Source organism: Spinacia oleracea, chromosome 3 (genome assembly GCF_020520425.1).
Source record: "Spinacia oleracea cultivar Varoflay chromosome 3, BTI_SOV_V1, whole genome shotgun sequence".
Taxonomy (NCBI): domain Eukaryota; kingdom Viridiplantae; phylum Streptophyta; class Magnoliopsida; order Caryophyllales; family Amaranthaceae; genus Spinacia; species Spinacia oleracea.
Window position 1 is genome coordinate 28907945 of NC_079489.1, and position 72089 is coordinate 28980033.

Sequence of the window (72089 nt, forward strand, 5' to 3'; positions counted from 1 at the left end):
CTTCACTTAACTTCCAAAAAAAAAATCTCATCTTCTGCTCTTTCTCTCTCCTCTCCCCCGTTCTTTTCCTTTCCTCTCTACGACTCTACCCCTTCTCTTCTCTTTTAATTCATCCATGGCATATTCTCTCTCCTGCTTCATGGCTGATGGTGCCCGTCTGTTTCTCTATTTAATTGGAATTCTTTGTTGGGGTTGGATGTGAATGCGAATGAGAAATTGCCCAATTTGGGAAATACTTTCCAGAATTCATAGTTGAATTTATCCAATTTAGGGATGATTGTGGCGGCTATGGGTTTGGACGGTAAGGTGGTTGTGGTGTTGTTGTTCCTCGTCTCTTGACCTTTCACTCTCCAATATTGTTGCTCCTTCTGATCCTACTTTCGAATTATCACTCTCCTCTTGATTTCCTTTTTCTCTTTCATCTCATTCTCTTTTCTCCCTTCCTTGATCTCTACTTTCTCTCACAAAATTTGGGAAAATTTGAAGAAATCGAAATAAATGGCGAGTGACATGTGATGCACAAGAAATTGATTATGAATTATTTTTTTGATTAAAATATGATTTTTTTAAAAGAAGTTGAAGAAATTGGGGACTGAAAAAGGGTTTATGTAGTTTTAATTGGAGAGTAAAAGGGGATAAAGTTTGGATCTTTTATTCAAGAGGTAAATTTTGGATTTTCAGTACTATTATTGTGATTAATTATGTTCATGGATTATTTTGGGTTATTTATCCCATGAAATTGTAGAATTGTTAAAAGGAGTTGATTGAGTAACGGGGAATTAAATACTCCATATAATAATTGAAGCAAATGGGTCAATTTCTGGGAAGTTTTGTGTGAAATGTTAAACAAATTTGGTAACTAATGCGAAGCTCCTCAACATTGTCGAAGTTAGGAACACCAATGTCAGGAATCAGGATTATATTGAAACTCGTTTAAATTGAAGTGCTTGTCATGTAGGTTCCTTTACTACTTCTCCTGTTTTAGTTAGATTAATGTTGCACATTTTAGTTTATTGCTATGCATGCATCTAACTCCATATCATATATCAACTGGAATATTCTTTAAGCGATGGTCCTAAACGAAAGAATTTGTTTGGTGCTGCAGAATTGTACGTAGGATGATCCTATATTTTGTTCCGTTCATTTAGCTATATATTTTCCCTTTTTAATCTATATATCTCGGGTAACAGGTGTGAAGAGGCTTATAGGAAGGACAATTAGCGTGCGATGAATCAGTACATCATAACATGAGACTCTGGCCGTTTAAGGTTGTTGCTGGTATTGAAACTAAAAAAGACAGGAAGCCAATGATTGCAGTCACCCATAAGGGTGAAGAGAAACAGTTTTCTCCTGTGGAGATATCTGCTATGGTGCTGGTGAAGATGAAGGAGACCGCTGCATGTTATCTTGGTTCAAAAGTAACAGATGCAATTGTCACTGTTCCGGCACACTTTAATGCTTCACAGCGGCAGGCAACCAAAGATGCGGGAGATATAGCCGGTCTCAATGTTATTCATATTATAAACGGATTTTTCATGAAATGACCCCGAGGTTTTCAATAATGCACCAAATACCCCTAATGTTTCCCGAATGCACCAAATACCCCTGACGTAAGCAATAAATACAATAAATACCCATATGGTTGACGGGCGTTAACCCTCCGTTATGCATGTTTTACCTTTTTGCCCTTACTCTCCCCTTATGGCGCCATAACAGGAAAAAAAAATTCAAAACCTAACTTCCCAACTTCCTTCCTCGACATTTCTCTGTTCTTCTTACACCATTAGAGTGAACTTGAAGAAGAAACCTTAGAGAGATAAAGTGAGATTTTTGATGGGATTTGTGTAAACCAACTCGCAAGAGTTATTCGAAGTTAATCCCCACACAAAGCTCGACAATTTGGTCCAAAATTCTGGTATTTTCGTGAGTTCTACAAAAGTGGGTGTAAGGAGCAAAGCACTGAAATTTGTGGCTGGGCGTTCTTCAAAATTGTGTCAAGGTAAGGTCCCTTCAATTCATTTCTTGTTTTGGGTGCTATTTTTTGCGAATTTTTCTTTAATTAGGGTTATCGTTTTGTTAAAATCGAGATTTTTTTATGATATGGGATAAGTTGAATTTTGGGGTGTTAATGGTAGAACATAGTATGTGGTTGTGCTTTGTTGTTTTCCTTGTGCTTTAGTTCATGAATTTGAAGTTCCTTTTGCGTTTGTATAGGATGGGTGCAATTTGGTTGTTATGTCATTACAATGATTGTAGTTTTGATGTGAGAGTAGTTGATACTGATGAAACCAACTACATGGATTTGGTTGATGATCTGTTTGATGATTCTATTAAGCAAGATGTTTTGATTCCCGAGGTTTTTAGATTGTTTTATGTAAATCCTAACACGAAGAAGAGAGTGGAATTGGTAAATGATGTTGGCCTGGTTTGATGGGAATGTGGGGGTTATTTTTGCGTAAGGATACTGTGGAAATATGGATAGAGAAGGCAAATGAGAAGGAAACTTCAATTCAGTTTAGGCTTGCAGTTAAGAAAAGGAAGGATAAGAAGGAAAGGGAGGCTGCAGAACTTAGAAGGAAAGCTGAGGAGTTTGAGAGGGAGAGGGAAGAGGAAAGGAGAAGGTTAGAAAGGGAGGCTGAGATTCAAAGGGTAATGGAGGAGCAATTGAAAAACACAGTGGCAGTTGAGGTGCCTGTGTATTCTGTTGAGGACTTAAGTGTGGAGTACGTACGGGTTTTGACTTCACAAAATGCTGATTGCTTCTCCTCGGGAAGTTCCCAACCACCTAGTACACAAACAGAACCACAACATGCTGCCTCACCACCACCAACTGCTTCATCACCCCCACCAAGACAGCCACCACCCCCACCAATACAGCCATCACCCCCACCAAGACAACCATCACCCCCACCAAGATCTCCATCACCACCACCAAGATCACCACAAACACAACCACAACAAACACAACAAATTAAACACCTCAACAAACACCTTAGCAACCAGATCAGACACCACCACAGCAACCTAACAGGGCTGAGTTAAGAAAAGCGAGGGGATTTAGAATTTTAAGAAGTCACGCTAAGAAGACGGGTACGTTTGTTCCTAGGAAGAGGGGGGTAAGGTCTACTGATTCTAGGGTGAGAACACCCACTGCATACAATGATGAGGAAGAAGAGCAGTGGGATGATGATGTGAGTGATGATGGAGACTTTGTGGAGAGTCAAAGTGACAGTGGCAGTGCTGATTTCAACTCCGATGATTACATTGATGAAGAAATTGAAGATGAAGAAGAACTAGATGTTCTTGGGGAGGTTAATTCTGGGAGGAACTTTGAGGATCATTTGGATGGGAGTAACAAGATGGATAACTTGTATGCAAATCGGAAAGTTGTGGGAGACATGCCATATGGGACTATCAAGTTACAACCTTGGATGTTTTTCCAAAGAAAGGCACATTTCATGGAGGTTTTCAGAGACTTTTGTGTTCAGGAGGGGTTTGTTGTGAATGTAGAGAAGGCTGATACAACCAGATTCACTGCAGTGTGTCTGGTTGAGTCATGCAATTGGAGGATTCATGCTTGTGTGACGTTGGATGGGGTCAGTTGGGCCATTAAAATTCTATTTAGTGAGCACAAGTCATGCGGGAGGCTTGAGGAGAATCCCATTGTTACATCTCAGTGGCTATGCAGAAAGTTATTACCTGATATTGAAGCGAATCCAGAGATCCCGATTAAGACACTTCAGATAAAAGCATTGAAGACTTATAGGATAAAGGTGAAGACACGGTTGATGTACAAGGTCAGAAGCCTTGGAAGGCGGCAAATATATGGTGGGTTTGATGAATCATATGCCCTTTTACCATCCTATGCAGAAATGATCAAGTCTACCAATCCCGGGAGCTATGCCTTGGTCACTTGGACTGCAGATTCTGGTAATGTGACACCCCGTTTCAAGGCTTGTTTTTTCTCCTTCGCTGCACAAGTTAAGGGTTTCTTAGGAGGTTGTAGGCCTATCATAGGCATTGACGGTGCACATTTGAGTGGATACTATAAGGGAATTCTTCTCACTGCAGTAGCTATTGATGGAAATAATGAGATTTTCCCATTTGCGTATAACATTGTGAGTACGGAGAGTATGGACACATGGTCCTATTTCTTCAGAAGTTTGAGGGATTTATTTGTTCAACATGGATGCCAAAGGGATGATTGGACCTTTATTAGTGATAGAATGAGGGTAATTACTCCTCCCTTTTCTGTTTTTTTTTTTTTTTTTTGCATTTTCCCCCATTTTTTTGCAGCTTTCTGGTTTATTGTTTCAATTCCCTGCTCACTGAAATACAATTGTGTTCTGCAGGGTGTTGAAGCTGCTCTTTATGAAGTTTTTCCAAGAGCAGTCAGGAGGGTCTGTGCTCAGCATCTGTATGTGAATTGCAGACAAACTGGATATAGTGGCACAGCCTTCCATGACTTGTTCTGGGTTGCTGCAGATGCATACAATCCATATGTATACAACAAAGCCATGGAAAAGATCCTCAAAATCATGCCAGAAGCAGTGGCATATCTTGACAAAGTCCCTGAACAGTGGTCCAGACACAAGTTTGATGTTGAGGTCACTTGTGATCACAACACCACCAACTTTGTGGAATCCTTCAACGCGTGCACCAAACCCTTTAGGGATCTTCCTGTTATGACACTTCTTGAAGGTAATCACTCTCATTTTATCCTAATTTTCTTTAATTGGAACTTATTTACTTAGGTTTGTGTTCAAGTGTCCGAGTCGAGTTTTTGTTAAGTGTCAGAGTCGGGTTTGTGTTCAAGTGTTCGAGTCGAGTTTTTTTTGGATATAAGTGTCTGATTTCAGTTGTTCTATTCTTTTATGTTAGAAATAAGGTCTTGGTGCATGAAGAAAATAGGGACCAGATTTGAAAAAGTTGTTCACATTGGACCCGATCAATTGACACCATATGCTATTAAGATGTTGGAAGAGAGGAGTGCTGACTCAAGGTTCTGTTCTGCAAGTAATGCTGGGGGGTGAGTTTGAGGTTACAGGTGGTCATGTGAAGTTCTCAATTAGGCTAACTGTTGGGGTGTGTGGTTGTGGTAAATAGCAAGGGTGTGGCATACCTTGCAAGCATGCTCTTAGGGTCATATACCATCAGAGACTCAAGCCTGCTGACTTTGTCAGTCCATACTTCAAAGGGGAAGCATATAATCTCACATACTCAGAACACATTCACCCAATTCCTGACTCAACACAGTGGTCCACATTTGACCTACCTAGGATTCTTCCCCCAATAATGAAAAGAGAAGCTGGCAGACTAGCCAAGCAGAGAATGTTGGAAATCCTAGTGAGAATACAAAAGAAAATGAGTGGGAAGTGGGAAAATGTGGGAAGATGAAAAGTCCCACATGGGAAAAACACAAACCATATTCAATGTTTATATTTGGGGGTTTGAGGGAAACATTTGTTTAAATGCTTGAGAGTGGCATGGGTGGTCACAACACTCACACACGCGCGCGCGCTGGGCCGTGCCGGGCTCGGGCGAGGGCCGTGGGCCTTGGGCCTTGGGCCTTGGTACTTGGTACTTGCGGTTCGCGGGCGTAGGGTGGGTTTTGTGGGCTGTGTTATTCTTTTTGGTCAAGGGCAGTTTGATTAAGTCAGAGGACTTAATCAACCCACTAACTTTGGAAACTGTTCCATTAATCACGTCATTAACCCCACTAGCCGTTTTATGACTGTTGCAGTTTCCCCATTACTCCCGTAACTTCTCCACTAGCCGTTTATGGCTGTTACAGTTTCCCAAAACCTCTCTATAAATTCATCGTCTTTTTCCACAAAAACACACAGCAAATTGCAATCGATCTCTCTCTCAAATTCCTCTCTTTCTGGGCAAATATTCTGGTCTCTAATCGGGGATTGTGAGTGCACATAATTCTCGGTGTCGTGTAAACCCTGGAGGGCAACCGCAAGAGTTCTATTGCATCGGAGGTAGCGCGGAATTGTCTTTTAGAGCAGTGGTTCGGCCACGGCGCGACAATCAGTTCAGTTCGTACATACGCATTATCCAGCTAAGTCGTTCCAATTCATTATTTAGCTAACAATCTAAAAGAAAATTATTCTGTTATGGCTATGAATATGTCGAAATTTCTTGTTCCTGATATGTCGAAATTGGAACCTCTTGATGGGAAAAATTATAAACGTTGGGCTGTTAGGATGAGATTTTATTTGGAACAAATTGATGTTGCGTATGTTATTTCTGATGTTGTGAAACCTGATGATGATGATGAATTGCATGATTTTGAGGTTAAGTTTGCTAAGGATGATAGAACCTGTAAGGGAATGTTGTTGCATCATATGTCGAATGCTTTGCTTGATATTTATATGAGATATAATCATGCTAGGGATATTTAGGATGGTTTAGAGAAAAGGTATGGAACTGATGATGCTGGTACTAAACGTTATTGTGTTAGTAAATGTTTAGCCTTTCAAGTTGAGGATGACAAACCTATTATTGATCAGATTCATGCATATGAGAATATTTGCATTGCTATGGCTGCTGAGGGTTTGAACATTTGTGATATCACTCTTGCTATTGTTATAATTGAAAAACTGCCACCTTCTTGGAAAGATTTTAGAAACCATTTAATGCATAAGAAGAAAGACATTACCCTAGAGGAACTCGTAGGTCACCTAAAAATTGAGGAGGAGAACCGTATTAAGGATAAGGGTCAATCTGTATTTTCTGGTTCTGCTAAAGCTAATCTGGTTGAACCTAAGGGCAATTTCTATTCTGATAAGTTTAAGGGGAAGGGCAGTCAATTCAAGCCTCAAGGGAAAATCCAGAAGTATAAGTTTAAGGGTAACTGTTTTGAATGTGGGAAGGTTGGTCACAAGTCCAGGGATTGCAGGGTCAAGAAGAAGCCAGATCAGAATCAAGCTCACCTTGTTGAAGCAGTTGGTGATCCTAACAATTTTATTGCTGTTGTTTCAGAAGCTAATCTGGCAGGTGATATTGCTGAATGGATAGTTGATACAGGAGCAACTAGGCACATCTGCACCAACAAATAAATGTTCACTTCCTATGAGAAGACTGATGGTGAAAATATATTCATGGGTAACTCTGCTTCTGCAACTGTTCAAGGCAAAGGGAAGATCGTTCTCACTCTCACTTCTGGAAAAACCCTCACTTTAACTAATGTTTTGCATGTTCCAGAAATGCGTAGGAACTTAATTTCTGGTAGTTTACTTATGAAAGCTGGTTTGAAATTGTCCTTTGATTCTGATAGACTAGTTATTACTCACAATGGGGAATTTGTGGGAAAGGGTTTTTGTAATGGGGGGTTGTTTACTCTTGATGTTTCCGTTGAAATTATGAATAAGAAAGCTAGTACTTCTTCTGCTTATATTGCCGAGTCTATTGATTTATGGCATGCTAGATTGGGTCATGTTAATATTGCTTCAATTAAAAGACTTAAACAAATGAACATGATTCCAAGCTTTTTTAAAACTGATTTTGCAAAATGTGAAGTATGTGTTGATGCAAAATTTGCAAAGAAACCCTTTAAATCAATAGATAGACAGACAGAAGTACTAGAACTTGTTCATAGTGACTTGGGGGATTTTAAAAACTATGAAAGCAGGGGTGGTAAAAGATATTACATTACTTTTGTTGATGACTGCTCTAGATTCACCATGGTTTATCTTCTCAGGTCTAAGGATGAGGCCGAGGAGATGTTTCTCAAGTACAAGGCTGAAGTTGAAAACCAGCTAGACAGGAAAATCAAGAGACTTAGGAGTGATAGGGGGGGGGGGGGTGAGTATGACTCTAACACTCTTAAGGCGTTTTGTGAACAGAATGGTATAGTTCACGAAACAACAGCTCCTTACACACCCGAACAAAACGGGATTGTTGAAAGGAAAAATAGAACTTTAAAAAATATGATGAATTCAATGCTTATTAGTTCTGGGCTTCCTGATAATATGTGGGGGGAAGCTATTCTTTCTGCTTGTCATGTTTTGAACAGGGTGCCTCACAAGAAGCTGGACAAGACCCCATATGAGCTATGGAAAGGTCGAGCACCAAGCCTGAAATACTTGAAAGTGTGGGGGTGCTTAGCAAAGGTTGCCTTACCTAGTTTCAAAAGGGACAATATTGGTCCAAAAACGGTTGATTCTATCTTTATTGGTTATGCTTATCAAAGTTCTTCTTATCGTTTTCTAGTTAAGGGTGCTAACAACTCCTATGCAAGTGGTAACATTATTGAAGCAAGAGATGCTGAGTTTTTCGAAAACACTTTTCCTTTGAAAGTCTCTTGCATTAATGATGTACCATCTTCTAGCACTTCTAATGTTTTACCCATTGCTACTTCTTCCACTACTAATAACGAGTCTGACTTAGAGCCAAGGAGAAGCAAAAGGGCAAGAAAGGAAACAACTTTTGGTGATGATTTTGTTACTGCTTTCCTAACTGAACCTTTCTTGATTACTGATGATTTTGTGTATGTATTTATTCTAGAAGACGACCCTAGAACCTATGAAGAGGCAATGAGGTCAGTTGATGCAGTTTTCTGGAAAGAGGCCATTGATAGCGAGCTTCAGTCAATCCTAAGTAATAATACTTGGGAATTGGTTGATCTGCCTAGAGGTTGTAAACCCATCACCTGTAAGTGGATTTTTAGAAAAAAGTTGAAATCATGTGGATCCATTGACAAGTATAAGGCCAGGATTGTGGTAAAGGGTTTTACTCAAAAATATGGCATTGATTATTTTGATACATACTCTCCTGTAACTAAAATTGCAACCATTAAAACCTTAATTGCTCTTGCATGCATTCATGATCTTGTTGTGCATCAAATGGATGTGAAAACTGCATTTTTGAATGGTGATTTAGATGAAGAGATTTATATGGTTCAACCTGAAGGTTTTGTTGTTCCAGGTCAAGAAAACAAAGTTTGTAAACTGGTCAGGTCATTGTATGGGCTTAAGCAAGTGCCTAAGCAATGGCATGACAAGTTTGACAAGACAATGACTGGTAATGGCTATCATGTAAATGAAGGTGATTCTTGCGTTTATTATAAACATGATTCTTTTGGTTGTGTGATTATCTGTCTGTATGTGGATGATATGCTAATTTTTGGTACTGATTTGGATCGAGTGAATGAAACAAAAGAATTTTTGAGTTCAAAGTTTGAAATGAAAGATATGGGTGAGGCAGATGTGATTTTGGGAGTGAAAATTATTAGAACTCCAAATGGCATCTGTCTCAGCCAAGCTCACTATGTTGAAAAGCTTCTTAAAAAGTTTGATTCATTTGATGTCGATCCAATCAAGACCCCTTATGATATAAGCATTCATTTAAAGAAAAACAAAGGTGATCCTGTTTGTCAATCTGAGTATGCTAAAATTATTGGTAGTGTTATGTTTCTCATGAACTATACTAGACCTGACATTGCCTATTCTGTAAGTAGATTGAGCAGGTACACTCATAACCCAAGCAATGAGCATTGGGGTGCTTTAAGGCGATTGCTTAGGTACCTAAGGGGTACCATGGATTGGGGATTGCACTACTCCAAGTTTCCAGGAGCATTGGAGGGTTATTGTGATGCCAACTGGGTATCCGGAAATGATGAAGTCAACTCCACTAGTGGTTATGTCTTCACCCTAGGGGGTGGAGCTGTTTCTTGGAAATCCTGTAAGCAATCTTGTACTGCTATGTCTACTATGGAATCTGAGTTTATTGCTCTTGAATTGGCAAGTCATGAGGCAGAATGGTTGAGGAACGTGCTTGCAGATATTCCACTATGGGGGAAGCCAGCTCCCTCAGTTGCACTTCATTGTGATTCGCAATCTGCTATTGCCGTGGCAAATAACCAAGCCTACAATGGGAAGAAAAGACACATTCTTTTGAGGCACAAGGCCGTCAAAGAATTGCTGTCAAGTGGAGTGATATCACTGGACTATGTCAAGTCCGAAAAGAACATCGCGGATCCGTTAACGAAAGGCCTATGTAAGAAACTAGTTTTGGAAACGTCGGAGGGGATGGGCTTGAGGCCCATTGGATGAATTGTAAGGTAATGAACTCCTACTCACTATGAGTTCAAAGGGGAACATTATGTAATAATCCAGAAGCACAAATTTTATTTTTTGTCCATCCCTTAGATGTTTATGATGTGCTTGCTATTATTGAACGAGGTTGAGCATACGGCTCTTAATGAACCCATATCCATATTTTTGGTGGTGTGATATAGCTCACACTTGATGGGATTCACCTACTTAGGTGTGGAAGTGAGGCCGCTTCCTATGAGAATTGCATGGGCTATTCTCTAGAGCACCTATGAGCATCCAGGTTATGGACGTATGGCCAGTATAATGCGTTACTTTTATTGGCGGAGATTCAGAATATCATACATGTTCAATTGTGTGCTTTGAGTAATGAGTTTCTAACCCCCTATTAAGTTCAATACGAAAGTCACTTGGTAGGAAAGAGATTCTAGCTTGAATGTCACTAAGTGTTAATTCAAGTCGCAAGACACTAACGTACACCTATTCAATTGTTTGTTTTGCCCAGAAATTCAATTCTTTTATTTATTTCTTTTTCTTCTCATCTTCGGACCTGTGGGGGATTGTTGGAAATCCTAGTGAGAATACAAAAGAAAATGAGTGGGAAGTGGGAAAATGTGGGAAGATGAAAAGTCCCACATGGGAAAAACACAAACCATATTCAATGCTTATATTTGGGGGTTTGAGGGAAACATTTGTTTAAGAATGCTTGAGAGTGGCATGGGTGGTCACAACACACACACAAGCGCGCGCGCGCCGGGTCGGGTCGGGCTCGGGCGAGGGCCTTGGGCCTTGGGCCTTGGTACTTGGTACTTGGTACTTGGTACTTGGTACTTGGTACTTGGCGAATGCGGGCGTGTGGTGGGTTTTGTGGGCCGTGTTATTCTTTTTGGTCAAGGGTGGTTTGATTAAGTCAGGAACCTGTAAGGGAGGCTCCACTGCCAAACAGAGGAAGGAATTTGCTGCTGCTGCTGCTGCTGCTGGTGCATCAACATCTACTGCTGGAAAGAGGAAGGGCTCAACATCTGCTGCATCAAAGGGAAAGAAGGCCAGAGCTGCATAATTGTTAGTAAGCTTAGGTTTTAGTTTACCATTTCTTTTTTTATGTTCAGTTATGACACATTTTGGAAACAAGCTTAAGTTGTGGCACATTTTGGTTGTTTTTTGTAAAGTTCTCGACAACTTGATGTTCGGTTTATTTTGGAAACAATCAGTTACCCTATTATTGATAAATGAAATTTAGGTTCTCGTGCCATTACAAATATCATGGTTTGGCTTCATTACTTCCTGATTACAAACATTAGAAACATAAACATTGCAGTTCCTATTTTAATTGCATTAGCTTGGAATTTTTTGAGCTCTTTCACTCTCTTCTTCAGTTTCTTAAGTTCGTCACTCATATTGTTGTTGTCTTCCGATGTTCCTTCATACTCCATGTTTCTTTATTGTTGCTGGTGTTGTTGATTTGGTTGCTTCACATTGCCTTTGCACCACAAAAAATAGTTACAAGGATCACACTTGTAATATAGCCTATGTGGATTTTTTGATGTCTCCGAGCTTTTTATTGCACATTTTTTTGCACAAACAGGACAACATTTGTTTGGAACAATGATGTAGGAAAATAGATTGGATGATGATGTATTGGATGAGGAACTCATGTTGAATGTGGAGGGGAGGGGGAGGTGTTGTTGTTGTGTTGTTGTTGTTGCAGTTGCAGTTGTTGTCTGGTTATTGTTGGTGCTGTTTTTGGTTGTTGTTGCAGTGCAGTTGCTTTCTTGTTGATGTTGGTGTTGTTCAAAGGGGTTGTTGTTGCTGTTGTCTTATTGATGTTGGTGCTGCTGTTGGTTGTTGTTGCTGCTGTCTTGTTGATGTTGTTGCTGCTGTCTTGTTGATGGAGGTGGGGGGTTGGGTGGAATGTTGGAGGTTTAGTTGCTGTTGTTGCTGTTCTGCAAGGGGGGAATGGGTTAATGGGGGGGGGTATATGTAAGTGAAATCAGTGCTGGCAACGGTTATATTATTCAACACTAACGGCTAGTTTTTTGGGAAAATTAGAACCAAACCTCAGGGGTATTTGGTGCATTGTATCAAACCTTAGGGGTATTTAGTGCAATATGTTTTAACTAATTAACTGTCTAACGGAGGGTTAACGTCCGTCAGCCAAATGGGCATTTATTGTATTTATTGCTTACGACAGGGGCATTTGGTGCATTCGGGAAACATTAGGGGTATTTGGTGCATTATTGCAAACCTCGGGGTAATTTCATGAAAAATCTGTGTTATAAATGAGCCAGTAGCAGCTGTAGTAGCTTACGTTGTTAACAAGAGAAAGCAAACATCAAGCAAGTTTGCAGAGAAAGATGTTGTTTTCGGCTATATTTGATCCTTAGGTTTAAAAGCAGTCTGAGTATTTGGTGCAAATAAGTTTAAAAATAGGTGTATATTGTGCAAAAGGTTTTTAAATAGGTGTATTTGGTGAATTATAAACATGACTTAACGGTGGACTAACGAAATGTCAAGCCAGGTGCATTTAGTGAACATTACTGAAACCTCAGGGTGTATATTATGTGATTCGAAACAGGCAGGTGTATTTGGTGCATTAAGTGAAACCTCAGGGGCATTTCATGAAAAAATCCGTTTAAAAAATTTCAACTTTTGTAATTACCATATTATCTTATTTTTAGAAAAATTACCACCTTAAATATATTAGTAAATGTTTTCAAAATCACCGCCTCTTAACGGAATATGTCAAGTTTGTTGTTAGTGGGGCTCACTCCAATGACTCTTTTGGTTATCCCTCTTTTTATCCTCCATTAAATCAAGATTTTCTCCTTTATTCATACATTGCTTCAACTTTTCGCAAATAAAACAAGAAATTCGATCATTTTCTCTTCAATTTTTTCATACTTGCTTTAAGGCAACAGAATTCCTCAATTTCCCCAAAGTTGCATCATATAATTCAAGTGTGTAATTTCCCCAAATTATGAAATTATGGTTCTTTAGCAGTTGAATTTGAGGGTTTTTTTAAAAAAAATAAGAATAAAAATTTGAGGGGTTCTTCAATTTGAGGTTTTATGCTGCAAATCGAGATTAGGGTTATAGGTTCTTACCTTAATTGTTACTTTTCGCACCAATTAAGCATAAAATGATTGTTTTTAGTCCCCCACCCTCAATTGTGAAGTAGTTGATTGCTCCTGAGAAGAAGATGATTGCACTTGTACTAGATTCTTCTTGTACTTGATTGAACCTTTTTGTACAAGATTATGACATAAATTAAAGATGGAATGTGTGGGTTAGAATTCAAAGTACTGAAGAAGAACATTAAAGAAGAATAATGAAGGTGATAGGGCATTAAAGAAGAAGAATATGAGTTAACATATGAAGATGGAGGGAAAGATAAGAAAACTTAACATAACTCGTTGACGTGGGCCCACTAACGGCAAGCTTAACAATTTCGGTTAAGAGCTGGTGATTTTGAAAACATTTATAAATTTAAGGTGGTAATTTTGAAAAAAAAAAACTTATAAGGTGGTAATTACAAAAGTTGGAACTATTTATTGTGGTAATTACCAAAAAATCCTTAAATAAAAAATGGACTTTTAAAATATTTTTAGGTTTTTCATCACATGCCTCTAACATTTACAAAAATGCATTATATATACCTTCGTGTTTTCAATAATTTACCATATGACTATGAGGTCTTAAGATATTCACATATTGCACGTAATGTGTAACGTCATCAAGTTTCCGCTAATTTACAACATCTTCCTTCTCCCACCTTTTATCCACACCTATCCTCTTTTGCTGAGCAATCAATATTGCCAAATTGAATCCCATTTTACCAAATCATATTCAGAAATCATCGTGTAAACTTGAAGCTTTCCACCTTCCTCCTCCCATTTACGGATTCAACCTCCATGAAACCCCACCTTAATCATCGCCTCTTCTCTGCCAACAAACCATCACCAACTACTTCTCTTTCTCTCCCTTCACCTAACTACTTCCAGTTTGCCACCATAACCCTCTTCTTTCGCTCAACTACTACCACCATCTCCCTCTCCCTCGACTAGCCATTTCCACAACGAGTCATACAACCTACCCAACACCATGAATTATAACAAAAGTCAAGCCATCTTCCCCAATTTCTCGAACCATCCCCATTAGAAAATATTAAACCATCTTCAACAATATCAAATACAACGTTAACAACAATAAATTAAGGGTATGTTTCGCATCATTATGATTATTAGTTTTTAGTTTTCTGTTTAACTAAAAACTGATTTTAGTTTTTATTTTCTCAAAATACATTTTAGTTTTAGTTTTCTATTTTCTCAAAAAATTGATTTTAGTTTTAATTTTCTATGTTCTAAAAAAACTGATTTTAGTTTTAGTTTTCTGTTTAACTAAAAAACTGATTTTAGTTTTAGTTTTCTGTTTAACCAAAAAACTGATTTTAGTTTTAGTTTTCTATTTTCTCAAAAAAACTGATTTTAGTTTTAGTTTTGTGTTTAACTAAGGGCTTGTTCGATAATGGTGTATGTTTTAAATTTTATGTTTTTAAAAAACTCAAAACATATTTTTGTTTATGTTTCGTATTTTTCCAAAACAAATATAAAACCATTTTCTTTTCAGCTGAAAACTACTATTTTGCGGATTTAATACTCTATAGAAAACAACAACTTGTTTCTAATTTTTTTTTTAAAGAATGGAAGATTCATTCAATCAAAAGGAAAAAAAAAAGCTTCCACAGACAACTCAAAACACATAATCTTGAAAATAATGGTAAACAAAAGCAGTGGCCTCCATTTTCTACTTCAGTTTCTTCATTATTGTCTTTCATCAAATCAATACCTCAATTCTTCGGTATAAAATCCAACTGTAAAACCCCAACATTTTGGTTGTTTCGATTCGCAGCTATTTTTCTTTTTAACTTTTAAGCATTTTTTAATTGACCTTGTTAACATTGTTGACCCTAAACTATGTGTTAGTTTATTAGTTTCACATAGCACATAAAATTCTACACAAAACTTTCAACGAGCATGGATTCAGTATCATGCGCACATAGTTTATGCAAAGTCTCTAAGGTAATTTAGGCTGAGTACCAAATCTATCATCAATTCCTTGCAGGCCCCGGTCGAGGTAGTCAAGTTCATGTTTGAATTTTACCATAAAGGGTCTATCCAGTATGGGTTGGAGTGATGCATACCAAGAATGGACCCAAAAGGCAAGTGATTTGGTTTGGGGTGTATGGACTACAACGAAAGTGCCGAGTGGAAAAAATCCGGAGTGTATACATCCGTTGTGGCGATTAAGTAACTTAGTCTCGACTTCTGAGATGAAACATGCCAAAGCGGTTATGTCCTTGTCGATTCGTTATGGTTCTACAATGTATTAGAATTTTCAGGTCGTCTCAACTTAATAAGGAAATGAAGCGGCGTGGTGTACGATTTTTTGTCGGTGTGGCTTTGGCGTACTACTTGCACAATTATTTCTTTATACTGCCCAGTGGAGTCTCCACTGTGAGGGGTTGAAAAATAGAGCATGAATGATTCAACGACTATCCCTTGAATGTGGCAATCTTTATTAAGTAAAGAGGGACTATTTGGGTAGCCATAGCCTCTTTTTTACTAAATCGTGAAGCCGCCATTCAATTTTTAACGACTGTGGAGAAAAATGACAAAACCCGGTTATTCTGATGCGCAAGTAGCAGCTGAAACTCAGGCTCACGTATTTGACCATAACGGCCTTCGGTTCCCTTGTGATCCCTGATTTGGAGATCGTCCAACATACATCCACATAGTAGAGATTGGGCTCCGGGGGACATTTACTAATACGGGGAGTGCCCAGCATTAGCCCATGTGTCGGGCTTTACTAGTTTAATGCATCGTAACGAATATAAGAAAGGGACTTGTTTTAGATATACCTTACTAATCTGGATTTGTTTTAATGCACAAATATTAACTAAAACAACGTTGATAGATGATTTAGATTAATTTAAGGTACCTAGAAAGATCCGATTTATCTAGAATATCTTCTTAGGCGTGATTAATAAAGAAGATTATGTGAACAGTTTATAGGGTGATGAAAGAAATAAAAGTTAATGTAGGTTACAATATAGTTTTGGCTATATGGCGGTTGTTAGGAACACATACCACTTGTCTTTGCTAACTAGATCTCCTTTTATGCTTAGAGCTCCCTGGTGGCTGATTGATTATCCTCGAGTCTTGATGTGAAATATACAAAATTTCCCCTTAGATCTCCTTAGTTTAGGTTAGAAAGCTGGCTATAGTCTAGCTTAAGAATAGGACGATTTGGGCGTAAGTACGGGCAGAGGATTGATAACAAGAGTTAAAAGGCTTAGTGCTATTACGAATGTAGGGACGTGTTTAAAAGCTTCGATCAATACTCAAGCTTAGGGTTTCAGAATGATAATTGGTGTTGATTTCCGGAGGTTTTAGGCCCCCTATTTATAGTAGAAAATGACAAGTTAAAGATAGACGTACTAATAGTTAGAAGTTCGCTGAAATTAGAAAGCCAATGCTAGAATTTTCCAGCGCCTGCCTGGCTAGGCTGGAAATAAGTGGCGCTGGTCAGGCGGCGCCAGATCTGGTGAAATCCACGTCAACCTTGGAATATTCTGAAATTTCATCTAATTTTGTGATTGGGTGAAACACAAAGTGTAGCGTGAGAAGAGAACGACGCCAGTGTGCAGCGCGAGAAATAACTTGCGCTAGCCTTCCCAGCGCTAGAATTGAAATATCTAGCGCTGGCAGTTTGACGGATGCGCGTTCTAGATTCTTCTGGTTTATTTCAAATTCTATCACTTTTCTTACGGTTTCAACTCTTCTTAAAGACTAATTGGAGTGCAATTTTATCTTTTAGTCAATATCGATCTTGTTCGGTTTCTATAAATAGAAATGTTACTTCAGGGATTGTTTCAGTTAGCTGCAGGATGCTCGTTGCTTATTTGGGAGAGCGTTGACAAGTAGTTTCTGGTTTAATAATCGAACTTTCTGTTTTGGACCAGGGGTCAAAGGTAGGCGTATACACAGTTGTAAAGGGACATTGAAAGTATAAATGTTGTGTAGTCTCTTGAGTAGAGTAACATAACCTCTCTACAACAAAAGATCTTCTTGTAAGCCCATGATAAACTCTTAGGAATAGGCATGTAACAAGATACACTTTACCCATAGCATATTTTGCTTCAAAGCCACGGCCCCAAAAAGCTTGCATATTGCGGCTTTATTCCAGTTAGGAAGGTTTATCAAATCCCACCCCCTGCAACCTTGGGGAGGCATAACTGATTCCAAGCCACAAGAGCCTTCCTTGACATAGCATCAGATCCAGTCCAAATATAAATTATGCAAATCTTTTGAACCTCTTTCACAGCTTTCTCAGTAATTTTGCATACTAATCAGAATAGACTTAACCAGCTGGAGTCTTCCCGTATCATAGAGATTAGAGATGCTTTGCTGACCACGACCTAATTCTCTGCACCATCTTCTCAATCAGTGGTTTACACTGATTAAAGGAGAGTTTTGTTAAAGCCAAAGGAACTCCAAGATATTTGAATGGAAGCTCACATCAAATATTTCGTTTTAGTTACAAATAATTTTGTTTTAGTTAAGATTAAAAAAAAATAGTTAATATTATATTTTTGAGGTTTAATTTTGATTTTCTGAGTTTTAGTTAACATTTCTGAGTTTTAATTAATATATTCGAGTTTTAGTTTTATGTATTTGAGTTTTCATTTTCTAAGTTTTAGTTACGATTTTAGAAGTTTTAGTTATAATTTGTTTGAGTTATGATCCTTGGAGTTCTAGTTAAGATTTTCTATGTTTTAGTTAAGATGTTTGAGTTTTAGGTATGTGTTTCATAGTTTCAGTTAAGATTTTTTGAGTTTTAGTTGATTTCAGAAGTTTTATTAAAGTTTTTTGCGCTTTAGTTAAGATTTTAGAGTTTTAGTTATAATTTTATAAGTTTTAGTTAAGATTTCAGAGGTTTTAGTTATGATTTTCTTAGGTTTAGTTAAGAATTATCTTGTTTTAGTTAAGATTAAAAAAATTTAGTTATTCATAATTTCATTTTAGTAAAATTTTATTTTAATTCTCTTTCTTCGTCATCAATCGAATCACTTTTCATGGGTAGTAAGCCATTAAAGGAGGGGAAATGGGTATAGAACTAGAGCTCCAAGGGGGAGGCAAGAACCATGCTTTCAGAAAAGTCGGCCTTGAGGCTTTTCCAGGTGACGTTTTCTATTTACAAGATTCAAGTGTATGAGGACCAAACTAATCAAGGAATTTCTCTACCTTAGGAGAGTTTGAGTTACTGTTGTTTTAGTTAGTTTTTTAACTTGTAAGTGTAACTACGGTTCTCATACTATAACTATTTGGTTCTTCTATTAGTAATATTTTTATTACTTATAGTTATGTTTATACTAGTTTAGTTAGTATTTTGAAAAAACAAATCTTGAATTTTATTTTGAATTTTTAATTATTTTTAAAAAATGTTGATGTCACCACAGATGCGTGCCAGCAAGGCGGGACTTCTATGTCATGCGGTCTTACACAAAGTTGCTTAATGAATAATACATAAATGTACGCTAATATCTTTTCAACTCAAAAAATAAAACTAGTTGAATTTAATTTCTTGACAAGAAAAGGGAAAAAAAACAAAAAAAGTTTGTTTCAACCAAATTAAACTAGAGAAAAAGATCAGATGATAATATTCAATTACTCTCTCCGTCCCAAAATTATAGTCCTGTTTGACTAAAAATACTGATTTTAAGAAAAGTGAAATATAGTGTGTGGGAAATTAAAATATAGTACATTGATGTTGAAAAAGTAGAATATAGTACATGTAAAAAAGAATAAAGTACATGGAAAAGAGAAAATAGTACATGTACAAAGGAAAAAAGTACATTTTCTTTTTGTTTTGTGGTCCCAAGTAAGGGTAACATGGGAAATATTTTCTTTTTGTTTTGTGGTCCCAAGTGAGGGTAACATGAAATATTTCATGTTGAAATAAGGAAACATGACTATAATTATGGGACGCCCAATTAGAAAAACAGGACTATAATTTTGGGACGAAGGGAGTAATTAACCATTAGTTCTCCTCAAAAAAAAAAAAGTTAATTAACAATTAGTAATAATATTTTTTTTTTTTTTTTTTTTTTTTTTTAAAAAAAAAAAAAAGGAGAGAGATTGTAGAAAAGTGCATGCGCGCACGTTGATGTTCAACAGGCTGTTGGCTTGAATTTCCAACAGGGAGAAGGAAATCAAGAGGAAGCGGCCTTCTGCCGACCAGCAAGCGCTGTTTTCTCTTGATTTCTTGGTTCAATTTTCCTAAAATTCAATCCCAACATTTTGAAAATCAATAACCATCATTCCATAATCCATATATATAATCACATTCGAAACAAGTCGTAAATAATAATAAATCAATCAGAATGAAGCAGCTATGGAGGAGAGCTTCGGGTAAAATCAAGGACAGAAACAGCATTTTAATGACAAGCTTAACAAGGAAGACGAAGCACAGGCATCCTGATCTTGAGGCAGCTGTAATCAGAGCTACGAGTCATGATGACTCTTGTGTTGATTACAAGAATGCACAGCGTGTGTTCATGTGGGTTAGGACCTCTCCATCTCATCTGGTCATTTTCTTATGGACTCTAACACGCCGATTAGAACGCACACAAGACTGGATTGTAGCTCTCAAGTCCTTAATCCTCCTTCATGGAGTCCTCTGCACAAAGGCCCCTGGCACACGTAAGATTGGACGTCTCCCCTTTGATCTTTCAGGGTTCCAAGATGGTTACATTCGTGATGGCCCCTTACGTGGGGCTTGCACTAGTTTTGTTCATGCTTACTTTGTCTTCTCCGACCTTAAGTCTGTCACGCTTTCAGCAGAGTTGCATGATGAAATGGAGCTTCCAATTATAGTAGAGGAGAAAGATAAGATAAGGATGCATCTTGAAAGGGTAAAACGATGGCAGAATCTCCTGGAAACAGTACTACATGTCAGACCGTATGGTGGCATCAGGATGACAGATCAAGTGGTGGTTCTCGAAGCTATGGATTGTATGGTTATTGAGGTATATGAGTTGTATAGTAAGATTTGTGATGGAATAGCTAAGGCATTGCTCAAAATTTACAGTAATCGGTTGGGAAAAGCAGAGGCTTCAATCGCTCTGGATGTAGTACACAAGGCCAACAAACAAGCACAAGACTTGTCTGATTATTTCGAGTTTTGCCAAATAATTGGGGTGCTTCGTGGAACTGAATGTCCACAAATTCAACACATTCTGGAAGACGACTTATTAGAACTCGAGAAAATTATCAACGGAAATGGGGTCTCGCAGTCAGCAGCAATTATGTCAGATAAAGCTGATTATAAAGAGGAAGGTACTAGTAATCACAATACAGAATCTATAGTGGCAGTAAGTGAAAGAAAAGATATAGTAAATGATATGGAAAGGAAAAAGCCACATTTGAAGACAATAATTACAGATAAATGGGAGGTGTTTGATGAAGATATCAGCCAAGCTAAGACTGGAGGAGGAGGAGGAGGAGGAGGAGGAGGAGGAGCATTGGTGGATCCGTTTGCAGCTTCTTCGAATGTTCCACCACCCAAGATTCACTTCAACCCCTTTATTGATTATCAAGGTAAACCTTCTCAGTATGTACTTAGCTTGTTATAGACTTGTAGCTGCTCCAATATTTTTCCTGGTTTCTGGTTATCTACCCATGTCACCAATTTTTTTCTTTTGGTTTGCTCAGCTAGTAAATTTTGAGGAATCTCAAATCATCTAAGAGATGGTATTTTACCAGTTCATGTAGTGAAACATCTGTTGTATTTTATAATACTTGTAAATTATTTACATTTATATTATATTTATGGATACAAATTCGTTAGCAAAATCGATCATTCAGCATCCATGGCAATCACACTTTAATCTTTCAATTAGCAGACTTATTGTTGGCAGGCAATAAAAAGGAACAAGTAAAAGTATATTCATTTGTATATCAGCCATCAGGTGACACTAATCACTCTATGCATCCTTGATTATCAGTATGCATACTATATAGCATTTAGAGGACATTTAGCATAATGTATGGGCTCTTTGTGATTTTAAATTTCATGAAGAAAACCTCGCAATCAAACGACTGTTGCCTTGGCTGTGCTACAGCTCAACACAGATTCAAGAGGTGTGTTCCCATCAATGTCTTAATGATCAATAAATATTATGGAACATGTAAGCAACATCAAGTAAGAATATTGCCAGGTATACAGGTCACATGCAGCAAGTCAAAAGGCGTGGATACTGGGCTTCAGCATTAGCAATACAGTCTTGAAGCAACTCGAAATAATAATTTAAATGAAGAGAAAATAATTTGGCTAAGTATTCATAGCAATGTTAGTACGGTTCCGAGCATGTAAGCAACATATACTGAATCATTTATAAAATGTGTTAGTTTTGTTAAGAGCATGCAGAATTATGAAAAGTGGGCAGATATATATGTCAGATATGAACAAATTTTAATTTCCGTAATTAGAAAAGCATGGATATCTCAATTCAATTTCAAGAATACTAAGAATCTTACACATCTTGTCCATGTATGGATGTGAATAATCCCATGAAACAAAACTTGTTGATTCATTTTTCAATTCAATCCAACTACATCCAGGCGTTTTCTGTACTCCTTGGTCGGCCATAGTCTTCCTCACTGTCTCAGCTTTTCTCCACTGCCCACTTGCACAATACAAATTGGACATTAAAACATAACTCATCTCATCCCGAGGCTCTGAAATAATCAATTCTTGGCCAATTTCTTTTGCCAAATGTATGTCTAGATTTATTGAACATGCTCCAAGCATTGTTTCAGACGAGTTTTCCTTTAAAGCTTTTACTCCCTGAGAAAAGACTCTGGCTTCCGCTAGAAACCCACCACGCCCAAGCAAATCTAATATACACGCTACATGATGCATTTCATGAGATAGGCCATGAACTGATGACATTGACTCCAAAAGATATTGAGCCTTCTCAAAAAGACCAGCATGGCTACAAGTCATTAATAAACCAATGAATGTCACAACATCTGGTTTTATTCCTTGTGCCAACATTTCTTCATAATGATGCAGGGCTTGGCTGGCCCGTCCATGCAACCCGTATGCAAACAACATTGTGTTCCATGATACTAAATCCTTGTTCACGACATCACTAAATGCTCTGCTTGCTCCAGGTAAGTCTCCACACTTCGCATACATGTTAACCAACCCATTCACTACGTAAACACAAGCATGGAAACCATGCCGTATCAAACATCCGTGTATCATCAAACCATGCCCAAGTAAAGCCAAACCAGAACACGCAAGGAGGATTGCACCAAATGCTAGCTTGTCAGGTTTAACAGAATCTCTCATCATATTAACGAACAGTAAAATGGCTTCTGCTTCCTGCCCTTGTCTTGCGTATCCAGCAACCATTGATGTCCAGGAAACAATATTCTTTTCTGGCATTTTTTGAAACAGACTGCAAGCTTCATGGGTATTCCCCATTTTCATATGAGCATCAATGACAGAGTTCCAGGAAACTTGATTCCAGCAGTCGATGGATTCAAGAGCTTTGCTAACATCATCTCGACATCCTGACTCAGTATAAAAGCTCAGGATTGAGTTTTGCACTTCAACGGATGTATACCATCCACTTTTAGCCACAAAAGCATGGATCATGCGTCCATATCGGGTTTCCTCCCTTCCGACGTGTGAGTTTACTAGGGCACTCAGAGTCCATTGATCGGGGCAACCACCGCTCTCTCTCATTTGTCTAAACAAGCTCAAACACGACTCACAATCTCCATGCCGCGCATAACCAGCAATCATAATGTTCCAAGAAATTTCAACCCTTTCCGGCATCCTACAAAAGACTTCTGCAGCAACATCTAAACGACCAGCATTAGTACAGGAAAACAGAAGTGAACACCAGGACACTTCATTCCGCAATCCCATCTCCTCGAACACTTTCTCAGAACTGCAAGGACTCATGCACTTGCCATACATATCAATAAGAGAGTTTCCAACAGGAAGTGAATTCTGACACCCAGAAACAACGACTAAACCATGAATTACTGAACCATATTTCACATCTCCTGCACCAGCACAAGCGCTCAGAGTAGCAGTGAATGTGAAACTGTCAGGCTTAGTATCGGCATTTCTCATCTCACGGAACAGTGAAAAGACTTCTGGGTAAATACCCAGATGAGAATAAGATGTAAGCATTGCATTCCAAGCAACTGTATCTCTGTTAGGCATTTCGTCGAACAGCTTGCGTGCATACACTATTCTACCTGTTCTTATAGCTGCCACAATAATGGATGTGGTTTTGAACAAAGCGGAAGACATGTCGACTATATTTTGAAATTCATTTGCATTCAAAGTACAAAGATGTCTCCTTTAACTGTAAAATTGGAGGGAAGAAACACCTTTGTCCCATTGAACAGTTGTATGAACAACAAAACAGTTCACTAGTTTGCATAAACCAAAAGTGGTTTGTCAACAGGTGGAAATTGAAAAGCCATAATTGTGATTTGTGAATCATATCATTTTACTAATTAAACTAGTACGATTTGTTTTGGGAAACTCACTTGTTGACAAACCAAATTTGAATGAAACTGTTGAATAATTTTGTTTGCAAATCTCTATTATACAAAGCAAACTTTTGTGAATTTTGGTGTCCATGCACATTACCCCTATTCACTTGATAGGTAATGTTTTCTAAATATATTGTCTAAAAAAAGTGATAAACAAAGAGTAATGATCATTGCCTAATTTGAAATGATGCGTGCATTGACACTAGTAGTGTATAAATCATCTCTCATAACCTTGATCTTGCAGACCCTGAACTCTCTATTGTGGAAAAATTTTACCCTCATTCGTCCCGATAATAATATTACTTTTCTTCATTTTCTATAACTTTGTCAAGTCAAAATCCATAAAAAAAAGAAGTTCGTTTTTCTGTATCAGTTCCATGCATGTTACAATCAACAACAAACCTCATCTTGCAGACCCCAAAAACGTTATGCCAGGAAAACATTTTCGAATTTCGACTTGTTTTTTTACCACTGAAGAGCGACAAAGCTATATATAATTGATTTTTGTAAGGTCTTGTATTCTAACATGCAAATATGCTTCAAACACAAACTTCCTTTGTGGTTTGATCTTGATTCTTGATCTTGGCCTTTATCCAAATTCTCCATACACTAGCAGCAAAAGCACTCTGCCAAATAGCGACTTCAAAATGTCAAGAATTTCAACAACATAGTAATTCGAGCATTTGACTACAAACTAAAATGACAATGATACTCCGTATTACATTAAGGATTCCTTAACATGTCTTAGCATAAAAGGATATACCAGCAAAATGTTCAGATCCAGAGTTGTACAGGGAAATTTACAGTGAAAATTAGTAATCATAACCATGAATTTGTGGACTTCAATTATCGACAATCCACCAATTCTAATACTAGTACATAATTTCATACTTAAACCATGGTTGTCAAACATGATTTTCTCTCACATGATTCACTATGCTCAAGTGCCAAATCTTTAACTTGCTCGAGACATGAAACTAAGAAGCATATGTAGGTATGTTGCCGGTGGTATAGAGAATCAGATGAAGGCAAAATACCGCCCACAAACCCACTTCATCAAAGAAATGGTAACTTTGCTCCCAAATAACCCGCAAGCAAACATTAGCTGGCCAGACAAATTATTATTATCCCAAGGAACTTTTTCGGACAGAAGATCCCGCATTTTCATGTCTGTAGCTTGTTTTTAACAATCAGTTCCATTTACCTGACAAAAGCAACATATGATTATATGAGAATCCTTTAATGCTAAACTTTGATGAAATATGACTAACTAATGACTTTAAATACCACTATAAATCGATTAATCCATGTTGCAATTGAAATTAGCTGATATGGGCTTTTGAGTTGTGATTAATATCCCACTCTCTTGGACCATATGCACATTATATTCATAATACTTGTGGAGAAAATGGAAAACAGACGTAAAATGGTAGTGTCTAACCAGACACAAGGATGTTACACTAACACCATTAACAACAATGAAGAGCACTACATGACTGCTAAATTCAACTAGAATTACAAAGACCTGCAAAATTGATTAAAAGCATGCAAAATCAAGATCCCTACCACTTCATGAGGAGATCAACAAAAAAAATGCAGCGCTTCTTGAAACCAATCTAAACCAAGCAGCTGCCATAAATAAACACAAAAAACAATTTCAATTTCCATTATTATAATAAATAAGGACCTTCCTTAAAAGATGCAGACAGACCTTAATCGTTATGCTGGCTGAGAATTCAATGGAGGAACAACAGCACTTTGATCAACAGGTCGAAAAGGATGCTGATCTGATAAACTACTTCCTTCTGGCTGGTATACGTCCGATTTAGTAGTAACAGATACGTCTGAAGCAGCACTTTTCAACCTCACTGCAGCTGGTTTTGTATCTCCCTTGCTCACTTCACCGGTGGTTCCTATATTTGACTGTAACAATAAATTGAAAACCATTCAACAGTAAAGACTTGTAAGTAGTTGCTTTACACAGCACAGATAAATCGTTCAGAAAAACTTTTCGCAATCCATCAAAGCAGGCTTTGTTACCCTTTTTAGAACTGGATTCCTCCTCCCTGCCCCAATTGATAACAAAGCATCATTCCCAAGGCTAAGGCTCTAAACAATTGAACACTCCCCTGGCTATGGAATCCCAATTACAAATAACATATATCGGTAGGTTTCCCGCCAATGGCGTCCTTTCACTTAATAAGCGATAAATGTTGCGACAGTTTACACACAAGCCATAAGAACTTGAGCATGGAGCATATACTAGCCTTAGGTACACTTTGGAGTCACACAAGCAACACAAAGCAAACAGAGAGAGTTACAGAGCTATTGGCAACAGAGCATTGAGTTCCACCGAAATTCAAAATGCAAAATCAGCATGGTCACGGCAATCTGCATGGCTGAGCAGTGCTAAATCACATAAGTGGGTTGAGTTCCATTTCACCAGGACCATCATTATTATAGTTATACAACTCGGCTGTTTCTTTTCACATAGCCATGTAACCCCAGGTGTAAATGGTTCACCCCATCTGCAATCCTTGTCATTAGTTTACGCTTTATATTGTTTTTGTTCTGTAAAATGGGTCGAGAAGACAAAATTCATTAGCTTGATATTGAATGAAAATTTTATCTTTTCTCTTTGTGAAATTTATTGGGAGTTTGTGACAAAAACCCTCTTGTTTGATTCTAGTTTACGCAAATCATTGACGATTTTGCAAATGCATACCCGAATGCACAGCAATATTTGTTCACGATTAACGGCACTAAACAGTAGCTCTATAACTCTGTTTCTTGAGAACTAGTTCAAGTTTATACTTCGAACTATGTGGCTGCCTTTTTAGCTAGAGTCTGGTCAACAAGAGCTTGTTTGACGACTACTTTTGACTGGGTTTTGGACTTCATTCCATCCGCTTACTCCTGAACACCTGATCTACTCCCCTCTCCAGTTCCTTCCCTCCGTTTCGAGGTCCCATCAAACTCAAACATGACACCTTCCCCTTACCAGCACCTAAACCTGGAACCCTAAACCACCCTACGTGAAACACCCCCTTAAAAGTACAAATATAAAATGATGATGAAATGAAAACAAACTGTATATAAAAGTATTAAAATTTTAATTAAAGTCCAATTTTAAGAACCCTGGACTTTTAATTGTACATTAAAAGTGGAATTCATATTTTAAGTTGTTTTTAGTAAGAGGAGTCTCTTTTACTTTGCGTTGAATCAAAACAGTATTTAATTTAAGTAATTATACTAGCCCCTCCACCTTACCAAACTGAATGCCATTGATGTGTGATAAATCCCCAAAAAGGAGAAAAAACTACAAGGCCCACACATGCATAACCAATACTCCATCTGTTATCCCCCCAAAGTAACAATAAACAAGAAAAAAAGTATAAAGAAAATAACAATGTTAATCTGGACAACTAGTTGAGTAAACAACAGGGGGTGCCATAAAGATCAACATCCAGAAAACTTTGGGTAAATAGGTACAAAAGTGTACATTAGATTGGAGTAACACAGGAGGCATTTATAACACTCTAATATGATTATAATACTTTGAAGTATGTGGTATGGTGCACTATTGTTAAGCAGCTAAACAACTAGTAGCCCAAATGAAAATAACAGTCATGAAAAAGTTTAAAGGAGATACATACACTGGAAAGACCTTTGATGTGCACAATGATGACCGTAATATCATCAGTACGATTTTCATGCATCAACCATAGTTTGTATGACTCTCCTACTATTGCAGAACATGCATCTCGAGGGTCTTCGTTACTTGAAACCTAAACACACGTGACAACAAATGCAAACAGAATTAAATGTACATAACCACAAAGGACCATTGGACTAGATGAAGATTCATAGCTACAGGCATAAGAGATTTATGTGCACACAGATAACTATAAAGATAGTTCAAATGTACTCAAGAAAAATCTCTACTACAATTACATAAATCAAAGAAATTGCTGGCATCTAGATCATAATTTAATAGTGCACAAGTATGTTTTCCTTCTTCTGGCATAGCACACTGTAAATGATGATGTTACAAAAATATGAGACACCAAATCCCTAGTGCTTTAAAACGCCTTATATCAAAGTCAGATCCAGCAATTTGCTGTGGCTTCAAATTTCATGCAATTGTTTATAACAGAAAATTGAAGTATTGGTCTACAACAGAACTTTTAGCAAAAACGTATCATTACAGTATCTTTAATGCATTTACGATCAAACTATCTGCATCATTATGGCTTGCTTAGTCTGTTCACAAGTTGGTTTCAGAAGCTAAACTAAAACAATTATAATGTCCTGCGGCGCATGTAGCAAAGTAATACTGCATTACAGCACCATGAAAGCAAAATGTTATGGACAATTGGACACTATATGAGAGTAAATGACGCTGTTTCTTTTTCAACATAGTCATAACACAATGTGAGCATACTCAATATAGAAAATTTTCAGTCCACCAAAAAGAATCCACTGGGAGAAACAACAGAAAGAAACATATGAAATAAGATTAACAAGGAGTGAGAGAAAAAGCTCCGCTCTGTAATTGGAATGACATACCATATCAACAACCGCCTGGCTTGGTAGGAACTCAAAGACGCCATCACTTGCAACAACGAAGAACAAATGATCTGGTGTAAGTTGAACCACTGATACCTCAGGAGCAGCTATAACACCTATATTTTCGGCTGTGCTATCTCCAACACTCCGTGTGAATGCTGTGCCAGGATACATTCCATTTTGAACCCACAATCTTGGAGGATCACCGCCTTCAGTCTCCTCATCACCCCATGTCTGTACATTTGGATCCTTCAAACCCTCCACTTGATCCACACTTAAAACTCTAGCACCACAAGTTTTCACCCTCTCATATTCATCTTGCCTAAATGGAGTCTGATCACGAGATAGATCCTGTGCAACGATCTGATTTCCCTTCTTAAGAGCAATCACAGCCCTAGAGTCGCCCACATTTGCAACATATAGTTTATTCCCAATAACAAGAGCAGTAATTGCTGTCGTACCACTCATTGCATCATCTATATCACTTTTGTGCAATTCCTCATTCGTTCTAAGAAAAGCATCATTATAAGCTTTTACAGGATCTTGTAACAGTGTGGAATCACTGGACAGGATCTCTACCAACTTATCCTTCACAAAAATAGAGCACTGAGCACCAAATTGCCCATGTCCATCAAACACTCCATAGAAATGAATATTTGAATTACCACACAAATGTGTCCTAATGCAATGACTATCTTGATTTTCTTTGTCAGGTGAGTCGGGATAATACCCTCGTTGCGTAAGAACAGAGTACTCCAAACTGTAGTTGTGTGAAGGTACAGGGATACTTTCCAATGATCTCTCAGAAAATACAGGTATTCCTTGGACACCTGATTTACCATATACAACACCATTTTCCTTCGCCTTACCATGATGTCGCTTACAACATTTACCATAAACACAACCCATCGCTTACACTGATACACTACACTGATAGATTCTACTTCCACATCTTCAGTCCAAACACGCAATAAACAAGAACACGGATCCCGAAAAAACACGCCCAAACAAACAAACCCAACAACAACAGCAACAAACAGAGCATGAATACCAAAAAAAAACCGAAATGGGTAACCAAAGAATCAGGATACTTTAAAATAAAGCAATTGCATACCAGAAATGGAAAGAACAAGTACTTGATGAACAAGAATCAGCAGCTTCTCTGCAAGAATCAATTACAGAAATAAACTCCCAAATTGATAATCTTCTTCCAGTAATCCCTTCAAAACAAATATTTACACATGAACAAATGATGAACATCAAGAATCAAAACCCAGAAAAATCAGCCCAAAAAAACAAATTTCAAAGACTGATTCGTTAAAAGAATTGGGTATATATTACTGAGAACGTACATTAGAAAAAACGTGGGTTTGGAATTTAAAAAAAAAAGGAAGTAAGAACTTAGTTTTTGGGGAAGAACAAGATGAGGGGCTCAAAAATTAAAGAATTGTTTTTAACCAAATTTGAAAACCCTAGAACAAAGAATAGTCTTCACCTAAAGAGTAGATAATCTTCAATTTGGGGGATATTTTTTTAATTTTTAATTTTTAATTCTGCATTAAAAAACAAAGATTGATCAATTCTAGACAAGTATATGACTTACAGTAGAGTGACAGTGAATTGGAAGGCATTTGATCAAAGGGAGCAAGAACTGGAATTATTATTTAATTTTGGAAATCTGTAGCGGAATTTCTGCCGATGTGCTTGTACGACTTCAAAACCCCGGTTAAGTGGGGTTTCAAGATTTACTCAATGGGAGATTGGGTTATCATATGTTGTCGTTAATGAAGAATTTGGGGTACCCGTTTATCGACATGATAAAAAAAAAATTGAGGGAAAAGAGAAACTTAGATTTCATAATCAAAAGCAATTACATGAGAAATGGATTCAGGAATATCAGTCTCCCATAAACCATCAATTTTTAAATAGACTTGGTCTACGGACTAGTCTAAAAAAAAGTCAATAATTTGTTTCTAATTTATTTTGATGGATTTTTATGAAAAAAATATCAAATTGGTGTCATTGTTATATGTTGTGCTTGAATAACGCGATTTTAAGTCACAGTTCACTTATAAAAAATATAGAGTTATTATGATTAAAAAAACGGCTACTATCTAAGAAATTTAATATTTAATTTATTATAGGCATTATATGAACAATAAATGTCCTATGTATGAAATTATTGATTTTGGGTCCACACTAATGTTGTTGTGGATCAGGTCCACACAAGAATAATTCCCTATAAACGTAGCCAAAGTCCCATGGTTGGTAATTGGTAGGCGCATGGGATACCTTATTCCCATTTTGCTTAATGAAGGACCACAAAACACTATCAAAGCAAGAACTAGCTCTAAAACATCAGCAATAATTAAGTGAAAGTTGCTTAACCCTTGCGCCTTGCCACACATAGCTTGGATGACTGGTAAATAGTCACTCTCCACCACCGCACGACGCACACCGAGTTCCATTGCCACCTTCAGACCCCATAACACCTCCTTGGCTTTATCCACCCTTGTTTCCCAAATCTCCCCAAACTGCATCACCCGTTAAGCATCCCTAAAAAGCGGGTATAGGCTCGTTCCTACTTCACCTATCCATATTGACTTCCGTACACCCCGTGTCCGGTGGAGACCAACTCGTAGGGTGGGTCGTTGTCCCTCCCCCGTGATGGCTACCTTGTTTATCCATTGCCTCTCGTGCCTCAACGCAAGTATTTAGTGCATAGTCTAGCGTAAGAGTTGGCTCGTCAATCTCCCTTTCAATAACACACTTGTTTCTCCCCCCCCCCCCCCCACCATATAGCCCAACAGATGGTCATTACCCTCCAGCTTCTCTAAACACGCTTCCCACCAATCCACAATTGTGTTGTATGTAGAGTCGCAATAGCCTCGACTTGGCTGACCGGCTATACTTTTGATGGGAAATACAGTTAATCATATTAACATATAAGCGGAATTAATCCCAAAATCAGGATCCATATAAAAGTATAGTTTAAGCAATGCATACATTCGACGCGTTTACTCCCGATTAGTCTACGAACACGAATAAGAACTCCAATCGTAGTTCCTCTACAAACGCCCACCGACACGTGAAGCTCCACCTTGAATATTGATAATAATCTTTAGTCAAGGGGTGTAGGATTTTGGGATGAACACTGATTAGGGGGCACAAAGAGAATTGAGGATCCCTAGGTGTCCCCGGGTTTTGTGTATGACTTAATTAGCAATTGCAAAACTTTAGGTTTAATTAATAAGCCCAGGCAAGTGTGCAAGCCAATCGACCAAAAGCCTTTGTCAGCCAGCCTGCACGACCAGCCCAACAGACACGCGCACATGCGCTAGGCCATGGGTCGTGTTGTGCTTGTGTCGTTGGCTTCTGCTGCTTGTGGATTGTCCCATGCGCGCACATACGGCCACACGACCATGGGCTTGTGTGTTGTGTTGTTGTGTCGCCGCCCACGCTGCTATGCCTCGCGCCCATGGGCCTTGAGTGCTACGCGCACTCAGCTCGTGGGTTGTTCTTCGTACGCGTCCGATGGCCTTTTGTCCAATGGTTTATCGTATAGTACTTGACGATCCAATACCGTATGATACGATTATTCGTTTCGCTTAACTTACGAATATACACAATACGATATACGATTCTGATCCAACGTCTCATTGTACATTTATGTTTTTCGAACTAATTTCCCCAAAAGCCATTAAATGAATTTCCTATTCATTTAATCCGACTATTTGTTTTATGTCATTGGTGTGACCTTGTAGGTTCGGTCAAGAGATCATTAATGAGTTAGACTTTAGGGCTTTAGGTACGGACCGATCCCAAAAGCAATTTAAAATGTTTGTGAAATGCATTTGATGTTTAATGAAGAAGTGAAATAACATTTTTGCCCTTATCGTAATTGCAGACCCACGTGATTAAAGTTGGACCAAATAAACAACCTTGATTTTAGTCCGATTATATCAAACGTTTGGAGAGACGCAAATTAGGTGTCTACAAACATGATGCATCTATATAATCCTGCAATATCTACCCCTTAAAGATGGTAAATAATATCCGTACTTGACCAAAATGAATCTCCTACTCATCCGGGTTCCATTTCGTATTGAACTAATCTTCCAAAACATGAAAGAAATAAATCAGAAGAATTCCATATCTCCTGCATTATCACATAATGTACTGGACAAAATAAATCAGCAGAATTCCAGAGCTCCTAAACTGTCAAAAATAAATCATGTCAATCCAGAGTAAATGTAGACAAACATAAATCAAAGAATAATTTCACTTTCTTCCAAGGAAATCAGCATTTGGAAATTCTCTACCCAGTTTACTTTACATCCTGAATTTTATAAATCAGTAAAGAAACAAATTTTAAATTATCGAAGAAATCGCATGTCTTGCTTACCCAAACAAGCTCCTTGGACACACACAATCCCTAAAACGTTTCCCATCCAGAAAAAGAGAGAGAAACACAGACAGTTTGGGGGCAACTTCCAAGTTGCAAGACTGTCCTGTCTATGGCTAATAACTAAACTCACTGAAGGTACAGAAAAATCATTGTACATTTTCAAGATTTTACTTTACGCGACATGGAACTCAGAAGCCATCACTGTAAAGTTTGAGATGTTTAGCCGTGGCTGGCTATAAGAGTCAACGCCATCTTGGATACGTTCCAAGGAGCTAGCTATTTAATCAAATTTTGGTCTGAGACACTTAAATCAACTTCATTACTGTTTAACTTGTCAAATAATGTATCCATGAAGTTGGTGCCTGCGTCACCGTCACCAGTTTCATCAAGGAAACTATGAGCAGCATTTTCCTTGCGAAGACGACGCTCCTCTACAACAGCATCATCTGATTCAGTACACATACTACGCCTTGATTGTCTTGTTGGCCTTTCAGCAACAACAAATTTGTTCCCATCACGGCTCCTCTCACTAAATCCTGCCCAGGCTGGAAAGGAGTAGGCCATGGTAATGTAAAAATATAATCAAGTCATTGACAAAATTTTGTGATTTAAGATCAATCCCCAGCATTTACCTCCGAAGTGATGAAGGACTATAGAAGCTGCTATAGTAACGTTTAATGAAGCAGTACCACTTCCATATTGTGGAATATACACAAAGAAGTCACATATCTCACATTCCTTGGTTGAGAGGCCTGTTCCCTGCAAGATATTGGCAGATATAATATATCAGCAAGTAGTAAAGAACTAAAGATACCCAAGCTTTTCCAATCCTTCACTCGCCAGCATACATGAAAAGGTTTAACAAGTATTTTCACCAATAATTTAGAAAAACTACCTATCTCATCAGTAAATCTAATCCCACATGAGAAATAATGTCACAGGGACACATTGCTGATAGCCTCTAACTAATGCATGCAGAACAATAGGAATTAATCAAGTTTCATGAAAATAATTAAATAAGTCTTTCAGATGATAAAGTTACCAGCCACATTAATTAAACACGCCATCAGTTTACTTTGCCCAAAATGTCCAAGCAAGGTGATTAATACAAGATGATTTTGATATTGACGACCATATTATTAATAAAACAACAACATTAAAGCCTTAATCCCAATGATGGGGTCGGCCTCACGAACCAAGATTTATCTCCGGTAATGACAACCATGATCCTCCCCTTCCATTCCTTTCTAGCAAGAGTTATATGCTCCTGTAAATCCAACAAGAGGGAAAATATAGTGGAAGGGGAGTCAAAAAAAGTGAATAGAAGGTTTATGAGTAGAGATAGTTTACATGTTAGCTATGTGCTCAGACACAACTTGTCATGTCTGAGGTGTCAGAGTAACCAAACCTTTGAAGACACTCTGATACGGTCAAAGGAGTGTCTTGACTAGTTTTTTTAGACACTGCTACCATATAAGTGTAGGAAAAAAAATTCAACACTTTATATAAATAAAATTTTAAAAAAAAAACATTTTCTCAAAGTAAACATAAAAATAAGAAAAAAAATAAGAATTAGAGTTCCTTACAAAAAATTTAGAAAAGAAAAACATAAAAAAGGATAAATTGTTTAGTACCACCTATAAACTCGAAATATTGTTTTTTATCACCTAAAAGACTAAAACTTGTATTTTACCACCTTAAAAAATATATAACTTGATTTTTACTACCTGGAAACAGAAAAATAGATGAAACATTTATGTGGGGCACACTAATTCATTTCCCTCCGACTTTTACACTCCATGGGTGATTTCCTTTAACTCCTTCACCTTACTCTCTTTACCGTCATTGAATTTTGTCAATTTTGTGAATTAATAGGAGGGGAAGAATTATGTGAATTCATGGGAGAGAAGGAAGTAGGGGAAGAGGAGGGAGTCAAATACATGAAGTCGTGGAAGAAAAGAACATATCAGAAATATTTCTTATTGTGGTCCCCCACATAACATTTTCATCTATTTTTCCAATTTTAGGTGGTAAAAACAAGTTAAATTTTTTTTTTTAAGCGGTAAGATACAAGTTCTAGTTTTGTCAGGTGATAAAAAACAATTTATCCCATAAAAATAAACAAATAAAAAAATGAATAGTTTGTGAGAAAGAGTAGTCAAGTGGGTTTGTTTCCACTTTCCCACCCTGGTATATTATAAAAATAAAAGGTAATACCAAAGGAAAGGCCCACTAGCAAACGGCAAAAAATTAAGAAAATTAGAAAATGATAATGGAAGGAGAAAATAGTAGGCGCGGCTAACTCTAAAACATTCATCAATGAAGACAAGAATTGGCGAGTGATTTCATCTCGTTTTTCCTTCTACAACAAAAGCCTCGACATATTTTTTTTCTTCGCCTTCCCCGACCTTCAATTGCTAGAGCTAGGGTTCGAAATTTGGACACAGATAGCATCGAATTAGTAAAAGATTCAAGATCCAGTGCCTTTGGTTCCGGGTAAGACTAATTTATTCGCCTACCAAGCTTTATCTTCATCTTAGATACCAAATATTGATTTTTTTTCCCAACTCCTTTTCTCTCCTGCTCCGATCTCGGCACCTAATTCCGGATCCTTCTCCGACACCTCCCTGGACACGTGTCGAATGTCGTGTCGCGAGTCGTGTCATGTCAACAAACGACACTCTCCTTCTGTAATCCCCCGTAAATTTATAAATTTTATTAATATATTTTAACATATATTATTTATATGTAAATAGAATTTATGAATTTTAGTAATAAATATATAATTAACGTATATTTATTTTATTTTAAGTACGTTCTAAATATTTAACGATTTTTGGAACTTTATTATATTTATATATTTAATGTATATTTAATTTCATATAAATATATTCTAAAGATTTTAACGGTTTGTGCAATCAAAAATAATTTTAGAATTTATGTTGAAATGAATTTGAATTAGGAAAACTCGTGGAATTCGAAAAAAAAAAAAAAAAAAACAATCCTATTCGGTTTGACTCAAACACTAAAACCCAAATCCTAATCCTAGCCCACATGGAAAAAGCCCAAAGAAAATTGCCAAAACTCTCACCCTTTCACTTCACGTGAAATAGAAGAAAGAAAAAAATAAAAAAAATAAAAACCAAACTCTCAAACTCTCTCTCCCTTTCACGTGAATTACTCAAACCCTCCTCCTTGTTTTTCCGCCGAACCACCAGCGCCGTCGGCCATCCTCCGCCGCCACCACCCGACCACCGTCGCTCCTCCTCCTCCTGTGTACGGTAATCCTTCCTCCTCCTTCTCCTCCTCCTTCTCCTTCTCCCCTCATTCGTTTTTCTTCTTTTCGTTCCTTGCTCTATCTCTGAACTTGGGTGTTTCTGTTTTTGCGCCAGCGACCACCACCAACAGCCGCGCAACCACCGCGCCGCCCTGCTGCTGCCGCACCCTCCACGCACAGCAGCACTCCTCTTTCTTCTCCGCGCGTTCGTCTTCCCTTCTTCACGTCGTGCAACGACCTCCCTGCCACCTGAACCGTCGTTGCGCCACCAACATTCACGACCATTTGTTCCTGCTGCCGCCGCCCCTTGTCGTCGGCTATCCTCTTCTTCTCCCCTTCTTGTTTTGGTTATTTCTTAAACCCTAAGTTATTTAAATATTTTGATTTAAGTTTATTGATTTTAATTTATGTTTCTTGAATTAAATTATTAATCTTTATAGTTAAATTATAATTTTCAGATTTGATATTGAGATTGTAAATTAATTAATTTCAGTTTTGGTTGATTAATATGTAAGTTAGGGTTTTAAATTAGTTTAGTGATTTAATTCGTGTTTATTGAATATAAATTACAAGTTATTATAATTAAAGTATATTTTCAGAATTTATATTATGTTTAAGTAACAAATTTAATTTCCAGATTTATTAATTTGGTTAAATAAGTATTTTAAACTATTAAAGCATGAATTTTTAAGGTTTTATTATGTTTAAAATCATAATAGAATGATTATACCTATTAAAGTTATTATTTTTATGATCTTAAGGATGTTGAATATATTTTGAGCAAGTTTTGAATTATTTTATATTGCTGGAAATTTAAAAAGGAACGTTTGTTGGAGTTTATGATAATTAGGGATCGTTAGGGAATTAATCACTATTCTAGGAAGTTAATTAATTAAGTTTCGATATTGGGGAATGTTCTAAATATGTTTAGGATGTGTTTAGAGTACGTTAGTGTTGCTGTAAATTATTAGGAATTGATTTGGGTACGTTTCTTGATTATCCTAGGCGGAGAATTCTTTGTGGGCGACTTTTGAATTCGTTAAAGTGGCCTATCAGTTTGTTTACACAAGGTACGTACATACCTGTGTGCTTGGATGTGTGTTGTATTGAGAATATGATGAATGTATTTATGAACTTGTTTATGTTGGAATTTCATGTTCAATGTCGTTGAATTAATGCGTTGAGCATAGAACTTTATTTATAAGAATTGAATCATGTTAGCATGGAATACTGATGCAAGCATGTTGGTTTTGGGGAACTTTATATTATTTAATATTGGTTTAGATCTTTATTGATCGTTGTTCCTCTTTAGATTTTCACTACTTTATAAAGGCCGAGGACCTTGTTTGGTAGTTGAACCTTATACCTAATAAAGGTTTTTAAATATGGATAAAGGAAGGATTAAAATAGTTGGAATTGGCTCTTGGTTGAACGTTGTAATCACTGGTTTAATTCAAAGATAAAAGAAGTTGTGTTTACATGTTGAATATAATATTAATGTTTGATGAGTCATAACCAAGTATTAAAAGTTAAGTCATGTAAAGTGAAAATGAGTAGCAATAGCTTTAGACTGTGCACGTCTAAAGTGACGGACAATCAGGAGTTGGGGTCATGGGTAGCCTATGGCTTTTTCTGGGGCCGGATTGATCACCGGTTCTATTTTTATTTAAAAGTCCCTCGATATCGCAGGTCATTGGGGTTTACGGAGTCGCGCCCGTACCTCGTCTTCCTTAGTGAAGAAGAAGAAGTTTCTAGTAGACAACTCAGTCCATTGACTATTTCAATTAAAATAATGTTAATGATACAAAGGTCTAGTTCAGTCAAATATAGTCTTCAAGTCAATATATCTTGATTATCCTTGCTTATGTTTTATTTAGTACCATGTTAGGATTGTTCGTTTAATAGAATCATGTTAGGATTATTATTGATTTAGTATGTAGTAATCAGCTTTGCTGATTACGTGCTTTTGCTTGTGCATGTTGATCATGGCTATGCCTTATTGATCCTGTGATGACCCAATCTTTGGTGAGCAGTCTCTAAGGATCAATAAGCATTGTCCATCTGCAGGTTTGAAGATGTTGCATCATTGGGATCGGGAATAGAGAGCTTGTATTTAGTTTTGATTTGCTGAGTTAACTTGGGTTTGTTAATTGGGACTTTAAACTTGTTGTACTATTTATATTTCCTTATTTTCGTTGGATGATTTTTGGGATTTAAACCTGTAATCGATTATTTATAAACCTAAAGTTAGTTTTATGTTTTCCGCTGCAAAATTCTGAATAAGCCGTTACGTTTTCACACGGGCGATAATGCCTTGATAATTATCTACGTTTTATATTAAAATGTTGTTTTAGAAAAGAGAGAATTGTCGGGGTGTTACACCTTCCACCGGAGTGTCGAAATAACATAGCATGTTAGCTTATATAACAGCTATCAGGTTATATTTTTTAGTTTTCCATTTTCCTTCCAAATGGTATGTTTTGCCTTTTTCTTGAACAATATTAAAGGGTCTCTTAGGTAACAAAATTAGATTTTAATAGCACCAGGTGTGGATCCCACCTTTTGTGGGATTTGGGGAGGTCAAGATGGTTTGCGACCACTACATTTAGCTGGTCCCATGAGTAATTTTTTTTTTCTCTACTAAATGCCAATCTAGTGAATCTTACAATGCACAAAGGGTAACATTTAGGTTTCAGATGTATGCATCATAACACTGCTAAATGCCAGAAAGTGGATATTTTGTAGATCTGAAGTGGCAAAAAAATATATATATATTAGCATACCATACAATTAGTAGAGGACGGCAGGTCGACAACTAAGTATTTGATAAGGTTATTAATCCAACTACATGAAACAGCCAATTCCAACTCTCATCAAAATTGAAAATAAGTTTATTTGCGGACATCAAAGGATGATAGATCTGAAAATCTCTGCAAATTTATTGGGACACCAAATAAAAGGGTTGAAGCCACCAATTCAACAAGAAAGCTATTGTTAATTTCTCCGAGTGCTAGATCTTAAACCCACAGATACAACATATCAGATACTTTTCCATGATGACCATCTATGTAACAATTCCAAGTTTCCAACCTAAGCATGCTGTTTTCACAAAGATGTAACAGCTGCATCTAAGCAGCTAAATGCTACTCAACTTCCATTATGCATACCATCAGGCCATGAAAATAAATTATAAACCTTAGAACAATCGGAAAGAGAAACTACAACTTAACCTGAAATGACTTGGTTAAAGACTGAAAATACATGCCCTCTTGATTCAAAGTACTTGCCCCACTTACACATTTACAATGGAACCAACCTCCTTTTTCCTCATATCCAAAATTATGGCGAAAGAATGTATTGATCTCAGAGCACAAAAAAAATTCGGGAATAAATAAAGAAATAACAGTAGAACACTGCCAAATAAAAGGTCCAAAGCTATCTCAAGATTCTCAAGCATTTCAGTTCCTTTTCATCAATTTGTGCATAGGAAAATTTCATTCACGATTATTTTAAGTCAACAAACCATAATCACCATGGTCTCAATTGCTATTTAATCACAACTTAAACCAATGTTTTGGACTCGCATAATTCTATACAATTAATAATTAAAAATATTAAGCACCAGATAACTAAAATGCAAGTCGGTCTCTCAAATTAAAGCCTTGTCATTTTATTCCATCAATTTGCCTTCACATTGCGTTTGGAATCTACACATTTCTTGAAGACCTAAGAAAACTTGGAGGAAGGTGATTGAGCACGATATGAGCTTTCTTGGGATTGAGGAAAATATGGCGTTGTATAGGACAGAGTGGAGGGAGAGAATATACATTGATGACTTCAGTTGATTTATACAGATTTCATGTTTTTGTTTCTTTCTATTTTTTATTTTATTTTTATTTTTATTTAATTTTTAAAATTCTTTAATTTTTTTTAATTTACATGCTATTTTGAAATATACTTATTTTACTTATTTATTTATTTTAAACTTTACTTATTTTTATTATCTCTTACAATATTTCTTCTATAATATATATACATTTTTCTCTTATCTTACTTTCATTAATTCCACTTTCTCTTCCTTGTTTTTTTGACGATCTCCTACGACGATTCATGTTAGCCGACCCCAAATCATGTTGGGACTAAGGCTTTGTTGTTGTTGTATTGCGTTTGGAATCTGAAACTTGGCGCCAGTAGCTTAAGTTTCTACCAAGACGCTATTGCAAACTAACAAACATCGCTACGTGGAGGAATACAACCTCACTTGAGAGCTTTTATTTCTCTCCTTTTATTACCAAGAAGATGGAACTTACACTATGTTTGGCTAGGTTGCACGGAAACGGGTACGGGAACGGGTACCGGGACGGGTACGGGGACGGAAAACGACAAAATCAAAATTGCAAAAAACGGGTACGGCATGGATTCGGCATTAAAAAAAAACTGAATAAAACATCCATACATAAATAGCAAAATAAAAAAAAGTACTAATATTCGAAACAATCAAGAAAAAAGGAAATCAAAGGAAATCAAAGGAGATGGAGTAAAGGCCTCGTTCAGTTTTTAATTTTAGTTTTCTAAAGCCAATAAAAAAAACTAACAATAATAATAATATTATAAGGAGATAGAGTAAAATTTTTGTTTACTTTTGCTGTTGTTACTGCTGGCATAAGATTCTCTTTAAAAATATGGTGAACAGCAGGCAGCAAGTTCTTTTTAAAATACGGAAAAGGGAGAGAGGGAACGGCTGGCATCAAACAAATAAGGGCACGTGATAAACCTAATACATCTTCACCCAAATAAATACTCCTATTTCATTGTAGTCATAAGCCCATGAATTTAGTCACCACCGAGATACCGCACCTTCTACATCCTTCTTCGTCTTCTTCATTACGCCGCTGCCATGAAGCTTCAAATTTCTGGCTCTTCGTCTTCTTCTCAGTTGTCACCGGCGTTATGAAAAAACGTCTTCCTCCTTCAGGTGAGACGATCGGCGGCGAGGAGCGAGCGACGCACTTCAGGTGAGAGAAAATTTGGGAAATTTGGAAAAGTAAACCCTAAATGTGAATTTGGGCCTCTAAGATGTCACAATACCTGTTGGGTACGTGCCTTCCTCTTCAAATACGTACCCAGCCCGTCCCCGACTTCACCTTAACCGTCCCCAAAAGTTGCCCGCGTACCCGCCCCTTTGGATTCGTATGGGTACGTATCCTAGGCGAATCCAGCCCGTACCCGGTACGGGAAACGGCACCCGGGAGGCGTACCCATGCTTCATAGATGTTTGGATAGAAAATTTTGGAGAGAAAGGGAGGAGAGGTGAAGTGAGCGAGATAATGTCTCTTATTTGGAGAGGCGCAGGGAAAGGGAAGGGAAAAGAAATTGAGGGATCCATTTTACCTTCCCCTTCTAATAAATCAAATCCCTTCATTGTTGGAAAGACGGAAGGAAAATGAAAGCTCAAATTTCCCTTCCCTCTTTCCCCCCCCCCTCCCATTCCCTCCAGGGCCTCCACAAACACTAACGAAACAAAGTGTAAGTCAAACCAAGTTTACCCTACCAACAGGAACGCCAAAACCTTAAGTCTTCGTAGTTCCTGTATTCAGCTATTTTATTTCTTCTACAGATTTACGATCCAAACTCACAAGGTCAAAGATGTGAGGCGTACATAATTCCCCAAATCCTCGACTGATGTTAGGAATAGGAATCACTACTTTGCTACAAACTAAAGCTAGTACCCTACTAGATGACGTATACAATATACTCATCTAAACCCAGCAGAACACTTTCCACCGTATCATCTACAGCGTTGCTAGCCTCGACAACAAACAGTACATATTATACCCAATTTTGCACTCTTAACCAAAACCTCAAATCCCCAATGGTTAAACAGTACCACTATCTTCATGAATAAAAACTTCAATTTCAAAAGATGAATATGTCTCGTGCAACAACTTCAAATATTTATTGCTTTTTTTCCAATTCGGCAAAGGATAAGGCTACACTTAGGTAACAGCCTAATTTAGCTAGCTAGCAACTTATTGACCAAGATTATACATCTAGCTAGTTATCTTAAACAAATTTGGAGAGGGGGTTTCTCTTCTATGATTGTATCAAAGTATAGTGAGTGCCTAATCATTTTTCATTTACCCTGATTGATCATCCTAATCTTTTAGAAGAGAGGTAAACAAATGCACTTTCAATAACTCCATATAACTTCCTGAATGTGAGCACATAAAATTAAATACATCCTACGCATTTATATAATGCTACTAACTAAACAATTTATCTGACACCTTCTATTTCTCCTTAACATTCTCTTTTTTCTCTTAGCATTCCTTATTTTACTCTTTAGCATCAAAGACACTTTACAATTGTTATTCTCAAATAACAAATTTATCTAGTTTTTACACTCCTTAAACTTTCACTTTCTCATTATATCAACTAACTTTTGCATCTTCAAAAAATATTCAAAGTTTAAATGGTTTCGTAAAGACATGGAGATGAAAACTCCATAATCACTTAGTAGAACTCCAATGATTATAGGACATGAGTCCCATATCCGTCATTTCAAATTCACGTGCCATTCTTTTCTTGAAATCTTCAAACAATTTTACCATTACTTTCTTTGAATATTAGATCATCCACCACATAGATGCAAACATAGAAGATATTATTGTGCCGCTTCTTCACATAAAGGACATACTCATGAATGCACATTGAAAATCCATTGTCTTGTAGGTGTTTATCTAGATGACCATTCCACGTTCTTGGTGCTTGCTTTAACTCATGCAATGCCTTCTTTAATCTAAGTACTTTATATTCAAGTCTGCTAAAATCCTCTGATTGCTCAATGTACACCTCTTCCTTTAGATATCAATTAAGAAAAGCAAATTGATTTCTTCCATTGAAATTGGCAACCTTACTGTCTTTAATCGATTAACCAGAGAAAAAACCTCTTCCTAATAAATGCCTTGATTTTGCTTGTAATCTTGGCAACAAGCCTTGTTTTGTAGCTCTCTAAAGCATCGTTACCATCCCTCTTGATTTTGAACACGCACTTGACTCTTATTGCCTTTTTTCCTTTTGGAAGTGTTATAGATGGCATAAATTCCAGCTCATTTATTGAGCTTATTCTTTGTCTTTCTTTTCCTCATCAGAGTTCAAAAATAGAATAAAGAAGAATTATCTTCTAACCTTTCTGTCATTTTATAAAGATCAAAAAGAAGTATTCTTCCTCTGTTCCACAAATATCGCACAATTTTGACTTTTACACTTCATGTTGTGCTTTTGAGTTTTGACCATCTTTTGTAATATATGCATAAGCAAATATGTAATCATGTAAAATCTTTTAAATTCGTATCGATATATACTTTCTAATTATCAATTTTTTATAACTTTTACTTATACATAATTAGAGAGATTAAGAGTCAAAGTCATGTGTTGGGAAGCGTAAAGTCAACATGGTGCAATATTGAAGGAACGGAGGAAGTATACTTCTTTAGTGAGTTTAGTCCTTTTTGGATTTGACGAAGGTTGAATTATATACTTCTTTAATGAGTTTATCCTTTTCAAATTCAATGAAGGTGTTGATGTGTGACCAAAGGAGTCTTCGACACATGGTTAACTAAAATTTTTTCCTTAAAATAAGAAAGTTACAAGATTCTCCCTCTTCAATACTCCAATCCCATTACATCTCTGCTAATTATTGTCTTGTTGGTACTTGGATTGACTTGTGACCCTTTTGAAGTTTCATCATCTTTGATGCAAAATAGTTTTTCTCTTCTATCAAATTTGGACTTTACTTCCTTAGGAAATGTGTGTAACCAATGAATCCAAATAATCGAAAATGTGATCCTCATCCACCGGGCTTTTATCAAAAACTCCAAGTTTCCTAAGATGTCTATATTCTCAAACTTTAAGTAGGGGAACAGTCACAAGCAACTGCTTCCGCACATAACTCCTTAATTTAAACATGGATCAGGCCATATTAAGAAAGATAACTTTTTTTCCTTTCGGCGACAACATTTTGATGGCGTGTTCTAGAAAATGTGAGTGGTCGATATATTCCATGGTTTTAAAATATTTGTTGAATACATTAGATGTGATATTCACCACCTCTCTCTTTTCTCAAAGGTTAGATTTCATAGCTACTATCTTTTTTCTACCAATACTTAGAACTATTTAGAGTTAAAATCTTCAGATTAATTATATGAACACAAAAATAAACCGAAATACAACCTGATTCGATCCATTTGTGTGAACAAACACGTAAGAGGCTAGAGACCAAACGCGAACACAGCTCATTTACTTGAATCAATTGAAAAAAAAACAAACAAACAAAGTTAGTGAAGACACCAACCTCATTCCCGAGTAAAAATGCAGTACTCCTGGTAAAGGGATGTTGATTAACGGGTACAGCATCATTCGTAATCTCCACACCACAAATATCACAATTTCTCTCCTGAAAAATCAAATACACATGAAGAAATCCACTAAGAAAATAAAAATTGAATGCTATAAGAAGAGAGGTTTTACCTTGAGGTAGTTACGCGCCTCGACTAGAGAGTGGAAATGGCGAAAGCGGAGGTGAGAGACGGAGCCATGGTTGCCGAAGGAGTTAAAGTCACGGCGGCCAACCAGTATTAACTCCGATACGCCGAAAGCGGTGGCGCTCCGGGCCAATGTGCCGACGTTGTGGCGTTTAGCAATGTTGTGCACCATTACATAGCTTTCCACCGCCACAGCCACAGCGGAAGTGGAACCACTTTCGGTCATTTTTTTGAGTCGGGGGGAAAGTTAGTTTGATTGTAAAGCAAAGGGTTTTTGGTATCTGGGCTAATTTGCTTGGGTTTTTGCTTCTTCTCCGAACTGCTTCTTCGAAGACGGGAGATGACGGCGACTCGATTCGATCTGCTTGTTTCCTCCCCGTGCGCCGTGGCTCATAGCTTTGTGGAGCCGAATGGGTAAGTGACTGAGTGACCAGCGATGGTGGGTCAGTCACACTCCGTTAATGGCGGGTAGTTAGGTGGCGGCGAATAGACAAAGAACCGAAGAGAGAGAACGGAGGTTTTAGAGCTTATTCCCTCAGTTCCTTGTGTTCTTTACGTTTTTTTTTTTTTGGTATTTTAAAATGTTTTTCATTTTATATTATCACATAAATAATTTTGTATTCTATCAAAATTTGTGTCCAATTATTATTTTAACCAATTAAATTCATTGTGACATTTAATCTATCACATTTTTCCTTTGGGACATTAAAATTTTTTCATTTCCCAATATCAGAATTTTGATAAAAGTGAAAACATTATAAATAAACGTAATTTATCTTGTTTAAATAAAAAATATTGAGGAATCTCGATTCAAATTAATTAATCGTTAAAACGCGTGAAAAATACCAAACATAAAGAACAAAAAGAGACAGAGAGAGTAGTTGTTTTAGGTTTTTGGCTGCCTGCAAGTCTGCAATTCGTGGGTTCGATTTTTTTTTTAGCCCCAGCGTACATCCGCCACTGCTGCCGGTACATTTGTCAACAATACTTCAACACCAAAACCCTCAACGCACAAGAGTTAATTTCGCACAACGCCTCTATTTCGCATGTTTACCGAAGCCAAAAGTTAATTGTTCATTCTAATAAAATCAGCTTTTAGTCGTGCCATGAATGGATTGGTTTCTTAATTTATAATTTTGTTATATTGTCTGGAATGTAATATAACAAATAATACAGAAATTTTGAATAATAGAAGATGATACATTTAGGTAAAAAGGAAAATAAAATATTGTTTTACAAAAACAAAAATAAAATAATAGGGTGATATGTGGCATCATTGTATTCAAAACTTTCTGTTTTAAAATACTAGATTATATTGTGCATGCATGGATATTCTAAAACTATTATTTGACCATATTAAAAAAATATTTATCCCTCCTAAGCTAATACAAAGCAGTAGATGTGGTTTCATTAATCAATGCAATCCAACAATCGTGGCTGCAACTGCGACATCTTTTCTTTGGAAATCAGTGAAGTAAGTTGGAATTCCAATGCAGCAATCAACAACCGCGACATTTAAATTTGAAAACTGTTAGGTTATGAGTTATGACAAATATAAAACATATATATTTCACGCGGAAAAACCATAAAGCCAGGAATCCAAATTAATTGCCACATAACAATTAGCATAATTTAGGATGCATACATTCGAAGCGTGCCTTCCCTAGCTGCTCCCGAACCGAACAAGAACAAGTTTAGGACTCCAAGTGTAGTCCCTCCGTAGATAGTCCACAGCACGTTCGGATCCGCCTTAGATTTAATTAACTAGAATTCAACCTAAGGTTTAAAGTTATTCGAATATAATTTGTGGCAAATTATTAACGTTAGTTTTAACCTTAAAACTACATGATTACTTTTTGATGTATTATAAATTGTGATTGCCATCACCTATTTATATGGTAGGATTATTGGAACTAGAAACCTACTAGGATTTAATTAACCTAATCTTATTAGAATTAGATTCCAATTAAATCTTTTAAGTTAGTGTTTATTTCAACATCTAACTCTAGTAGTTTTAGGAAAATAATAATAAATCGAACTAATCCTAAATGCTTAAGGATTCGACGCATGCACAAACTCAACGCACACACACGTCACGAGGGGCCCTGGGCGCGCGCGCGGAGGGCTGGCCCAGCAGCGCTGCAGCCCACGCTTGGGCGTGCCAGCCTGCTGGTTTCGCTGGGCCTGGCCTTGCGTGTTGCTTGGCTGGGCCTTGCGGTGCTTGGTGGGATGCTTCTTGCCTTGCTGCGCGCGGGCCTTGCTAGGCGCAAGCCTGGCTTCGTGTTGGGCCTTGCGTCTAGCAAGCTCGTCCGATGTTTATTTCGTACGACGCGCTTCCGATTAATTTTCCGATTCCGGAATTCATTTCCGATTCGAACAATATTTAATATTTCCGATTCCGGAATTAATTTCCGTTTCGAACAAATTATTTAATATTTCCGATTCCGAATTTATTTTCCGATTCCGATAATATTTCCGATTCCGACAATATTTCCGTTTCCGGCAATATTTCCGATTCTGGCAATATTTCCATTTCCAATAATATTTTCTAATACGTACCATGTTTCCGTGTCCGGCAACATCTACGACTTGGATAATATTTATATTTCCGATACGATCCATATTTCTGTTTCCGGCAATATCATCTTTTCCGGAGTATTCATAATTTGCCTTTTGACAATTTCAGCTCCCACTAGAACCGAGATCCGTCGATTCCGAATATCCATAAATGGAGTATTTAATTCACTTAAATACTTGATCCGTTCACGTACTATTTGTGTGACCCTACGGGTTCAGTCAAGAGTAAGCTGTGGATTAATATTATTAATTCCACTTGAACTGAAGCGGCCTCTAGCTAGGCATACAGTTCACTTGATCTCACTGAATTTATTAACTTGTATAATTAATTAATACTGAACCGCATTTATTATACTTAGCATTGAATGCATACTTGGACCAAGGGCATTATTTCCTTCAGTCTCCCACTTGTCCTTAGGGACAAGTGTGCATTTCCTGATTCCTTTGTCGCTTGATGCTAGCTCATGAACGTAAGGTAAGAGTTGTCATCCTTATTATGTCCAGAGGTATTTCTCGATTTCAGAGTTCAACTGATCAAATAAACAGATAATCATAGCCTATGATTCATCTGAGCACGGCCATGCATTTTACAGTTTCTAGCTCTCCGAGTGGCCTTGTACAACTTTCAGCATCTCTTCCCGATTTATGGGAGGACAATCCCAATCTTGCGATCTTTGAGATTAGACTTCGTTTGATAGGTGATTACCTGAGCGTTGCCTTTATAGCCTCCTTTTACGGTGCGACGGTTGACAACGTCAAAGTAAGTAGTTCTCAAACAAGTAATCTCAAATCACCCAGGTATTGAGGATTAGTGTCTAATAATTTTAATGAAATTTACTTATGACAGATTTTCATCTCTTACAATAAAGTTTCATAGGTCTGTCCGATACTAGTCTTCCCAAAGTAAGTATCTATGCAAATGATTGCGACATTGCCATGTCCACATAGTTTAAGACACAGAACTATGTTAGGTTATGATACATATGACAATTCATAAATCATGCGGAAAAACCATAAAGCCAGGAAAGCATATTATTTACACATAATCATTTAGCATAGAATAGATGCATACATGTTGTAGCGTGCCTTCCCTAGCTGCGCCCGAACCGAACAAGAACAAGTCTTTAGGACTCCAAATGTCGTCCCTCCGTAGATAGTCCACAGTACGTCCGGATCCGCCTCAAGTTAGACCAACTAGAATCGCCCTTAAGGTGCTTAGGAATTTCGGCTAGTGTTTCCAAGTGTATGGCTGATTATTATTTCAAAAACTTACCCTTTGAATACTTCAATCGTACCCATAAATTGTGACCCTAGGCACCTATTTATAGGAGTATGGAAAAGGAATTGTAATCCTACTAGGATGTGGATTTCCTAGTTAGAACTTTATTAGGACTCTAAATAACAAAACAAATCTAATAGGATTAGGATTTTAATCTTTGCACAAATCCTAATAGGATTAGGATTTCCCGCACAAGCATTGCACAAGCCGTGCACCCGCGCAAGCCTTGCGGCCCACGACAGGCGCACAGCCCACGCTGCTGTGCTCTCGCGCGCGCGCGCCCTTGGCTGGGCCTGGCCTTGCGCTGGGCCTGGTCGACGCGTGCGTTGGTGCGTGCGGCTCGCTGGGCGATGGCCTGGCTTCGTGATGGGCCTTCGTCTAGCGGGCCTCGTCCGATGCTAATTCGTACGATACGCTTCCGATTAAATTCCCGATTCCGGAATTCATTTCCGATACGAACAATATTTAATATTTCCGATTCCGGAATTAATTTCCGTTTCGAACAAATATTTAATATTTCCGTTTCCGGAATTATTTTCCGATTCCGGTAATATTTCCGATTCTGACAATATTTCCGTTTCCGGCAATATTTCCGATTTCGGCAATATTTCCATTTCCGATAATATTTTCTGATACGTACCATGTTTCCGTTTCCGGCAACATCTACGACTTGGATAATATTTATATTTCCGATACGATCCATATTTCCGTTTCCGGCAATATCATCGTTTCCGGAGTATTCATTTCTTGCTTGTGACGATCTCAGCTCCCACTGAAAACAAGATCCGTCGATTCCGAATATCCATAGATAGAGTATTTAATGCCATTAAATACTTGATCCGTTTACGTACTATTTGTGTGACCCTACGGGTTCAGTCAAGAGTAAGTTGTGGATTAATATCATTAATTCCACTTGAACTGAAGCGGCCTCTAGCTAGGCATTCAGCTCACTTGATCTCACTGAATTATTAACTTGTTAATTAATACTGAACCGCATTTATTAGACTTAACAAAGAATGCATACTTGGACCAAGGGTATTATTTCCTTCAGTCTCCCACTTGTCCTTAGGGACAAGTGTGCATTTCCTAATTCTTTTGTCGCTCGATGCTTGCTCTTGAACATAAGGTAAGAGCTGTCATCCTTATTATGTCCAGAGGTGTTTCTCGGTTTCAGAGTTCAACTGATCAAATAAACAGATAATCATAGCCTATGATTCATCCGAGCACGGCCATGCATTTCACAGTTTCTAGCTCTCCGAGTGGCCTTGTACAACTTTTAAGCATCTCATCCCGATTTATGGGAGGACAATCCCAATCTTGCGATCTTGAGATTAGACTTCGTTTGATAGGTGATTACCTGAGCTAGCGTTGCCTTTATAGCCTCCTTTTACGGTGCGACGGTTGGTCAACGTCAAAGTAACCAGTTCTCAAACAAGTAATCTCAAATCACTCAGGTATTGAGGATTTAGTGTCTAATAATTTTAAAAAAATTTACTTATGAAAGATTTTCATCTCTTACAGTAAAGTTTCATAGGTCTGTCCGATACTAGTCTTCCCAAAGTAAGTATCTATGCAAATGATTATGACATTGCCATATCCACATAGTTCAAGAAACAGAACTACTAGTCATCTTGCATTCTAGTCGTCTAACGTTTTCTATGCGTCCAATTATATAGAAAACTCCGACTAAGGACCATTTTCAACCTTTTGACATTCAAGTTCACTTGATAGACATTTCTTAGTCACAGGACTGGTCCTGACAGTCTATCTTGAATATTTCGTCAAATTGAAGGGACTCATCATTTAATACTAAACCAAGATTAAATGGAATATGAAAATGCATTTCATATATGATAAATGTTCAACCCCAATGTTTTAGAACCATGGGCCTCAAACCCATCTTTAAAACAGTTTATAGAATTCAAAGCTATGCTTGATTTCCAGTGCTAGAACGTGAGTGTTGCTTCTCACTTGTTGCATAGGTTTAGTTATCATACTTTGCCAATCTTAATATCCTTTTCATCGAATGTTCTTTGAGATATGATGATAAGATCTTTTGAGTTTGTTTATTATGTGATCTAGTCTTTCTTACTTCGATAGTGGTTCTACGCATTTTGCAATGAAGAACCATCAAGTCAGCAGACAGGTGATCTACACAAGTTCAGTGAAGAACTCTTTAAAACAACCCTGTTTTATTGCTTCTTAGGCAATAAGTACTTTTACTTCAACTGTTTAGGTTGCTAGTGATGCTTTGTTTGGATTTACTTATCCAAGCAGTTCACAGATATGTGGAAGACTTTCCACCTGTATCTTTGAACATAGAAATTAATATTTAATTTCCCACGCAACAACTCATGGTCTCCAATCCATGTTGCCATTTCAAAACACGATGCTCTATAGCTCGTCCTTATCAATGGTTAACTCCAAAGGGTCTTGCTTGATCCTTTGCCAGTGTTTATGCGTGTAGCATCAATATTTAGCATATCTTTATTTCCTTGAATCAAGAACTATTCCTATGTACCATTTCAAGTACCATAAGTATTCTTGATCTCAATCTAGTTGATCTTCACTTAGATCAATAGAGATTGGTATATGTTCGTCATGCCTAAAGTCATACGATACGTTTTTGGCGATCCTCATATTATATCATACATGATAAATTCTTTTGCAGAATAATTCCCAATTGAATTCTATTCATGTAACTTTAGGTCATCTAGTTTCAGTAGATACTAAAGCCAGCTAAATTCTTTGACATATAATATAGGTTAAGAATCTTACTTAGATCATTTGATGTTTAACTTAGTAAATGCTTATACATAGTTCAAACATTCTTTACTTAGATTTATTCACATGGGTCGAATATCTCCAATGGAGTCTTTCGTGTTTGATTTAGTAAATGCCATTACTTAATCCAAAACATTAATATAAGATCTTTGTAAATAGATCTTAATACCCACTATGTACTAAGTTTCGCCAAGGTCCATCATTGATGAATTATTTCAAATCTAAGTCATTAGCATTTGAATGTTATTTCACAATAGAGAGATATGTGTGTGATACACATATATAGGACCAATTAAGTTTTACGTACTCCCACTAAACTTCTTATATATTGATATATGCGTTTTATATAGAGTTTTCACCCCCGTCCCTTAGTACTTTTATGTATCAAACGTGCTCTTAGGAGCCGTTTCTAGTACTAATGTGTGCTATTGAGTGTGCCTTGAGTTTCAGGTTTGATTATGAGAAATTGGTCGTTTTAGACCCGTTTCATTGTTGATCAAGGCCACTAGATGAGTCCGAGAAGTTCGGGACTTCCATCGTCGACTTTCGGGAGCCTTAGATGCTTATGGTTGAGCCCCGGGAGTTAGACTTGGCGATACGGGCGAGATACATTGAAGATTGCAAATCGCCCTGGAAGCTGAGGGCGAAATGCAACCATCGGGCGGAATTATAAGCAAGCCAAGTTCATCAACGCGCGCCCGATCGGGCGCAGCTCGCCCGATGCGGATCGGGCGGTCAATCTGGAGGCTTTGTGGAGATTTCGCAATCCGCCCGATCGGGCGGATTTTGGCCCGATCGGGCCGACTATCGAGCGATCCGCATCGGGCGAGCTGCGCCCGATCGGGCGCGCGTTGATGAACTTGGCTTGCTTATAATTCCGCCCGATGGTTGCATTTCGCCCTCAGCTTCCAGGGCGATTTGCAATCTTCAATGTATCTCGCCCGTATCGCCAAGTCTAACTCCCGGGGCTCAACCATAAGCATCTAAGGCTCCCGAAAGTCGACGATGGAAGTCCCGAACTTCTCGGACTCATCTAGTGGCCTTGATCAACAATGAAACGGGTCTAAAACGACCAATTTCTCATAATCAAACCTGAAACTCAAGGCACACTCAATAGCACACATTAGTACTAGAAACGGCTCCTAAGAGCACGTTTGATACATAAAAGTACTAAGGGACGGGGGTGAAAACTCTATATAAAACGCATATATCAAACTCCCCCAAGCTAGATCTTTGCTTGTCCCTAAGCAAAGAAATCATCGATGAATACATAAACCAACTTCACCCCAAACACATCTTAAAACAATGGATACGATTCAAGGCAAAATCCAACAAGCATGCATCAATGTCAACCGATCAAATCCATCCAACCGCTAATCCACCTCAACGATCGTCACGCAAAGCGAACCACAAGTGTACAATGGAATTCAAGACTAGTGCTCACACACTCGTCACTCATTTATGTGGCGGATAAAAAATGTACCCGTTCGCTCCCCTCCCAACATATATGTGTACAATGCCCTCCCAACTCACAACACTCGTGTGTCTAGAAAAACATGCACTCAACCTAGTAGTCGACTCGGAATGTGTCATGTCATAACTTGCATTGATAAACAACTACTTTCACATTAATATGACTCTATGCACAAAGGTCGGAAGGTCTTCAAAGCTTGTAATGATAGGCTTAGGTAGAGGTGCGGTAAATTTGGGTAAAACGTGAGCTTAAAGCCTTGGCTTTGGGGAGCATAAATCCTAGCAAAACCATGGTCAACCACAAATGACGACCGCAACCACAACTTCCCACTCAACACATGATGAAACAACAAACAAACCACACTATACTTTATTGCCTTTCTTTCACAATTAAAATCAATCACTCATAAAGATAAGAAATTACAATACTTGAGTGTAACAATGCTTTGAATTTTTCTGAGAGTAATGAATTTTTTTATTTTTTTTTTCTTTTTATTTTTTTTTTCAATTTCCTTTTTTATTTTTTTTTTTTTTCTTTGGAAACCTTCATATTTTCTATTCTTCTCATCTCTTTCACTCTTCATTTTTTTTTTTCTCTTTTTCAAACAACAACAGGATAAGAAGGACTCCCTTATTTCCTTTTCAACACTCACTTTGTGCTCAAAACTAAGCACACTACAACTCCCTCACCTCACTTACTATTAGCTCCCCCAAGCTAGGCTTGGGACTAGTAACCAATGGGGCTTTCATGGGCTTGTAATATGGCTAGTCACCGAATAAAGGGGCACAAGCAACAACATGGGTAGAAAAGGAGGGAACAAATGTATTTAGATTCATCTGAAGGCTACCTAAACAGAAAAATGCCTTCGTCCTCCACAATGTGCATGTATATGAGTCATAAAACATTACTAATAGTTGCAAACCAATACTCAAAATCAATGGCACACCAGGAAGCTATCACACATCCTAACCAAGTCAACTAGTCAAGCACCAAGTCCACAAGGAGTTGGTCAGAGTTGACTCATGTCAAGGCATCAAAATAATCGGATCTCAAATCATGGTTAACAAATCAACAATACTCGTCATCAAAAACCAAGACTCAAAACAGTTTACAATCAAGGGGCACAGGGAAGCATGGTTTTGTATTCATCGGAACGTATTTTTGTATTTTTTTTTTTTCAAAGCAATAAACTAATCTAGAAAGCATTAAACACACCAAAATAAACACACCAAAATAAAGAAATGCAATAATAAAAGAAAGACATACCTACAATGTACAAGTAGTGTGAAACCCCCCCAAACCAAATCAGACAATGTCCTCATTGGCTCAAGGGTATCGAACCTCATCATCAACATCATCTAGGCATCACTGATGGCCTTGGCCATCATCACCATCATCATCACCATCATCTCGGCCAGCATGCCCACTAGGACCCGCTCCCCACCCTCCGTACTGGGTGGGTGTGAAGGTGCCCATAGAACCCGGAGCTCCATATCCCTCCGCGGGATAGGTAAACCAGGTAGGGTGCTCGTAATCTGGGGCAATATAGCCCTGCCTGGCATACTGATCATAAAATGGGAACATGGTCCTCTGGTGATCAGCTGCGAACTCCCGGAACCCGAGCTCAAGTCTGCTCAAACTCTCATCAATGGACCCCTGATCCTCATGAACTACCGGGCCACTCTGGGGCCTCCCCGTGTCTCGACGCCCCCTCCTGAAGTAGGTGCGAGGCTCTGGCTGGTACTGATGGGGCTCTGGCTGAGGGTCAGGCTGAGGCTGGGGGTCAGGCTGAGACTCTCGCTCAAATCCAACAAATAGATAATGAGCCTGACCGGGTCTGAAACTAGTGCGGCCCTGAGGGTCAGGCAAGGTGAAAAGCCTGTTTCCCTCGAACATCCAGTACATGGCTCCCGGCCTAAATAACCCGTGCTCCCCCTGCAGCCTACGGAGTCCAGCAAAATAAGCCAAATCAAGCAAGTTGCTACCCAGAACTGGGATCTGGTTAGCCTCAGTAAAATTGGCCGTGGCCATGGCTATGTGGGTGATCAACCCACCAATGGTAATATTGGTAGTATGTGTGGAGGTGGCTATGGAGTAAAATTGAGAGGCCATGTGATGTGCAAGGTTCATTTTGTAGCTCTCCTCTCCTTCGGAAACGTAGCCACCTAGGATCTCTAGCTCCGTACTTCTAATGTTCTGGGTCTCATCCCTACCAAAGATAGTAAATCCTAAGAACCTGTAAAAGACAATGGGTACCGGGTGTTGAATCTTGGAAGCATGCAAATGTTGCATACTCCCGGGATTATCATTGCCCGTAAGCTTTCCCCACATGGTACAGTTATTGTGAGTCTCCTTGGGTTTCCTACTATATGTGGTAGACAATCCAAAAATCCTACCAAAATCAGATAAGCTCATGGTGTAGGTTCGGTTCATGACACGAAATTGAACCGATGACACGGTTCGATAACCATCCCTACGAATATTAAAACTACTCAAAAATTCTAGAGTCAACCGCCTAAATGTGAGACGGAGCATACCATACATGCTACTCATACCAACACCAACAAAAACACGTTTTACATCACGCTCAATTCCCATTTCATGCAATGATTTTTGACATATAAAGCGAGTAGGGATTACCTCCCTCAATTTGAGGTGCATGAATCGTGCTCGTTGCTCCTCCGTAATAAAGATGACATCCGGAAAATCCGTATCGGGCTCGAATTGCGGTGGTGGAGGTGGTGGTGTCGGTTCCCGAGCTCGGCTTGTGGAAGCCTCATGTTGATTTCTTGGTACCCTCGTGCATTTTCTTTGTGGTCTATTTGCCATTGATGAAAAATCTGAATTTTTGAGTTTTTTGAGTTTTTTTGGGTGAATTTGGGGATTTTGTGGGGATGAGTGAAAACTTAAATCGATTAGGTGTAGGTTGTAGAGGATGATGAGGGGATGATTTTGATGAAAATTTTGTTGAATTTGGTGGAGAATTGAGGGAGATATGGTGGTTGGAAGTTTTTTTGAGGTTGGGGTTTAATGGAGGAAGATAGAGAGAGTTAGGTTGAAGATGAAGAAGAAGTGAAGAAAGAAAGAAGAAACCGTGAACTTGTCGCTGAAATCGCATCTCGCCCGATCGGGCGACATTCCGCCCGATCGGGCGGTTTGCGATCCTTTTCTTCTGATCCGTATGCGCCCGATCGGGCGCAGCTCGCCCGATCCGGATCGGGCGATTTGCGATTGCCTCTTTTCTTGACTTTTTCTGCCCAGAATTCCTCCTTGACTTTTCCACGAATTTTCCACAACCGCCCGATCGGGCAAAATAATTTCGCCCGATCGGGCATTCCACTCGCTAGACCGCCCGATCGGGCAATATAAAATCGCCCGATCGAGCATTCCACTCGCCAGTCCGCTCGATCGGGCATGAATAAGCTTTATGAAAATCATCCGTGCGCGCCCGATCGGGCGCAGCTCGCCCGATCCGCATCGGGCGATTTGCAGTGTGCTTGGCCTTGAGCTTAATTTCACTTTCTCGAACTTGGGGCTTTAGGCCTGCACATTAAGAAACACCCAAACAGCGTAATGCCCTCTTCTCGCCTCACTAACACCAAAAACAATACTTAAACACACGTAGGTAATAGAAATACTTAAACACACGTAGGTAATGGAAAATACTAACTAAACACACAAAAATTAGAATCAACAATCAAGCTTATACTACTAAGGCAATAAATGGATAATGAAATACTCATCCCCTATGAGATTGATGTAATGTCCCCATTACACAATCTCCGTTTATGCGCAGACAATAGACATGAAAGGGATGAGAGCCACGACAGCTCATCGAATGGGGGCACCAAAGATGGTGCCACCTGGTGTCACATCGATTACCTTGGATGGGCTGTGTGGTGCGGGAAGTGACAGATCACGACCCCGATCGTGAATACGATGTCCACCGTTTACAGAACTTTCGGCCCCTTGGGTCGTGGCATCATCAATCCGTCCCTTCTTTCGAACCCATGCCGAAGAGTGTATACTCCGATCACCTCCACCTGCAAGACAATTTGAAACATGTGCTTTTTCCGAGGAGTTATTAGAGTTAGTATGAGTCAATTCGGTATTAAAATAATCATTAGAAATATTGACTCCAAAACATGACTCCTCTACCATAGGGTTCTTAGCAACATGGGTTAAATTGAAAGTAACCTTATCATCTCCCACATTTAGCGTCAACTTGCCATTCTTGACATCTATGATTGCCCCCGCAGTGTGTAGGAAAGGCCGACCTAAAATAATAGGAATTTGCCTATCCTCTTCCATGTCTAAAACAACAAAATCAACAGGAATAAAGAATTTACCTACTCTAACAGGCACATCTTCTAAGACACCTAGGGGGTATTTTACAGATCTATCGGCCATTTGCAGAGTTATGTTGGTAACTTTTAAATCACCCATGTTCAACTTAGTACATACAGACAGGGGCATGACACTAACACTGGCACCTAAATCACATAAGGCTTTGTCAATAAAAAGGTTGCCAATATTACACGGGATAGAGAAACTCCCGGGGTCCTTCAACTTGGGTGGAGACTTATTTTGTAGTAAGGCACTGCACTCCTCAGTAAATGCAACAGTCTCCACCTCACTAAATGCTCTCTTCCTAGTCAAGATGTCTTTCATGTATTTAGCATATGCCGGTACTTGAGTAATTAATTCAGTGAAAGGGACTGTTACCTGCAGATTCTTTACCACTTCTAAGAACTTACCAAACTGCTTGTCTAGCTTGTTCTTTAGCTGACGATGAGGGAAGGGAAGTTTGATAGGTGGAACTTGTATCTCAACTTTCTTCTCAACCTCTGTGTCAGCTTCTTTATCCTTGACCACCTTCTCACTTTCTCCTGGCACAGCACCACTAACAGATACTTCAACCCCTTCCTCTATAGTCATAGGTGGCCCATCATACTCATATCCACTCCGCAGAGTGACAGCATTTACAGACTCTCTGGTCACAGGCTGTGAAGGGAGTTGACCTTTGGGTCTCTCTGCAAGAGCGGTAGCCATTTGTGCCAACTGTTTATCCATGATCTTGTTATGAGCAGTGAGGGCATCGATTTTGGCATCCTTTTCGCTTAGAGATCTCTGCAATTCCAACATCATATTCCTCATCTCTACAAGCATGGGATCAGGTTGTGTGGGTTGAGGTTGTGGTGGTAAGCCAGGTGATCCACTAGGTTGCGAGTTGTAGTTACTCCGCGGTTGGTAGGGTTGTTGTGGTGGTGGAGGGTGTTGAATCTGGTGGGGGTTCTGAACATTAGTACTCCTATATGATAATAGGGGGTTGTTTTTATACCCCTCATTGTATGAGTTGGAATACGGATTGTTCTGCTTGTAGGACTGGAATGCATTGCATTGTTCGATGGAGCTTCGGCATACCTGTGCATAATGGCCCTGCATCCCACAACTATTACAGACATTAGCAGATTGGGCACTCATTGCAGCGACACTAGCATGTTGGGTGGATTGGGAAGATTGGGAAGATGCGATCTGTATATTGTCGAGCTTGTGATGTAGGGCAGTTAGCTGAGCAGTAAGCTGTTCAATAGAATTCATCTCATGCTTAACACCTCGGTCGGCAAAACCTCTGGGATTCCCATATTGGGCACTATGGATGGCCATCTCCTCAATCACCTCCAAAGCTCTAGGCACCTCCAGTTGCATAAATCTCCCACTGGCAGCTGAATCCAAAAGACACCTAGATTCATTACCCAGACCATTGTAGAACTGCTGAACCAGGAACCAGTCATCTAAACCATGGTGTGGGCACTCTCTTTGCAAGTCCTTGAATCTCTCCCAAACTTCGAACAAACTCTCATCTACTTGTTGAGAGATACCTAATATCTGACCCCTCAAACGAGCTGTCTTCTCAGGTGGGAAATATTTAACATAGAATGCGAGGGCCAAAGAATTCCAATCGGTGATTTTCATAGCTGCGCGGTTGAGACTGTTAATCCATAGCTTGGCCTTCCCACTCAATGAAAATGGAAAGAGTATCTCCATAGTCTGCTCCGGTGTTAAATTCTTCTGCTTAATGGTGGCACAATACTGAATGAAAGACTGAATGTGGAGATTGGGATCTTCACCCTTTTCCCCACCGAATTGGTGTCTCTCGATCATGTTTATCAGTTGGGGTTCAATCTTGAAATTCTCGACCGCAATGGAAGGCATGATTGCCTTGGGAAGCATAGACAGACTTGGTTTAGAATAGTCTGTAAGCCTTGGCACAAGTGGGGGTGGTGGTGCTTGGTCACCCATCTCTGAATCTGTATGGAATAGATTGCTAATCAGATGGTCGGATTCAGAGTCAGAATAGTCTCTCAACTGTTCAACGAATCTACGCCGTCTACGAAAGGTCCGTTCAGGTTCAGGATCGAACGAAGTCAGATCGCTGGTAGGGACAGTCCTGGGCATAAACAAGCAAGAACTAGAAAACAGTCGTGAGATCCGGTCTCAAGGAACGAGAGTCCCTTGAGAAGTGACAAACAATAATCTAGAAAAACAATTAATAACGGAAAATAAAACCGTTTCCCCGGCAACGGCGCCAAAATTTGACAGGCTAAATCGCACTCCTATCAAAGATAAACCTAACGTTCACCAACTAAAAATATAGCAAGGGAAGCAGGGATCGTATCCACAGGGAAACAATGTTCTTTCTACTATTAATTAACTAATCTAGACTACTGGTAACAAAGAATTGGATTGGTTTGTATATTAAGCTAAGGCAAATAATCAAACTGGAATATAACAATATTAAGGGAATCTAGGGCAGCGGTTCACCACAAATGCAGACCGGGATTGGACAACAGACAATAACAATTAATTAACAATCATAACTAGGAAAACATGCATCTCTCGAATCTTATGAATTCCTTAGGATAGAACAACTAGCGGGCTCTCGCTACGTACTAGAAATAATTCCCATCTAATAGCCACAGACCAAAAACATCAGATTTATACCTCTCGGCGCATAATCTAAGGTTAATCAAACTCAAATCAAAATAGTCCGGCCGAACAGAATTGACGAGCAATAATAATAAGCTATAGAAATTATAATCAATCAATCAAATAATCAAGTCCACATATAATCCCAATAATGCATTCATGGATCCCCTAAACCCTAGAAATTAAACTACTCACTCATGATAACTAATAACAAAGCGATTAACATAATGGAAAACATGATCAAAGCAATAGAATAAATTAAAGTAAGAAGCAGTACCTAATTCTCGAACAATGGAAATTGAAAGCTTGTGTTTTTTCATAAATCGAACTAAGTGTTTGAATTAATGTAGAGAGGAAATAAAACTTAGAAAAATAAACTAAGGGTTTAGTGCTCGAAAATAAGATATCCCTAAAAAATAAAACAAGTTTGCTTATATAGTTTTGCCAAAATAAGGCCTAAAAACGGAATTAAAAACGCGAAAAACTGCTGGAGGTTGGCGTCGCCCGATCGGGCGACGCTTCGCCCGATCGGGCGAATCACTCGATAGTCGGCCCGATCGGGCCAAAATCCGCCCGATCGGGCGGATTGCGAAATCTCCACAAAGCCTCCAGATTGACCGCCCGATCCGCATCGGGCGAGCTGCGCCCGATCGGGCGCGCGTTGATGAACTTGGCTTGCTTATAATTCCGCCCGATGGTTGCATTTCGCCCTCAGCTTCCAGGGCGATTTGCAATCTTCAATGTATCTCGCCCGTATCGCCAAGTCTAACTCCCGGGGCTCAACCATAAGCATCTAAGGCTCCCGAAAGTCGACGATGGAAGTCCCGAACTTCTCGGACTCATCTAGTGGCCTTGATCAACAATGAAACGGGTCTAAAACGACCAATTTCTCATAATCAAACCTGAAACTCAAGGCACACTCAATAGCACACATTAGTACTAGAAACGGCTCCTAAGAGCACGTTTGATACATAAAAGTACTAAGGGACGGGGGTGAAAACTCTATATAAAACGCATATATCATATATCTATAAGAATCATGTACATTTTATGAAACTAAAATACTTATTAGCTTCACTAAAATATAGTTCTAATTCCCAATTGCTTGCTTAAATCTGTACTTAGATTTTATAAACTAGCTTTTCTTTTCAAGCATTTATTTGGATCCACAAATCCTATGACATACCATGTACATAGTTTCTTCCAACATTTGACTGAGGAAGATGTTTTGTCATCCAATTGCCATATGTACCAATATGCAATCATTGCTTGAATTATAGACTTAAGCATTACGATTTTGCATGAGGTTTCAACACAATCCACATCGTGAATTTGCTTGTAACCTTTAGCAACTAATTTAGCTTTGTGTGTGAACACAATTTCATGTTTGATGGTTTTTATCCTTAAAACAAACTTGCAACCAATAGGTGTGAAACTATTCTTGCAAATCAACAAAATTTCAATTTTGTCATCAAAACATTGAGTATGTTTTATGGCCTCTAACCATTTAAAACATTTGAGTCTATATATGGCCTCTAACCATTTTAGGGAATCTGGGTTTCGTCATAGCTTTGTTACAGGTCACAAACTCATTAATAGTTTGACTGCAAGTTGTAGGTTTCTTTACTATCTAATAGAAGAATTGCATAGCTTCAGTGACCTGAAGTCCATGTTTCTTCACTATCTAATAGAAGAATCTCATAGTTTCAGTGACTTGAACTCTATGCCTACTTGGGTATAGAACATCAAACAATAGAATATCAATAGCCACTTGAAAGTCTTTTGAATATTCTGTTCTCCTTGAAGCACTTGTAAAGTCTTCTAAGAGATGTCTATTCCTTAAAAGCCACTTCTAAAGTCCTTAAAGAATACGTGCTCGGATTTTCTAAAGAACTTCGAAAAGCCTCCAGATTGTCCGTTTTATGTTTGTTGTTCGCCTCGAAGACTTTCGAGGTCTATTTTCTCCCACTTGTCATTTTGGAAACGAATCTCCAAAAGGACATCATTTCGAGCAAACAAACATTATGTTCTCAAAAATTCGTGGTAGAAACAATACCCTTGTGTCTTATTTGAATAAATCACAATGAAACATATATCTATATTTGGGCCTTAGTTTGTCGAATGACAAACACTAAGCTCCCACTGAGTTTTGCAACTCTCTAGATATATTTTATGAAAAGTTATTCTGAAATTACTTTTCAATAGCTTTGACGAATTTGGTTTAGTTTGGTGGTAGTTGAGCATTTTGTTTTAGAAATTATAGGAAAAGTCTTTATGATTCTTCATTAATCAAATCAAGTACTAATTGACTTCGATTATTCCAACTAAGATATGCCATATCTTATGGACCTAGATTGTGAAATTACAACACACAATCATTGATGATCATATTTGGTCTCAAGTAATCATCAACATGATCTAACCTAGATCTTTATGATTTCTTGCCAAGTGGATTTTATACTTCTGAATCTTTGAACTAGCCAAACAGATTCAACTTATATCACATTTGAGTAAATAAACCTATATTCACTCAAATCCATGTGAAATAATAAAGTCATAAAATCTTTCTTTAGCTTTGAACTCTATTGTCTAGGAGTCCTAACAATAGTTCATATCTTTTGTTACTTTCAACAAGTAAGACTAGTTGTCTTAAATTGATTTAGAAATCAATGAACTTTCAAAAGTCCATCAAAATAGAGCTTTTGAATGTTAACTTATTGATATGGTCTAAGCAACAATGCCAAAGATTAGTGGAACTCAAATCAAGGGGTTGATTTGAACCTAGTAAAGTTCTTTAAAGAGTTGTTTGTTTTAATCAAGCATATTGACTCAACCCGTCAGTGACCATTTCATTCAAATAAACAAACAAACATTGTTTTTGTTTTTCTTGAATGTGAGTCTTTATGTGTTTGAAAACATAAATTTAGGTATGTTGATTATGGAACAAAATAGCCATTAAGTTTCAGCCTTGAAAGGACTTAAAACAAACTAGATGACCCTACAACTAATGTAAGCATTGCCATGCTTCATTTCCCACTTGTAGGTCATTAGTGTATCCTAGCTTCAATTGTTTGAGTTATTACCGAAGTAAGAACCTCAAGTGGTATATGATACCAAGGAAGTTTGATTGCTAGGTCACTTCTCTTTAAACATAAACTTATAGGTAGAAACGGAATCGTAAATTCCTTTCATTTGTTCCTTGTTTTCCTATTTCTTGTACCCTTTCTTATAGTCTTAAGAATTGAATTCTATAGTGTTGACTTTTATACTTTGTTAGACATGTCCGATGTCATTCCAACAGAGTTCTTACCATTTTTATTTATGTTGAATATTCTGTTTCAACTAGATGATCTTACCAGAAGCTTCTAAAGTTCTCTAAGCATCAATCTATTCGAATGTCTAGGGACTAGACTCATTCGAGAATTAAATGGACAAAGATATTAGGTTGTTAACCATTGGTAAAGCTGAATGTTTAAACTCAATGCTTTATGATCTCAAAACTACATTGTATTTTGAATTCACAAGCACCAATCGGTTTGCCATTCGACTTTGATACTCGAAAACAACCATAAAAGTCGCTAAAAGAAACGTACATTTTAAATCGCTCATTTTCTCTCATTTCCGTGAATCGTTCTTGAATTCACTACCAATCGAGGAAATTTACTGTTACCTTTCTAAAAGGATTTATTGCAGTGCAAGATATTTAATTATAAACAATAATTAAAACATACATTGAAGCATGCAAAGTCTAAACATTTATCATGAATAATAACTTGAAAATGAAAGCAATCATGCAATTTAAACAAGTCATTTGCATTTTATTCGAATTATGTGTTCCGGCAGGTGTGAATAAAATGATTCCAAGACCCTAAAATCATTGAAGAATTAAGCACAGTTTGTCGACTTAATCCTAAAACATCTTAGGTAAGCAAAAGCCTTTTGCTAATAGTCTAGAAACTACTCTTGGTTGATAGGTACGTCTAAGAACTTATTAGGTAAACCTATCGATTTTTCCACGACATAAAAGGACTCCTTACTTATATCGTTGAGTTTCACCAAAACTAACATGTACTCACAATTATTTGTGTACCTTGCCCCTTTAGGACCAATAAGTAACACCTCGCTGAGCGAAAACTATTACTAGATTGATGTAAAGGATATCCAAGCAAGTGTATATTTTGGCATGGCACCTTTTAACTCAATTTTTAAGTTTGGAACTTAAGGCTCTTACTATGTTGGTTAGATTTTAAGTGAACTAAAATCCTTAATCATGCAACATAATCAAGCTTTGATCTCATGCATATTTAAGACATATTTAAAGGGGCAATAAATAACTTAAAACATGCATAAGATAAATGTGATCTAGTATGGCCCGACTTCATCTTGAAGCTTCAACTTCAAAGTCCGTCTTGAAAATCTCCGTGGGAGGCACCATTTTCTTCAAATAGGATAAGCTATAATTAAACTAATTACAACTATTTAATGGTACGCAGACCATATTTGAATTGAAAAACAATTTTGGTACTTTAGACCAATTACATTCAAATTAATGGTACGCAGACCATATTTTCTATCCTATTTGGGCCATACTAGTCATTTCATAACCTGCAAAACAGTACATATACAATATATACCATTCACCCATTCATTATCATGAATGGCCCACATAGCTGGTTAGTAAAACACATTATGCATCACATAAACATTTGCAGCAATTAATCAAGGGCACCAATAATCTATAAATTATTCAGTCCTTATTAATTCTAATCAAGTTGATTTAGCCTTAAGGATTTGTAGACCTAATCAAGAGTTTATGACTAAACGGGCTCCCACGTAAACCAATAAATTCATATGCTTTACTAATTTTAAACATAAAAATGTATTTCTAGTCTAACCGGAAACATACAAATTTAATTAAAATTTAAAGCTCATATAAATTTATAATTGAATCCACAAATTTAATTTATTTTCAGTCGTATTTAAATTAATTCATGATTTTAATTTTAGTAAAATAATTAGAATAAATAAAATTTATTACAATTATAATATTCAAAATTAAAATCCAAGAAAACAATTTAAATTATTAATTTTAAAATTAATTAAAATTACGAAAACTGAAATTTCAAATTAAAATTTTAAAACGATCTAATCGTAACGCAACAACCCCACGCAACGCACAGCCATGGGCCACACGCACACAGCCATCGCTGGCCATGTGCGCGCAGCCCATGCGCTGCGTCGCATCGCTGCTGCTCACCATCGCAAGGCGCGCGCCAGCGCTCGTCGCAACAAGCACGCTGCTCACCATCACTGGGCGCAGCGCTCGTCGCACGCGTTCGCTGCTCACCATCGCTGGGCGCAGCGCTCGTCGCACGCTTGCGCGAGGCAGTGCCCGCTGTGGCGCAGCTCGCTTGCTGCCCATACGCGACTGCTCGTGCCTTGTTCTCGCCCTTGCCCATGCGCCCATTGCACACAGCCCACGACACAAGGCAGGGTTGCTGCCTTGTGCTCGTGCACCATGCCCTTGCTCGCTGCATTCGTACCGCATGGGCGACGAGCTCCCTTGCTCGTCGTCGCATGCCCGCACTATACAACACCCCTTAAGGGTAACACGTAGCGTCCATTGCTTTGTGCGTGCAAGTTATATGAGCGAATCGCATAAAAATTAAAAATTTTATTTTCAAAATTAATGACAAATTAATAAATCATATTAATTTCATAATTTTAGGGCGAAAAATCGAAAATTTATTATTTAATTGATTTCCGATTAACATGGATTCGAGTCTAGGTCATAAAAATTTAAAATTTAACATAAATTTACAATTTTTATGGTGGTTTTTAATCATAGGTATCTAATTAAATTATAACTAATTATGAAAATCAAATTAATTCTAAATTATTCCAATTTTCAACAAATTAATCATAATTACAAATTAGATTGCATAATTAACAAGGCTAGGCATTCAAACTTGTTAAACATATACAGTAGGTCAATCAAAAATTCAAGATTTAACAACAAGAATCGCAAATATTTAATTTAACATCTTAAATTTACGAAATTTTGCATTCGAAAAACTAAAACCTCCGAAAAGTCATAGTTAGGCTTCGAATTTGAGAATTCTGGGTTCGGCCGAAAAAAAAAAATTTTTGTCAAAATTTTAGAATGCCTTTTACATGTGGAATTGACACAAAAATCACTCGATTTGGATGAGTAACGAAAAAACTGCCGAGAAACTGCGTACGTATAATTAAATAAACGCAATTTGCAATTAATTAACAATTACGAAAATTAATCACCCCTTTTAATTCTTGCAAATTTGTAATATTTAACCATGTTTATTAAATTTAGATTATGAAAATAATAAGAGGCTCGTGATACCACTGTTAGGTTATGATACATATGACAATTCATAAATCATGCGGAAAAACCATAAAGCCAGGAAAGCATATTATTTACACATAATCATTTAGCATAGAATAGATGCATACATGTTGTAGCGTGCCTTCCCTAGCTGCGCTCGAACCGAACAAGAACAAGTCTTTAGGACTCCAAATGTCGTCCCTCCGTAGATAGTCCACAGTACGTCCGGATCCGCCTCAAGTTAGACCAACTAGAATCGCCCTTAAGGTGCTTAGGAATTTCGGCTAGTGTTTGCAAATGTATGGCTGATTTTTATTTCAAAAACTTACCCTTTGAATACTTCAATCGTACCCATAAATTGTGACCCTAGGCACCTATTTATAGGAGTATGGAAAAGGAATTGTAATCCTACTAGGATGTGGATTTGCTAGTTAGAACTTTATTAGGACTCTAAATAACAAAACAAATCTAATCGGATTAGGATTTTAATCTTTGCACAAATCCTAATAGGATTAGGATTTCCCGCACAAGCATTGCACAAGCCGTGCACCCGCGCAAGCCTTGCGGCCCACGACAGGCGCACAACCCACGCTGTTGTGCTCTCGCGCGCGCGCGCCCTTGGCTGGGCCTGGTCGAGGCGTGCGTTGGTGCGTGCGGCTCGCTGGGCGATGGCCTGGCTTCGTGCTGGGCCTTCGTCTAGCGGGCCTCGTCCGATGCTAATTCGTACGATACGCTTCCGATTAAATTCCCGATTCCGGAATTCATTTCCGATACGAACAATATTTATTATTTCCGATTCCGGAATTAATTTCCGTTTCGAACAAATATTTAATATTTCCGTTTCCGGAATTATTTTCCGATTCCGGTAATATTTCCGATTCTGACAATATTTCCGTTTCCGGCAATATTTCCGATTTCGGCAATATTTCCATTTTCGATAATATTTTCCGATACGTACCATGTTTCCGTTAACGGCAACATCTACGACTTGGATAATATTTATATTTCCGATACGATCCATATTTCCGTTTCCGGCAATATCATCGTTTCCAGAGTATTTATTTCTTGCTTGTGACGATCTCAGCTCCCACTGAAAACAAGATCCGTCGATTCCGAATATCCATAGATAGAGTATTTAATGCCATTAAATACATGATCCATTTACGTACTATTTGTGTGACCCTACGGGTTCAGTCAAGAGTAAGCTGTGGATTAATATCATTAATTCCACTTGAACTGAAGCGGCCTCTAGCTAGGCATTCAGCTCACTTGATCTCACTGAATTATTAACTTGTTAATTAATACTGAACCGCATTTATTAGACTTAACATAGAATGCATACTTGGACCAAGGGCATTATTTCCTTCAAACTACTAGTCATCTTGCATTCTAGTCGTCTAGCGTTTTCTATGCATCCATATTTGGGACCATTTTCAACTTTTGACATTCAAGTTCACTTGATATACATTTCTTAGTCACAGGACTGGTCCTGACAGTCTATCTTGAATACATCGTCAAATTGAAGGGACTCATCATTTAATACTAAACCAAGATTAAATGGAATATGAAAATACATTTCATATATGATAAATGTTCAACCCTAATGTTTTACAACCATGGGCCTCAAACCCATCTTTAAAATAGTTCATGGAATTCAAAGCTATGCTTGATTTCCAGTGCTACAATGTGAGTGTTGCTTCTTACTTGTTGCATATGTTTAGTTATCATGCTTTACTAATCTTAATATCCTTTTCATCGAATGTTCTTTGAGATAGGATGATAAGATCTTTTGAGTATGTTTATTTTTTGATCTAGTCTTTCTTGCTACAATAGTGGTTCTACGCATTTTGCAATGAGGAACCATCAAGTCAGCAGACATGTGATTCACCCAAGTTCAGTGAAGAACTCTTTAACATAAACAAGCCCGTTTTTTTGCTTCTTAGGCAATAATACTTTTACTTCAACTGTTTAGGTTGTTATTGATGCTTTGTTTGGATTTACTTATCCAAGCAGCTCACGGATATGTGGAAGACTTCCCAGCTGAATCTTAGAACATAGAAATTTATATTTAATTTCCCACGCAACAACTTATGGTCTTTAATCCATGTTTCCATTTCAAAACACTATGCGTGTAGCTCGTTCTTGCCAATGGTTAACTCCAAAGGGATCTTTCTTGATCCTATGCCAATGTTTATGCGTGTAGCATCAATATTTAGCATATCTTTATTTCCTTGAATCAAGAACTAATCCTATGTACCTTTTCAAGTACCATAAGTTTTTCTTGATCTCAATCTAGTTGATCTTTACTTAGACTAATAGAGATTGGTATGTCTTCGTCATGCTTAAAGCCATACGATACATTTTGGAGATCCTCATATTATATCATACATGATAAATTCTTTTGCAGAATAACTCCCAATTGAATTCTATTCATGTAACTTTAGCTCATTCAGTTTCAGTAGATACTGAATCTAGCTAAATTCTTTGATATATACACTACAAAAAATTGTACTTTTAACGACGGGAAATCCCGTCGCAAAAGGTCATTAATCGTTGATTAACGACGGGATTTTCTGTGGCGAACCCGTCATAAAAGGGGGCCGTCGTTAATAGAAAATCTCGTTGTTAACCCGTCGTAAAAGACATTTGCGACGGTTATTTCCGTGTTTGTTTGGTTGTTAGCCCCATCGCAAAAGGCTTTTGCGACGTGATTTTTGACCCGTCATAATTAGTTTGTCGTTAAAGATACAAATTCTTGTAGTGATAATATAGGTTAAGAATCTCATTTAGATTCTTTGATGTTTAACTTAGTAAATGCTTATACACAGTTCAAACATTCTTTACTTAGATTTATTCATATGAGTCGAATGTCTCCAATGGAGTCTTTCGTGTTTGATTTACTAAATGCCATTACTAAATCTAAAACAATATTATAATATCTTTGTAAATAGATATTAATACCCAGTATGTACTAAGTTTCGCCTTGGTCCATCATTGATGAATAATTTCAACGGATTTTTCATGAAATACCCTCGAATTTTGGTAAAATTCACCAAATGCCCCTCGACTTTCAGAAATTCATAAAATACCCCTCTTTTAATACTTAATACACGAAGTACCCCTATTTCAAAACTTAATACACCAAATATACTTAATGACGTCATCAACCTTATAATCAACAACTTAACGTGTAATTCACCCACCTAATCCCTAATTAACACCCCTAATCAACCCACCCACTAACATAACCCATCCATTAACCCACTAACTCACCCATTTGTTTTTCTTTTCTCTCCCCTTCCTTCTTCCTTTAATCACCAGACCTCTTCCCCTTCCTTATTCCATTAATCCTTCAAAAATCGAGCAACCTAGATTGCAGATTTCTACACCACCACGCCCATCGTTTCATTTCTTCTCTCCCTCCGCCTCCTGCCACCCTAATAACCACCAGCACTGCTATTGAAATCCAAAAATCAAGCAACCCAGATTCACGAATTAATTAATGATTTTATTGAAATCCAAAAATCAAATTGAAGGCAAAATCAAGGAGAGTAATGAGGTCCAGATACTCATACCAGATTCAGCTTAATTTCTAATTATTTTTCCCTTCCATTTTCTCTGAATTTCGCGTTCATCAGGTCGTTGCTCCGATTTTTCTGATTGTTTACTCGATCAGTTTCTCTGAAGTTGTTCTTCATTTTTTTTAATCTCTTCAATTTTCTCTTAATTTGTTCCAGATTTCCCTGAATTTATGTTTGAGTTGTAGTTATCTTTTCAATTCAAGCATTTTTCTCTGAATTTTCAATTCAAACCCATTTTTTTCGCCGACGAAAGTTTTAATTTGATGATTCCATATCGTCAGCAAATACCTTGTTCATCTTGAATTGCTGATTTGTTTCTACAAATTTCGAAATATAACAAGAGCTGGAGATTATCATGGTGGTTATTGATCAATTAAGTTGTTGTGGATATCACTTTATCTAAGAGCAAAGAGGAGGGGATACGAAAGAACAGGGAGAATGAGAGAAGGGGAGAGGGAGTAAGGGGAAAATCAAATTCCGACGATTTGGTAGTTTATGGGATTTTGGAGGAGGTGATTTGGTTGTGTTTGGGCTGCGGGTTCGACGAAGATGAAGGACATAGTAGCAGCAAGGTAACTTCCATGGAGGGAAGGGAATAAAGAAGGGGGTGAGAGAAAAGAAAAAGTAATTAGGGGGAAAATGGGTTCATGGGTGGGTTTATTGGATTAATTAGGGTTGATGACGTCATAAGGGTACTTCGTGCATTAAGTATTGGAATAGGGGTATTTTATGAATTTCTGAAAGTCGAGGGACATTTGGTGAATTTGGCCAAAATGCGGGGGTATTTCATGAAAAATCCGTAATTTCAAATCTAAGTCATTTAGCATTTGAATGTTATTTTACAATAGAGAGATATGTGTGTGAATGTGTGATACACATAGGACCAATTAAGTTTTATGTACTCCCACTAAACTTCTTATACATATATAAGAATCATATACATTTTATGAAACTAAAATACTTATTAGCTTCACTAAAATATAGTTCCAATTCCCAATTGCTTGCTTAAATCTGTACTTAGATTTCATAAGCTAGTTTTCCTTTCAAGCATTTATTTGGGTCCACAAATCCTATGACATGCCATGTACATAGTTTCTTCCAACATTTGATTGAGGAAGATGTTTTGTCATCCAATTGTCATATGTACCTGTGAGGGGGTCGAAAAAGCACGAGGCTAATGCATGACCTCGTCCCTCGTGGGCGTGACATCGTTAGATCAAGTGTAGTTAGATTTCCTGTGAGTTTACACCCAATCGACTAGTAATATAGGATTCGCCATTCAGTTTTTAACGACAATGAGAAAAACTGACAAAACCCGGTTATCGTGACATAAAGGGAGTGCAATTATGTTCGACCACGACGGCCATAAGTTCCCTTGTGATCCCTGGTGTGGGGATCGCTCAACGTACACCCGCAGGGCAGAGATTGAGAGTTAACCACTTGGCTTTGCTATTTCTCCTTTTATTTAAAGAATATCGGGTTTCTAAGCAGTGTTCCAGTATTTAGGCTTAAATCATCAGCTACAAGGGGCAGGACGCGTTCTGTTCGACTTTTGGGTCGATTGCCACTAGTAGAAAAAACCTCAAGTGCTTGGGGGAAAATGCCCTCAAGTGCTGGTGATTATGCCCCCATCACTTGGAGGTGAAGCACTTAATAATATTTCAAATGCTTAGGGTTGGCCCCAAGCACTTGACAAATTAAGTGCTTGGGGTATAAGAAACCCCAAGCACTCTACATGTCAAGTGCTTGGGTGATAAGAAAAACCCCAAGCACTTGACATGTCAAGTGCTTGGGTGACAAGAAAAACCCCAAGCACTTGATTGGGTTATAAATAAAACCCCAAGCACTTAATTTGTCAAGTGTTTGGGTTCTGATAAAAACCCCAAGCACTTGCGTCCATGCTTTTATAAAAAAAAAATATATTTTCTCCTATTTTTTAAAACTAAATCAGTGCATAAAAATAAATCCAAATTCAAATAAATTAAGATTGCAATATAATAATAAAAGACTATAATATCGATCTTAAATATAAAGTAAACTATATTCAATAGTAATTCACAAAATTTACATAAAATAGGTAAAGGGGGAAATATTAAACCCAACTCTATCTGCCCCAGTCTCCTTTACAATTGCCTCAACTGCTTTTAGAGCATATCTGCAACGGTTCTCAAGATATCCACTATAGTTGTCTGTTCGATCATTAACATGGTCTTTCATAAACTGATCGATGAGGTAGCCATTATCTCCATGGATTTCAACACCGTCAAAGCCTGGACATCAAGTTTAGTCTCAGAAATTTTAGGTAATCATGGGGTAGAAGCAAACGAAAATATATATAAATTCAAATTCAAAGCATTAAGAAGAGCTTTTGGCGTTGTGTTCGTTAGAATAGGAGTTGATTAACTAATTAAGAAGCCATGAAAAAACTTACCAGCTTCTATGGCATTCCTTCTAGCAAGTCTGAAATCATTTACAGCTAAAGGTATCTCATCCTCTCTTAGCCGCCTTGGGGTTTGAATGTTGTGAAGTATCAGAGTCATTT

At 37.8% G+C, this 72089-nt stretch overlaps 4 protein-coding genes and 2 pseudogenes across 4 annotated transcripts; 2 read left to right on the plus strand and 4 right to left on the minus strand.

Annotated features, from left to right (window-relative positions):
* Positions 1-19281: 19281 nt before the first annotated feature.
* LOC110796471 (putative clathrin assembly protein At1g25240) lies at positions 19282-20974 on the plus strand. The gene has a single exon (XM_022001533.2). The coding sequence runs from the start codon at positions 19504-19506 to the stop codon at positions 20752-20754; it is 1251 nt and encodes a 416-aa protein (XP_021857225.1). The 5' UTR covers positions 19282-19503; the 3' UTR covers positions 20755-20974.
* A 511-nt stretch (positions 20975-21485) lies between these two features.
* LOC110796470 (pentatricopeptide repeat-containing protein At2g36980, mitochondrial) lies at positions 21486-24251 on the minus strand. Its single transcript, XM_022001532.2, has one exon. It carries the CDS (start codon positions 23454-23456, stop codon positions 21594-21596), a length of 1863 nt encoding a protein of 620 aa, XP_021857224.1. The 5' UTR covers positions 23457-24251; the 3' UTR covers positions 21486-21593.
* A 141-nt stretch (positions 24252-24392) lies between these two features.
* Positions 24393-30157, minus strand: LOC110796465 (probable protein phosphatase 2C 35). Its single transcript, XM_022001525.2, has 7 exons — positions 29877-30157; positions 29388-29493; positions 28274-29225; positions 27361-27492; positions 25416-25627; positions 25271-25333; positions 24393-24908 (listed from the first exon to the last, which is right to left on the minus strand). The coding sequence occupies exons 3-5, from the start codon at positions 29180-29182 to the stop codon at positions 25424-25426; spliced, it is 1245 nt and encodes a 414-aa protein (XP_021857217.1). The 5' UTR covers positions 29183-29225; positions 29388-29493; positions 29877-30157; the 3' UTR covers positions 24393-24908; positions 25271-25333; positions 25416-25423.
* Positions 30158-32537: 2380 nt separating this feature from the next.
* On the minus strand, positions 32538-45063 carry LOC110796466 (uncharacterized). Its single transcript, XM_022001527.2, has 4 exons — positions 44488-45063; positions 44312-44413; positions 33314-33440; positions 32538-33226 (listed from the first exon to the last, which is right to left on the minus strand). Exons 1-4 carry the CDS (start codon positions 44725-44727, stop codon positions 32958-32960), a joined length of 738 nt encoding a protein of 245 aa, XP_021857219.1. The 5' UTR covers positions 44728-45063; the 3' UTR covers positions 32538-32957.
* A 13349-nt stretch (positions 45064-58412) lies between these two features.
* Positions 58413-58512, plus strand: LOC130470964 (uncharacterized; annotated as a pseudogene).
* A 13006-nt stretch (positions 58513-71518) lies between these two features.
* LOC110796467 (putative 12-oxophytodienoate reductase 11) overlaps positions 71519-72089 on the minus strand; it is a 4133-nt pseudogene continuing 3562 nt past the window's right edge.

Coding starts and splice junctions, on each gene's coding strand:
- LOC110796465 (XM_022001525.2), bottom strand. CDS start 29,182: ATGGGTTGTGTTTATGGTAAATGTTGTAAGCGACATCATGGTAAGGCG. Junction 27,493..28,273: donor GCCAGGCGGTTGTTGATATG/GTATGTCATTCC, acceptor ACGTGTGTTTAG/GTTTCAAGTAACGAAGACCC. Junction 25,628..27,360: donor ACATCAAAGGTCTTTCCAGT/GTATGTATCTCC, acceptor TTATTGTTACAG/TCAAATATAGGAACCACCGG.
- LOC110796470 (XM_022001532.2), bottom strand. CDS start 23,456: ATGTCTTCCGCTTTGTTCAAAACCACATCCATTATTGTGGCAGCTATA.
- LOC110796471 (XM_022001533.2), top strand. CDS start 19,504: ATGAAGCAGCTATGGAGGAGAGCTTCGGGTAAAATCAAGGACAGAAAC.
- LOC110796466 (XM_022001527.2), bottom strand. CDS start 44,727: ATGACCGAAAGTGGTTCCACTTCCGCTGTGGCTGTGGCGGTGGAAAGC. Junction 44,414..44,487: donor AGGCGCGTAACTACCTCAAG/GTAAAACCTCTC, acceptor TTGATTTTTCAG/GAGAGAAATTGTGATATTTG. Junction 33,441..44,311: donor CATTTTTACTCGGGAATGAG/GTTGGTGTCTTC, acceptor AATATCTTGCAG/GGAACAGGCCTCTCAACCAA.